The 72,089-nt window shown below is 45.8% G+C and overlaps 3 protein-coding genes and 1 long non-coding RNA gene across 4 annotated transcripts; 1 reads left to right on the forward strand and 3 right to left on the reverse strand.

The window, feature by feature from the left end:
- Positions 1-20,997: 20,997 nt before the first annotated feature.
- On the reverse strand, positions 20,998-30,503 carry LOC142907504 (ribonuclease inhibitor-like). The gene is made up of 6 exons (XM_076057089.1): positions 30,097-30,503; positions 27,025-27,111; positions 25,196-25,279; positions 24,530-24,616; positions 22,626-22,709; positions 20,998-21,841 (listed from the first exon to the last, which is right to left on the reverse strand). Exons 1-6 carry the CDS (start codon positions 30,501-30,503, stop codon positions 21,760-21,762), a joined length of 831 nt encoding a protein of 276 aa, XP_075913204.1. The 3' UTR covers positions 20,998-21,759.
- Positions 30,504-30,672: 169 nt separating this feature from the next.
- On the reverse strand, positions 30,673-34,432 carry LOC142907503 (NACHT, LRR and PYD domains-containing protein 3-like). The gene is made up of 3 exons (XM_076057088.1): positions 34,012-34,432; positions 31,988-32,051; positions 30,673-31,770 (listed from the first exon to the last, which is right to left on the reverse strand). Exon 3 carries the CDS (start codon positions 31,664-31,666, stop codon positions 30,686-30,688), a length of 981 nt encoding a protein of 326 aa, XP_075913203.1. The 5' UTR covers positions 31,667-31,770; positions 31,988-32,051; positions 34,012-34,432; the 3' UTR covers positions 30,673-30,685.
- Positions 34,433-45,212: 10,780 nt separating this feature from the next.
- On the reverse strand, positions 45,213-46,677 carry LOC142907505 (uncharacterized). The gene is made up of 2 exons (XR_012931054.1): positions 46,514-46,677; positions 45,213-45,631 (listed from the first exon to the last, which is right to left on the reverse strand). It is a non-coding gene; the product is annotated as an uncharacterized LOC142907505 (long non-coding RNA).
- Positions 46,678-49,565: 2,888 nt separating this feature from the next.
- On the forward strand, positions 49,566-55,534 carry LOC142907506 (uncharacterized). The gene is made up of 2 exons (XM_076057090.1): positions 49,566-49,812; positions 52,983-55,534. The coding sequence occupies exons 1-2, from the start codon at positions 49,626-49,628 to the stop codon at positions 53,636-53,638; spliced, it is 843 nt and encodes a 280-aa protein (XP_075913205.1). The 5' UTR covers positions 49,566-49,625; the 3' UTR covers positions 53,639-55,534.
- The last annotated feature ends 16,555 nt before the right edge of the window (positions 55,535-72,089 follow it).

The raw sequence follows: 72,089 nt of genomic DNA on the forward strand, positions 1-72,089 counted from the left end.
GTGACTGGTCACAGAAATAGCTATGTTAAAAGTTAAAGCATACACATCCGCAGAGGCACCCATTGTTAAAAGGAATTAGCATAGAATTTAGCATTGAAATAGCTAAATTAAGGCATTCGCTTGTAACTGCTACAGAAATAGTTACGTTGAAGTCAGAGCATACACATTCACCGAGGCACTTAGTACAAATCAAAACAGGAGAATTTAGCATTGAAATAACTAGGCGAATTTAGCATTGAAATAACTGGGTGATTTGCTAGTGACTGGTCACAGAAATGACTACACATCTGAGCTATTCACAGTACTATATAGTGAACCAATAAAAACTAAAATATAAATTACCTTCATGTTATCAATAAACTCTATATTCTCCAATCAGCTAAGCTACCAACCATAAGTCGTTATATATCACAATGCTATATGGCGAAAAAATGGGTGGATTCTTACCCTCAAATTTCCGTACCACGGATAGCTACGGGCCCCGTTCAGACGGACGAGTTCGTCCATGGTCGGAACAGAGGAGGGGGAGAGAGACAGCTGCGAAGCCCTAGTATACTCCATGTTGTAAACCATACCATTAACCGTGGTGTGAGAGGTATTAAGAGGCAATGCTGGCGAAAGAGCTGCGGTCTGAAGGTCATCGTAAAATTACAATTAATTAAGAACAGAAATGATTTAACACATCTTTCCAGTGGTTACTAAGCCTGAATCCATCTTCTCGGTTGAAATTGTCTCTGTGCTTGTATATGTGAATGGCCTCATGAACGAATCTCTCATGGTAGCCAGTTGGTTTGCAAAGAACCTCCGTCTTGGAGAAGTCAATGTCATGTGAGCCCACTGAATTGTAACAGTGATCTGCCACGGCAGAGGAGTTCGTCTTACCGTGTTTCAAGTCTGCTTTATGTTCGCGGATGCGGTCCGAGATATGTCTTTTGGTTTCTCCAATGTAGCTACTACCACAGAGGCACTTTAGTTTGTAAACGCCCGGGTACTGTATGTCTGGAAGAGCATCTTTTACAGATGGAACTAAATCACGGATTTTGTGTACTGTGTTGAATCGGACCTGGATCTTGTGTTTATTCAGGATTTTGGAGATCTTTTTAGTAACCCCTGCAATGTAGGGTAAGGTGATGGTTTTGAGTGGCTCCACAAGAGGATCCTTCTTCATGACTGGAGTGATGGCTTTGCGGATTGTGTAGTCGGAGTAGCCATTAGCCCTGAGAGCCTGGTGTACGTGCTTGAGTTCACTGGTAATGTGTTCCTGGTCGGAAATGCATTGGGCTCTATGGTATAGAGTCTTGATGAGGCAGTTCTTCTGGGATGGATGGTGGTGGGAATCCGGTTTCAAGTATGCATCTGTATGGGTAGCTTTCCTGTAGACAGAGTGGCTCATTGAACCATCATGTCTCCTTTTAATTAAGACATCCAGAAAGGGTAGTTTGCCATCTTTTTCGACCTCCATGGTAAATCTGATGGCTGGGTGTATGGAATTGATGTGGTCGCGGAATTGGTCTAGAGCAGGCTGGCCATGTGGCCAGATGACAAAGGTGTCATCAACGTACCTCTTCCATAAGGTCGGGCGTAGAGTGGCAGTCTGGATGGCGTCAGTTTCAAATTTTTCCATGAATACGTTGGCTACAACCGGAGATAGGGGGGAGCCCATTGGGGTGCCCTCAGTTTGTTTGTAGAAAGTTCCATTCCAGGTGAAGTATGTGTTGGTTAAGCAATGTCTCACCAGGGGGGGTACATCAGTATGCAGTCCTTGATGAACCAGGTCTTCAATGATAGCGATGGTGTCAGGTACCGGGACTTTGGTGAACAAGGACACCACATCAAAACTGACAAGCAGGTCGTTTGGGGACAGGGAAATGTCTTTGATTGTCGATACCAGGTGAGTAGAATTTAGTACCGCAGAGGTGGTTTTTCCAGTGAAAGGTCGCAGTATATCAGCCAGAAAACGTGCCAGTTTGTAGGTGGGGGAGCTGATAGTAGAGACGATGGGACGAAGGGGTGTATCTTCTTTGTGTATCTTTGGAAGGCCATATAATCTTGGTGGTCTGGCAGCAGAGGGTTTCAACAAGAACTGTTTGTTCTCATCAATTAATGCTGTTGAATCAGAGATAATTTTGTTCGTTTTGGTGACCAGGCTGTTGGTGGGATCTCTTTTTATTTTTGTATAGCTGCCATCGTTGAGTAGTTCTTGAATTTTGTTGTTATATTCTGTTTTGTCCATGATGACAGTGGCATTGCCTTTGTCGGCTGAGAGAACGACAATATCATCCCTCTTTTTTAATTGAGATAATTCAAAACGTTCGTCTTTGCTGATGTTGCTAGGTGGCAACTTAGCGTTTTTGAGGGTTGCAGCGATTTCAGATCTTGCTACGTCTGCAGAGATGTGACTCAAGCCCTTGAGTGCAACGTCGACATGGGCAATGATATCATTAACCGGTAAGTGTCTCGGTGTGACAGCAAAGTTTAGACCTTTAGCTAAAACGGATTTCAGACCATCAGAAATGGAACTGTTACTGCGATTAATTACGACTTTGTTGACGTCTATCTTTTCGGTGTGTGGATCCGATTTTTTGCTGGAGAGGTGATTGAATTTGGAAATCAAATTGTCCCTACATTTGTTCGACATAGTGGCAGCCGAAGAGGTAGTCGTTCTCTCAGCCGACAAAGGCAATGCCACTGTCATCATGGACAAAACAGAATATAACAACAAAATTCAAGAACTACTCAACGATGGCAGCTATACAAAAATAAAAAGAGATCCCACCAACAGCCTGGTCACCAAAACGAACAAAATTATCTCTGATTCAACAGCATTAATTGATGAGAACAAACAGTTCTTGTTGAAACCCTCTGCTGCCAGACCACCAAGATTATATGGCCTTCCAAAGATACACAAAGAAGATACACCCCTTCGTCCCATCGTCTCTACTATCAGCTCCCCCACCTACAAACTGGCACGTTTTCTGGCTGATATACTGCGACCTTTCACTGGAAAAACCACCTCTGCGGTACTAAATTCTACTCACCTGGTATCGACAATCAAAGACATTTCCCTGTCCCCAAACGACCTGCTTGTCAGTTTTGATGTGGTGTCCTTGTTCACCAAAGTCCCGGTACCTGACACCATCGCTATCATTGAAGACCTGGTTCATCAAGGACTGCATACTGATGTACCCCCCCTGGTGAGACATTGCTTAACCAACACATACTTCACCTGGAATGGAACTTTCTACAAACAAACTGAGGGCACCCCAATGGGCTCCCCCCTATCTCCGGTTGTAGCCAACGTATTCATGGAAAAATTTGAAACTGACGCCATCCAGACTGCCACTCTACGCCCGACCTTATGGAAGAGGTACGTTGATGACACCTTTGTCATCTGGCCACATGGCCAGCCTGCTCTAGACCAATTCCGCGACCACATCAATTCCATACACCCAGCCATCAGATTTACCATGGAGGTCGAAAAAGATGGCAAACTACCCTTTCTGGATGTCTTAATTAAAAGGAGACATGATGGTTCAATGAGCCACTCTGTCTACAGGAAAGCTACCCATACAGATGCATACTTGAAACCGGATTCCCACCACCATCCATCCCAGAAGAACTGCCTCATCAAGACTCTATACCATAGAGCCCAATGCATTTCCGACCAGGAACACATTACCAGTGAACTCAAGCACGTACACCAGGCTCTCAGGGCTAATGGCTACTCCGACTACACAATCCGCAAAGCCATCACTCCAGTCATGAAGAAGGATCCTCTTGTGGAGCCACTCAAAACCATCACCTTACCCTACATTGCAGGGGTTACTAAAAAGATCTCCAAAATCCTGAATAAACACAAGATCCAGGTCCGATTCAACACAGTACACAAAATCCGTGATTTAGTTCCATCTGTAAAAGATGCTCTTCCAGACATACAGTACCCGGGCGTTTACAAACTAAAGTGCCTCTGTGGTAGTAGCTACATTGGAGAAACCAAAAGACATATCTCGGACCGCATCCGCGAACATAAAGCAGACTTGAAACACGGTAAGACGAACTCCTCTGCCGTGGCAGATCACTGTTACAATTCAGTGGGCTCACATGACATTGACTTCTCCAAGACGGAGGTTCTTTGCAAACCAACTGGCTACCATGAGAGATTCGTTCATGAGGCCATTCACATATACAAGCACAGAGACAATTTCAACCGAGAAGATGGATTCAGGCTTAGTAACCACTGGAAAGATGTGTTAAATCATTTCTGTTCTGAATTAATTGTAATTTTACGATGACCTTCAGACCGCAGCTCTTTCGCCAGCATTGCCTCTTAATACCTCTCACACCACGGTTAATGGTATGGTTTACAACATGGAGTATACTAGGGCTTCGCAGCTGTCTCTCTCCCCCTCCTCTGTTCCGACCATGGACGAACTCGTCCGTCTGAACGGGGCCCGTAGCTATCCGTGGTACGGAAATTTGAGGGTAAGAATCCACCCATTTTTTCGCCATATAGCATTGTGATATATAACGACTTATGGTTGGTAGCTTAGCTGATTGGAGAATATAGAGTTTATTGATAACATGAAGGTAATTTATATTTTAGTTTTTATTGGTTCACTATATAGTACTGTGAATAGCTCAGATGTGTAGTCATTTCTGTGACCAGTCACTAGCAAATCACCCAGTTATTTCAATGCTAAATTCGCCTAGTTATTTCAATGCTAAATTCTCCTGTTTTGATTTGTACTAAGTGCCTCGGTGAATGTGTATGCTCTGACTTCAACGTAACTATTTCTGTAGCAGTTACAAGCGAATGCCTTAATTTAGCTATTTCAATGCTAAATTCTATGCTAATTCCTTTTAACAATGGGTGCCTCTGCGGATGTGTATGCTTTAACTTTTAACATAGCTATTTCTGTGACCAGTCACAAGCTAATCATTCAGCCTTTTCAATGCTAAATTTTATGCTAATTCCTTCGTCAAGGCTCTTTGTTCCTCTCACACAGCTTAAAAGCCGTGATCTGAACGTGGCTCTCTCACTCCAGCGCTGTCCTACCAGACAGTCTCGCTCCCTTCACCTGATGAAGGCCGCTTGTGTTGTGGCTGAAACGTCGTGAGAATATTATTGTTATTTTATTTTATCAATTTATTATTTTATTCTCATTCTACGTGACTTTACCGAAAGAACCAAAGAAGATGAATCATTGCAGTCACGAAAGCTTTAAATCGAAATTTAACCGCCTCTACGGGGAGGGATTCCACACATCCTTAAGATCATTCAACAGACTTCGGGATAAGAAGGCTCAACTAATCGAGTCTCTCACCTTTCTGAAGAGATGCCGCGACTCTAAGGTAATACCAACCGCATTTACACTAACCTCTGCTGTTGCAACTTCTCTCAATGCAAAACGAATTCTAGCTAGAACTAGCTTCGCTCTTATCTCGGAAAAAATCAGACTTACACGCACCGAACTCGATCAGTTAGACAAGACACTCTACAAATCACACTTAAAATTGACAGCAACAATGTCTACATCGGATTGGGAACATGTAGACAATATGACTACCTCTTCGGCTGCCACTATGTCGAACAAATGTAGGGACAATTTGATTTCCAAATTCAATCACCTCTCCAGCAAAAAATCGGATTCACACACCGAAAAGATAGACGTCAACAAAGTCGTAATTAATCGCAGTAACAGTTCCATTTCTGATGGTCTGAAATCCGTTTTAGCTAAAGGTCTAAACTTTGCTGTCACACCGAGACACTTACCGGTTAATGATATCATTGCCCATGTCGACGTTGCACTCAAGGGCTTGAGTCACATCTCTGCAGACGTAGCAAGATCTGAAATCGCTGCAACCCTCAAAAACGCTAAGTTGCCACCTAGCAACATCAGCAAAGACGAACGTTTTGAATTATCTCAATTAAAAAAGAGGGATGATATTGTCGTTCTCTCAGCCGACAAAGGCAATGCCACTGTCATCATGGACAAAACAGAATATAACAACAAAATTCAAGAACTACTCAACGATGGCAGCTATACAAAAATAAAAAGAGATCCCACCAACAGCCTGGTCACCAAAACGAACAAAATTATCTCTGATTCAACAGCATTAATTGATGAGAACAAACAGTTCTTGTTGAAACCCTCTGCTGCCAGACCACCAAGATTATATGGCCTTCCAAAGATACACAAAGAAGATACACCCCTTCGTCCCATCGTCTCTACTATCAGCTCCCCCACCTACAAACTGGCACGTTTTCTGGCTGATATACTGCGACCTTTCACTGGAAAAACCACCTCTGCGGTACTAAATTCTACTCACCTGGTATCGACAATCAAAGACATTTCCCTGTCCCCAAACGACCGCCTTGTCAGTTTTGATGTGGTGTCCTTGTTCACCAAAGTCCCGGTACCTGACACCATCGCTATCATTGAAGACCTGGTTCATCAAGGACTGCATACTGATGTACCCCCCCTGGTGAGACATTGCTTAACCAACACATACTTCACCTGGAATGGAACTTTCTACAAACAAACTGAGGGCACCCCAATGGGCTCCCCCCTATCTCCGGTTGTAGCCAACGTATTCATGGAAAAATTTGAAACTGACGCCATCCAGACTGCCACTCTACGCCCGACCTTATGGAAGAGGTACGTTGATGACACCTTTGTCATCTGGCCACATGGCCAGCCTGCTCTAGACCAATTCCGCGACCACATCAATTCCATACACCCAGCCATCAGATTTACCATGGAGGTCGAAAAAGATGGCAAACTACCCTTTCTGGATGTCTTAATTAAAAGGAGACATGATGGTTCAATGAGCCACTCTGTCTACAGGAAAGCTACCCATACAGATGCTTACTTGAAACCGGATTCCCACCACCATCCATCCCAGAAGAACTGCCTCATCAAGACTCTATACCATAGAGCCCAATGCATTTCCGACCAGGAACACATTACCAGTGAACTCAAGCACGTACACCAGGCTCTCAGGGCTAATGGCTACTCCGACTACACAATCCGCAAAGCCATCACTCCAGTCATGAAGAAGGATCCTCTTGTGGAGCCACTCAAAACCATCACCTTACCCTACATTGCAGGGGTTACTAAAAAGATCTCCAAAATCCTGAATAAACACAAGATCCAGGTCCGATTCAACACAGTACACAAAATCCGTGATTTAGTTCCATCTGTAAAAGATGCTCTTCCAGACATACAGTACCCGGGCGTTTACAAACTAAAGTGCCTCTGTGGTAGTAGCTACATTGGAGAAACCAAAAGACATATCTCGGACCGCATCCGCGAACATAAAGCAGACTTGAAACACGGTAAGACGAACTCCTCTGCCGTGGCAGATCACTGTTACAATTCAGTGGGCTCACATGACATTGACTTCTCCAAGACGGAGGTTCTTTGCAAACCAACTGGCTACCATGAGAGATTTGTTCATGAGGCCATTCACATATACAAGCACAGAGACAATTTCAACCGAGAAGATGGATTCAGGCTTAGTAACCACTGGAAAGATGTGTTAAATCATTTCTGTTCTTAATTAATTGTAATTTTACGATGACCTTCAGACCGCAGCTCTTTCGCCAGCATTGCCTCTTAATACCTCTCACACCACGGTTAATGGTATGGTTTACAACATGGAGTGTACTAGGGCTTCGCAGCTGTCTCTCTCCCCCTCCTCTGTTCCGACCATGGACGAACTCGTCCGTCTGAACGGGGCCCGTAGCTATCCGTGGTACGGAAATTTGAGGGTAAGAATCCACCCATTTTTTCGCCATATAGCATTGTGATATATAACGACTTATGGTTGGTAGCTTAGCTGATTGGAGAATATAGAGTTTATTGATAACATGAAGGTAATTTATATTTTAGTTTTTATTGGTTCACTATATAGTACTGTGAATAGCTCAGATGTGTAGTCATTTCTGTGACCAGTCACTAGCAAATCACCCAGTTATTTCAATGCTAAATTCGCCTAGCTTTTTCAATGCTAAATTCTCCTGTTTTGATTTGTACTAAGTGCCTCGGTGAATGTGTATGCTCTGACTTCAACGTAACTATTTCTGTAGCAGTTACAAGCGAATGCCTTAATTTAGCTATTTCAATGCTAAATTCTATGCTAATTCCTTTTAACAATGGGTGCCTCTGCGGATGTGTATGCTTTAACTTTTAACATAGCTATTTCTGTGACCAGTCACAAGCTAATCATTCAGCCTTTTCAATGCTAAATTTTATGCTAATTCCTTCGTCAAGGCTCTTTGTTCCTCTCACACAGCTTAAAAGCCGTGATCTGAACGTGGCTCTCTCACTCCAGCGCTGTCCTACCAGACAGTCTCGCTCCCTTCACCTGATGAAGGCCGCTTGTGTTGTGGCCGAAACGTCGTGAGAATATTATTGTGTTATTTTATTTTATCAATTTATTATTTTATTCTCATTCTACGTGACTTTACCGAAAGAACCAAAGAAGATGAATCATTGCAGTCACGAAAGCTTTAAATCGAAATTTAATCCTGATTTGTTTACAGATGTTTTACTAACTAAAAGTCTATCCTCCCAAGAGCGGGTGAGTGAGCAGATGGGTGTGGGTGGGTGAGCGGATGAATGTGTGGATGGGTGAGCGGGTGAATGTGTGGATGGATGGGTGGGTGAGCAGGTGGGTGTGGGTGGGTGGTGAGTGGGTGGGTGGTGAGTGGGTGGATGAATGGGTGGGTGGTGAGTGGGTGCGCGAATGGGTGAGTGGGTGGGTGGTTGAGCAGGTGGCAGGTGTGTGAGTGGGTGGGTGAGTGAGCAGGTGGGTGGTTGAGCACTTGGGTTGGTGAGCGGGTATGGTTGGTGAGTGGGTGGGCGGGTGGGCAGGAGGGTGGTGAGTGAGTGGGTAAGCGATTGGGTGAGTGGATGGGTGGGTAAGCAGATGGTGGGTGTGTGAGTAGGTGAATGAGCGAGTGAGCGGGTGGGTGGACGAGCGGGTGGGTGGGTGGGTAAGCAGATGGCAGGTGTGTGAGTGGGTGAGTGAGCGGGTAAGTGAGCGGGTGGGTGGGTGAGTGGGTGGGTAGGTGAGCGGGTGGGTTGGTGAGTGGATGGGCGGGTGAGTAGGTGGTTGGTGAGTGTGTGAATGAAGGAATGGGTGGATGGTGAGTGAGTGGTTGAGAGCGTGGGTGACCGAGTGAGTGGGTGGACGAGTTGGTGGACGAGTGAGTGGTGAGCAAATCGGCGAGCGAGTTGGTGAGCCGGTGGTGAGTGGGTGAGCGAGCAAGCGGGTAGGTGTATGAGTGGTGGGTGGGTTAGGAGGTGAGCGGCTGGGTGAGCGAGTGGGTGAGCAGGCGGTTGAGTGGGTGGGTGGTGAAGGGGTAGGTGAATTGCTGGATGGTGAATGGGTAACTGGCTGGTGGGTGAGTGGGAGGGTGAGTGAGCGGGTGGGCGAGTTGTGAGCGAGTGGCAGCGCTGCTCGTGAAGCTGTGAGTCTGTGTGTGTCTCTGTTTAAGCCTCCGTGTCTCTGTGCGAGTCTGTGAATCATGAGGTGAGTTTATTTGCGAGTCTTAGCGTGCGTCTTTGTGCGAGTTCACGAGTCTCCGTGTCTCTCTCAGGACCCCCTGGATGCGTTGAGGCAGCTCTGATCGCGTAAATGTGAATCTCTCAAGGCGGAGTTCTCCAGCGGAGAGTCTCGCGTCTTGTCCTGGACTCGCACCCAGGAGTCCTTCGCCCAGGAGCTCCTGGATCTGCCCCACTGCCAGGACCACTGCGTACATCTCCACGGCAACCGCCGTAGCAATTGCGGCAACCAACATCACCGCGATGGTCACCGTAGAGACCGCCATGATTATAGCAACTTCCATCGCCATAGCAGCAACCACCATCACCACAGTAATCACCATAGTTACCACCATCACTGTCAGCAACCATAGCGTAGCAACCACAATCAGTCTAGCAACAACCACCATCACCACAGCCACCAATATGGCAACTACAACACAGCAATCACCATCAACATAGTTGCAATCACAGCATAGAAACCACATTCACTCTAGCAGCAAACCACCATCACCACAGCAATCATCGTAGTAACCACCGTCACCAAAGCAACCACCATAACTGGAACCCAATAGGAATGAGTCATTATGTTGACGATGATGTTTTTGTTGCTGCAAGTTGCAAATCAACTTTTTTCTAAACTCAAATGAAGAAACACCATCTCTACCCCCCCCCCCCACCCTTTCCTCGCGCTCGGTTGCTTAGCGACGCCGTGTGTGCTGTAAGTACCAATAATAAGTTCATAGTTCATTTATTTGGTATAGCCCTGTGAGCCATTCGGCTCTTGAATCGGGTGCAACCGCAACAAACAAAAAACATGAACAAGAAAACGTCTTAAAGTGATTATGTGACTGTGCAAACAGAAAATACAGGAAAAAAATATCAAAATATTCCTGAAATAGCACCGTACACCAACGCTGTGCGCAAAAATCCCAGTGGGATGCAAGTCAAAATAACAACAACAACCACAAGACAACTAAGATTAAGGCCATCAGTCAACTCCGTACTACAATAAACAAAAACATCGCCAAAACAAAACAAAACTTTTCGAAATCACCAAAATAAAAGCCATGAATCCAATGTAACAGTGATCATAGGGACTGTGACCGAATTTTTTACAATAAACTACATAAATTAATTATAACACCAAAATCTAGAGGCATATTTTAGGCCACTGAATAGCAGTTTTTGTTGCTGTGGCAGCTAGGGTTGTACAACTCCTCTTCTTAGGTAGTGATTCAAGTTGCAGTTTATTGGCAATAGCATTCCAGACCCTAGGGGCATCAATAGCAAAGGCCCTTCCTCCAGTTTTAGTACGGCAATAGGGAATGTGAAGCTCTTAAATAAACACCGAGTTGTCTCCAAAGTCCGTGTCTCCGCGATCTCTCTCCCTGCTATACTAAGGTTTTAAATTTTTTCCCCCCTGATTCTGCTGAAGATTTCCTCTTCATACTTCCTCGTCTCCCTTTCTCGAGTGCCTCGTCCTCTTCTCATTGCATTCTGGATGTCCGTTTTAGTTTTAGTCGTAGGTTGCATAGTACCAACCACTGAGGCATGGACAGTCCTAAACATGGGATTGGAAACTGCAAAACAGGGAGTGGCTCTTCTTTTGAATAAAACAATGAATGCGGTGTGGGAAGCTGCCAATCTCAAGTAACGGTGGGCTCATCTCCCCATTATCGGGAGTCAGGTAATGGTGGCTTGGTCACAGGAAGATGCGCTCGAGAGTCTTCCACTCTGGTGGTGGGTGTCCATCTCGGACCCCATTAAAACCGACAGTGGCCTGGTTTCAGCCAGCTGATGAAAGTTGTAATAAATAATTTCATCATCGCTTGCAGTTGGGGTTGGCATCGTCCCCCTCTCCTACTTATGCCCATCCATCCTGGGTTTAACCAGGCTGGATTGTGAGCTCACATCACGTGAGTTCTTCCGACGGGCAATGCTTGAGTTGACTGGGTCATCTAGCCAACATACCCAGCCTCCACATGCTCAAGTAGCTTATGTTGGGGCAGATAGAGAGTTATAAACGGACATCACACAGGCTGGAAAAGAGATGGATTGATGCAGTAAAGGAGAATGTGGAGCCGAGTGCATTTGCTGAAGACGGCGCTCAGGGGAGAGCTGCATTTTGGGGACATGGGTGTTACGAGATAAGAAATAGGCTGAGCCATTGTCCCAAAGAGCACTTGACTCTAGAGCCTGTATGGCTATTAGGGGTTCTTTGTCTCATCTTTTTGTGTGGAGGAGAGGGAAAGAGTGCTCTTAGCAGAGAGAGAGAGAATTTCAAATATGATAATAACAATGTTGTCCATCTGTCTGCGATAACATCACCGGCATCCCAAGACTATTTGTTTTAAACTTGCCCTGGAACGGCTGACCATTTCCATGAAACAGGCGTTTGGCTTTGTGTGGGAGGGAACCGGAGTACCGGGAGAAACTCCACCTTGCACATGAGAGAATAACACTCACAGTTCTGCAACCAGATGGAATTCACAGACCCACTTGCTGTACTGCTAGATAAAGGCCTTCCTATGTATTATCTGTAGTAATGCTTTTTTTTCTAGATTTGAAGCTTTCGTGACTGCAATGATCCATACTCTTTGGTTCAATTCGGTAAAGTCACGTAGGTAAAAAAGAAAATAACAAATCACGACGTTTCGGCCACAACACAAGGTGCCTTCATCAGGTGAAGGGACCGTGCTGTCATGAGGACAGCGTTGGAGTGAAAACAGCCAAGCCCAGGTCGCGTCATTTAAGCTGTGTGGGAGGAAGCAAAACGCTTGACAAAGGAATTAGCATAAAAATGAGCATGATGTACGTAGGAGGTGCATGGGCCATGATGGACCAGCAGCGGGGGGGGGGGGGGTAGAGTGAGTGAGTGGAGTGAGTGGAGTGAGTGGAGTGAGTGGAGTGAGTGAGTGGAGTGAGTGGAGTGAGTGGAGTGAGTGGATGGAGTGAGTGACTGGAGTGAGTGAGTGAGTGGAGTGAGTGATTTAGAACATCTTTCCAATGATTGCTTAATTTGAAACCATCCTCTTGGTTGAAATTGTGTCTGTGTTTGTAAATCTGAATTGCCTCGTGGACAAATCTCTGATAAAAACCCGTGGGTTTGCAGAGAACCTTGGTATCGGAGAAAACTATATCGTGATCACCCACAGCATTGTAACAGTGGTCAGCTACGGCAGAATAATTCGTTCTGCCGTGTTTCAAATCTGATTTGTGCTCGCGAATTCTGTCAGACATGTCGCTTCGTCTCCCCGATATAGCAATCACCACAAGTGCAGCTCAATTTGTAAACCGCGGTGTACTGTAAGTCAGGAACGACATCCTTCACGGATGGGATCAGGTCACGGATTTTGTGCACTGTATTGAACCGGACCAGGATCTTGTGTTTGTTTGGAATTTTGGAGATCTTTTTAGTAACGCCTGCTATATATGGTAGAGTGATGGTTTTGACCGGAGTATCAAGTGGTTGTTTCTGTATGGAGGGAGAAACAGCTTGGCAGATGGTATGGTCAGAGTATCTGTTTCTCTTGAGGGCCAGGTGTACATGTTTTAATTCACTGGTCAGGTGGTGTTGGTCCGAAATGCAATGTGCCCTGTGGTATAACGTTTTGGTGAGAGAATTATTTTGAGCTGGGTGGTGGTGGGAATCAGGTTTCAAGTAGGAATCTGTATGGGTGGGTTTCCTGTAGACAGAATGCCCCAGTGAGCCATCAGGTCTCCTCTCAAAGAGAACATCCAAGAATGGTAGCTTGCCATCTTTCTCCACTTCCATGGTGAATTTGATGGCGGGATGTCTAGAATTGATGTGGTGTAAGAAAAGGTTCAAAGCTGGGAGGCCATGTGGCCAAATGACGAAAGTGTCATCCACATATCTCTTCCACAGGGAAGGTCTGAGGGTGGAAGTCTGGATGGCGTCTGATTCAAATTTCTCCATGAAAACATTGGCTATCGCTGGTGATAAGGGAGAACCCATGGGGGTACCCTCATTTTGTTTGTAGAAGCTGCCATTCCAAGTAAAGTAGGTAGGTTTCGATTTAAAGCTTTCGTGACTGCAATGATTCATCTTCTTTGGTTATTTCGGTAAAGTCACGTAGAATGATAATAAAATAATAAATTGATAAAATAAAATAACACAATAATATTCTCACGACATTTGGGCCACAACACAAGCGGCCTTCATCAGGTGAAGGGGGCGAGACTGGTAGGACAGCGCTGGAGTGAAAGAGCCACGTTCAGATACGGCCTTTAAGCTGTGTGAGAGGAACAAAGCGCCTTAGAGTCGCGGCATCTCTTCAGAAAGGTGAGAGACTCGATTAGTTGAGGCTTCTTATCCCGAAGTCTGTTGAATGATCTTAAGGATGTGTGGAATCCCTCCCTGTAGAGGCGGTTAAATTTCGATTTAAAGCTTTCGTGACTGCAATGATTCATCTTCTTTGGTTCTTTCGGTAAAGTCACGTAGAATGATAATAAAATAATAAATTGATAAAATAAAATAACACAATAATATTCTCACGACGTTTCGGCCACAACACAAGCGGCCTTCATCAGGTGAAGGGGGCGAGACTGTCTGGTAGGACAGCGCTGGAGTGAAAGAGCCACGTTCAGATACGGCCTTTAAGCTGTGTTCCTCTCACACAGCTTAAAGGCCGTATCTGAACGTGGCTCTTTCACTCCAGCGCTGTCCTACCAGACACAGCTTAAAGGCCGTATCTGAACGTGGCTCTTTCACTCCAGCGCTGTCCTACCAGACAGTCTCGCCCCCTTCACCTGATGAAGGCCGCTTGTGTTGTGGTCGAAACGTCGTGAGAATATTATTGTGTTATTTTATTTTATCAATTTATTATTTTATTATCATTCTACGTGACTTTACCGAAAGAACCAAAGAAGATGAATCATTGCAGTCACGAAAGCTTTAAATCGAAATTTAACCGCCTCTACGGGGAGGGATTCCACACATCCTTAAGATCATTCAACAGACTTCGGGATAAGAAGGCTCAACTGATCGAGTCTCTCACCTTTCTGAAGAGATGCCGCGACTCTAAGGCGCTTTGTTCCTCTCACACAGCTTAAAGGCCGTATCTGAACGTGGCTCTTTCACTCCAGCGCTGTCCTACCAGACAGTCTCGCCCCCTTCACCTGATGAAGGCCGCTTGTGTTGTGGCCGAAACGTCGTGAGAATATTATTGTGTTATTTTATTTTATCAATTTATTATTTTATTATCATTCTACGTGACTTTACCGAAAGAACCAAAGAAAAAAAAGTAGGTAGGTATTGGTGAGGCAGTCTAATCAGTGCAGGTGTATCGGGGTCTAGTCCATGTTGGACCAAATTTTCAATTATTTCAATGGTATCAGGTACCGGGACCTTGGTGAACAGGGAGACCACATCGAAGCTTGACAAGGGTATCGTCAGGGGACAGTACAACGTCTTTGACCATAGAGACCAAATGAGCTGAGTTAAGTACTGCTGAGGAGGTCTTGCCAGTGAAAGGTAGCAAGGTATCTGACAGAAAACATGCTAGCTTATAGGTAGGGGAGTTGATCGTGGATACGATGGGTTGTAGTGGAGTGCCTTCTTTATGAATCTTGGAGAGACAATAGAATCTAGGGGGTCTTGCAGCAGAAGGTTTTAAGGAGGGACGTTTAGTTGGTTCGATTAGGGAGGTCGAACTTGTGATGATCTTGTTGGTTTTTATAGTTAGGCTATTAGTAGGGTCATTTTTAATGTTTGAGTAACTTCCATCGTTGAGTAGGTTCTGGATTTTGTTGTTGTACGAATCTTTATCCATAATTACAGTAGCGTTGCCTTTGTCGGCTGAGAGGATGACTATATCACTTCTGGTTTTTAAATTCGCGAGTTCAGAGCGTTCATTTTTGCTTGTGTTGCTAATGGGTTTCTTAGCATTATTTTTAGCTCTTTCGGTAAAGTCACGTTGAAGGGAAACAATAAAATAATAAAATATATAAAACAATAAAAAAAATTCTCACGTTTCGACCATAACACAAACGGTCGTCATCAGGTGTGTCGGTTTGTATAAATGTATTTATTTTTAAACGGTGCATTTATATATTTATAAAAACGTCAGCGCCACGCGCAGCGATTTGGCAGTTTATTTAGAAGGACTAGTCCATCTATGTTCTGAAAAGAGGAGGGGGGAGACGAAAAATTAATGTATGCTGTCTGAAAGCCACTGTAAGCGTGAACAATCAATTAAGACCTGAAATGGTTTATCAAATCTTTCCAATGATTGCTAAGCCAGAATCCATTTTCTCGGTTGAAATTGTCTCTGTGCTTGTATATGTGGATAGCCTCATGAACGAATCTCTCATGGTAGCCAGATGGCTTACAAAGAACACCGTTTAAAATACACCGTTTAAAAATAAATAAATGTATGCAAACCGACACACCTGATGACGACGGTTTGTTATGGTCGAAACGTCGTGAGAATTGTTTTCTTGTTTTATATATATTTTATTATTTTATTGTTTCCCTTCAACGTGACTTTACCGAAAGAGCTAAGAATATGAATTACTGCAGTCACGAAATCTTTAAATCAAAATTTCTTAGCATTCTTAGGAATAGTGGATATTTCAGCTCTCGCAACGTCTGCTTGGATGTGTCCTATGCCTTTAAGGGCCGCATCGACCTGAGAGATGATATCTACAGGAATATGTTTCGGGGTGACAGCAAAATTTAGCCCTCTAGCCAGTACTGTTTTCAGATTGTCCGAAATCGGGGTGCTACTCTGATTAATGACGATTTTGTTAACGTCTAGTTTTGTTATATGTGGGACTGGGTTCTTCTTCGATAGGTGGTTGAATTTAGAAATCAGGTTAGCTTTGTATTTGACTGAAAGTGAATCGGCAGAAGAAGCAGTCATGTTGTCTACGTGGTTCCAATCAGCAGGTGACATTTTTTGTGTTAGCGTTAAATGAGCTTGTAGGAGAGTCCTGTCTAAAGTATCGAGTCAAAACGGAGTAGTCTTATCCTCTCTGAGATTAAAGATAGGCTGGCCTTAAACAGAATCTGTTTAGAATTCGGTGAGGATACAGCAGCAGATGTTAGTGTGAAAGCGATGGGTATTACCTTGTTGTCGCGGCATCTTTTGAGGAAGGTCAGCGTCTCGATGAGCTTTGACTTATTGTCCCGTTGTCTGTTGAAAGCGCTAACAGATAGGTGAAAGCCCTCCCCGTAGAGGTTATCAATTCTAGATTTGAAGCTTTCGTGACTGCAAGGATCCATACTCTTTGGTTCTATTCGGTAAAGTCACGTAGGTAAAAAAGAAAATAACAAAAATCACGACGTTTCGGCCACAACACAAGTGGCCTTCATCAGGTGAAGGGACTGTGCTGTCATGAGGACAGCATTGGAGTGAAAACAGCCAAGCCCAGGTCGCGTCCTTTAAGCTATGTGGGAGGAAGCAAAACGCTTGACAAAGGAATTAGCATAAAAATGAGCATGATGTACGTAGGAGGTGCATGGGCCATGATGGACCAGGAGCGAGTGAGTGGAGTGAGTGAGTGGAGTGAGTGGAGTGAGTGGAGTGAGTGAGTGGAGTGAGTGAGTGGAGTGAGTGAGTGGAGTGAGTGAGTGGAGTGAGTGGAGTGAGTGAGCGGAGTGAGTGAGTGGAGTGAGTGAGTGGAGTGAGTGGAGTGAGTGTGTGGAGTGAAATATGCAGCTGTGAAAGTTTGGAATACCACTACTTGAAGAAAAAAATACTGTACCATTGAAAATTAGTTTAATGTGTGGTTTGATTTAGAACATCTTTCCAGTGATTGCTTAATTTGAAATCATCCTCTCGGTTGAAATTGTGTCTGTCTTTGTAAATCTGAATTGCCTCGTGGACAAATCTCTGATAAAAACCCGTGGGTTTGCAGAGAACCTTGGTATCGGAGAAAACTATATCGTGATCACCCACAGCGTTGTAACAGTGGTCAGCTACGGCAGAATTCGTTCTGCCGTGTTTCAAATCTGATTTGTGCTCGCGAATTCGGTCAGAGACAAACATTAAACTAATTTTCAATGGTACAGTATTTTTTTTTCAAGTAGTGGTATCCCAAACTTTCACAGCTGCTTACTTCTCTCACTCCACCCACTCACTCCACCCACTCACTCCACCCACTCACTCCACCCACTCACTCCACCCACTCACTCCACCCACTCACTCCACCCACTCACTCCACCCACTCACTCCACCCACTCACTCCACCCACTCACTCCACCCACTCACTCCACCCACTCACTCCACCCACTGACTCTCCTCCCCCCACCCCCCCCGCTGCTGGTCCGTCATGGTCCCCACCCGCTCCTGGTCCATCATGGCCCATGCACCTCCTACGTACATCATGCTCATTTTTATGCTAATTCCTTTGTCAAGCGTTTTGCTTCCTCCCACATAGCTTAAAGAACGCGACCTGGGCTTGGCTGTCTTCACTCCAACGCTGTCCTCATGACAGCACGGTCCCTTCACCTGAAAGGCCACTTGTGTTGTGGCCGAAACGTCGTGATTTTTGTTATTTTCTTTTTTACCTACGTGACTTTACCGAATAGAACCAAAGAGAATAATGCTTTTTTTCTATATTTCACCATTACGCCCTGTATGGGTTGGTGAAGCGAGGGGGGGCAGGCCTGATTCTTCTTCACTCGACTGCTTTCAGGCCATGGGTTTGTCGTGTGGTGCATCTAAGCACTGCAACTGCTCCACCTGATATTCCTTTCCACCGTTGCACGTAAGATATTCTATCGCAATAGATTTTCCAGATGAAATATTTTCTGAAATGAAAAATGCAATGCAGGAAAAACAGAAAAACTTCCACGACACGGTGGGCAGGTGTGAGATAGAATGGATTAAAATGATCACGAATGAACACCCATCCCGAGCACACCGTAGTGGTGTTCACTTCATCTGGTGGCGAGATGTTAACGAACACCTTGTGAAAGGCCCAAGGCAGTTCCCTGGGTTTGATCTTCCAAGAAGCTCATGGTCCACCCTAAACCGCATCCACTGCACAAACCATGGCAAATGCAGATACCTGATGCACAAATGGAAAATTAAAAACTCCTCAGTGTTCAACTGTGGTCATCCAGAACAGACCAATCAACATACAATTAAGCAATGTCCGATCCACATGACAATGACACACTGCGCTACTCTTGACGTGGTTATCTGGCTTGACCACCTGAATGTGAAATTGTAGTTGTTACTCTGCATCTACATCAGCCATCTGAAAACAGAAGACAAAATGATAGGGGAGGGAGGGGTAGAGAATGGGAAATGGAGAAGCGGTGAGGCTTTAAGAGAGGAACAGAATGAGGTTAAGGAGGGGGACTGCTTAATGTGCTGGGGAAGGTTATTCCAGTGGAGGTGTCCAGAGAGAAGGATTGGGCGTAGGGAGATGGAGGGACAGGGAAGATTGGGAACGGAGAGGACGAGAGGGCACATGGAAGGAGATGAGGGGCAAGATAAGGTGGGGCAAGGCCCTAGAGAGATTTGAAGATGAGCATCAGGCATTTTAAAAGGCAGCGGTAGTGAACGGGAAGCCAGTGAAGTTGAAGTAGGAGAGGCAAAATGTAAAAAATAAATGGCAGATTGAAAATAACTTGTGCGGAAGAATTTTGTATTTGTGGAGGAGAGTGAGGGTTGATTCAGGGAGACCAAGACGACGAGAATAACAATGGTCCAGACGGTTAAAGATCAGAAAATTAACTAGGAGTGGGATAATAGTGGGAGGGATTAGTGGTATAGTGGGCGTGGCAAGCTGTGAAATTGGCAGATCTTAATGGTAGTGGGCTGGGTTAGTGATTAAGTGGGTTGGGCTAAGTGAGGGAGTAGGCGGGCCTCGTTGGGGAGTGTGCGGGTCTCATGGTGGAATGGGCATCCCTAGTGGTAGAGTGGGCGGTGCTAGTTGGGGGGGGGGGGCTCTCTGTATGATTCTCTGGACGTTTTCGTGAGTCTGTAGCTTTGAGTTGATATGAGTCTCTTTGTGAGTGTGTTTGTCGAAGCGAGACTGTGTGCCTTGTGTGAGTCTATGCATCCCTGTAAGTCTCTAGCTCAGTGTGAGTACATTTCTCTGTTTGTCTTTTTGTGTCTATATGAGTCTTTATATCTAAATGTGAGTCTGCGGATATCTCAGTTTATGGGTCTGTCTGAAACCGAGTGTTAGTGGAATGCATTTGACTGGTAGCTCTGTGATATCCACTTTTGTGGGCCGCTATCGAACACAAATGCTTGCACTGCACTGTGAGATATCCAAACATTATGTTATTAGTCTCGTGACACCATTAGTACGGTCGATGATAGCATTGGGCACAATATCAAAACTATTCAATAACATTTAAATATTTAAATGGCAACGCCGCATGAGTAACCAGGAGAGTCCTCTTGTGAGTTACACCGAGTTTGTATTCTCCAGCACGTAGTCCATGCGAGAAGTTAGAATGCTTGACAAGCAAGAGAAGCAAGTGGAGTCAGACAAATGGACATTTCCTAAACCTCCTGCATCAAAAGCTCAACGCGCTGACACTGGGAGCGGAGGAGTGGAGTCGCTGGGAGTCTCTTCTCTGTTCCCGTGTTTCATCATCACCATCTAAACCACGGCTACCCCCACACACAAGTACAACACAGATCCCCCATATACAATACACACACACACACACGAGGAAACATACACAGATTCCCCATGTAGCCTCCACAAGCTATATGGGAAAGTCCAGTTAGTTAGCACCTATTCAGGCTGACATGGCACACGAGGGTGTGGTGTGGCCAGTGCCACGCTCGGCCACCTTTGTCTCCCCAGTGCTGATGTTTACACACTGCGATGGATACTCAGTTAAGGCTGCGTATATAAATATGAATCTACACCTAATAGCAGAATCTGAACATTTATACTGGAGTAATGCAATGAGTGCAGTAGAGACAGGACAAAAGTTACAACAACCAATACAATACAACACGATAAGAGTGCACAGTAAAGTAAAGGTGAACAAATCACTTAAAATATACAAATGAAACTAAACTCTTTTTTTATCTTACCAGGAAAGGCCCAGAGCTATTATCTAATTTTTCAGAAGCAAGCCACTAATAATAGCTCGAGGAAGTGGATTATCACGTGAAAATTTATAGCAGCAAATACATCTAAACAGATGTTTCTAAATATGGAGAGAAAAACTGGAGAACCCAGAGGAAAAAAAAAAACAAGTGACCACGGAGAGAACATGCAGACTCCAACTATACAGCAGGTGTCAGGGTCGAAATCCAACCCCTGAACTCTTGCATACCAGGCGAGGAAGATGACATCACACCACCATGGCGTTACTTAAACAAATACCTAAAAGTATGCAAGTTCAAATTGCATCAGTTCCCAAGCTTGGGAAAGGCAGTAAAACAACAGCAATAAACATTCCCAGACCACACCCAGACAATGACAGTCTGCCAATAAATGTATACATTAAAATTTAATTATTGATACATTGTTAAGCATTTCGAGGCTGTTGAAGTGCTGTTATTTGGTATACAGATGTGTATAATCAAAGATAAGAAATATCAAGTGTATTTGTTTAGCCAGGTTTTTAACCTGGATAGTTTCAATTGCAAGTGTGATCCGAGGCACCAAAATCGAAAACTAATCAATTAGAGCAATGAAAGAGAATTCAGAGTAAAACAACTTTAAAACAATCGTTAATAAATGTATTCTATCTGAAGTCGGCTTGGAAGATTATTTTTAGACCGATCATAGCGCAACTGAAAGTTAAAATACATGATTATAAAAAAGATAGAGGGTGAATATTGAAGTCATACATAAATAGACGAGGATATCTGCATGAGTGTGATACACACCCCTATGTACGCACATTCATGAAAAACATTCCTACTCAGTGAAACAATGGTGAGCTGCCAGACCATTTAAAAGCCACCGACACCCCTTCCGCATGCCACCAACATCGCTTCCCTATACAACATATTCATAAATACACTTACACATTATTACACATTATTGGAATCACCACACTCATCAGCATCTTGGAGTCGCGTTCACCCTTGGCTCCATGTGGATCTCACAGAGAAAGCTCCCAGCTCATTGTCGTCTCAGAGTCAGGGTCGACGATCGGAGCGGTGGAGGTAAAATGAGCCGGGCTGCTGTTCAAGTCGTGCGTGGACCAGCTCCATCTGCTGCAGGGCCAGCACGGCCTCTCAGCTTATATCTAAATATCCAGGCCTCCTCGGTGAGTCCATCTGCTCCTCAACTCCTGCTTCCCTTCCTCACTGAAGCGATTGCCATCCACCCTGCAGCACAGAGAGAGGTTCACGCTGACGCGGGTTCACACAAAGACCCACACAGCCCCCACAACAGCCATGCTGGATGAAGGTCTCCCCATGCCATGAGAGCTGCTTCACCATACTTCACCACGCGGGTCAGTGCAGGCCTGTGATGGCAAGGACTGCAGATCTAGGATCGTAGTGAAGTACAACGGTGGATTGTGCTGCACACTGCAGTCTGTTGTCTGCAACTTAGCTCTGCTGCCTATAACTCCTGTGGTTATGTGCGGTGGTCACCCGTCTCAGCACTCCAGGCTAAAGCCTGCTTATCTTGCAGATTTAAGATCAGGCGCATTTCCAGTCGTTTGGTCATGTTCATTGGTCTGATAATGAATATTGTCATTATTTGGAGGAGCGGGGTCAGCCAGGTGGGGTATTGGCTGTTGTGCTGTTCGGTTCTGTGTTGTGTTGCATTGTGTTTCTAAGTTTGCTATTTTTTTCATTCTTACCTGATGATGGTTGCTTGTGTTGCAATCGGAACGTCTGTTCTATTATTATTTGATTTGATTTTCTACGTGACTTTACCGAAAGAACCAAAGAGAATATTAAATGCACTGGAATACACTCCACTACTCACTCCACTTCTGGCAATGGCTCTCATAGCACACAAACATGCTGTGAAGGTCCATTTCCAAAACGTTGCCTTTTCCATATTTTCTCCTGCTAAGGCCACAGTGTTACTGACGAATCTAAGTTGTTTTGTTCGTAGCAACAATCAGAGCGCGTATGAGACACAAGCTGCATAACTTACCCGAGCTTCCTCAATGCTTTGTTGGTGATCATGATGTCATGGAGAGCTGGGATCGATTTGTCCATCAGTGAGCACTCTATCAGACTACAGGGAGAGAAGAGGCACTGAGTGGGGTGAAACTGGAAAATAAAAGTGTACACACTCACAAGAAATGGAGAGCAACTCAACACCTTTTAGTACAATAAGGGTGGAAATCTCGTAGAATCAGCTAAACAGAGGGAGTAATCATTTCGGACCCAGGAACGCAATCCTGTTTGTCTATTAATTGTTTAATGTGGCTTTGTCCAACACGGCATTTTACAGGAACGTAACCCACCGCATTTGGCGAGGTCTGCAATATTTTGTATTAAAAATCGCGTTTGTCCATGCAAGGCCACTAGATACAGGCAGAGGAGCCAGAATATAAATCTGAATATTTATTTATATTAGAGAATCTGAAAAGCTAAAAAGCTCTTTTTCACAGATGTCCACGTAACCCATCACGAGGCAAAGGCTAGTTTAAACTGTATATTGGGTAAGGATCAAATAATGTTCAAATGTATCGGGTTGGCGAATAAGAGCCATTGGTGATTTATGGCTTTAATAAGTCAGGTTGTGGTGTTATTAATGTAAACGTATGGGTGGGCAATTAATGTCAAGATTGCAGCCGTTCATTATATAAAATTCTTAATTGTAATCTATGACATTAAATACAGATGATCATTGATTATATCCAGAGCGTGCCTATCTGGGTTCCAACATCCGATGAAACCGGTAAAACCGCTCCAAAAGCTGAACCAGTCCGGCGATCGGCACAAAGTGCGTGACAAAACAAGCAGCTATGCTTTATTTCAGTGTCAAATAATATATACAGTTCATTACACACTACATACAACAACTTAAACAATGAAAATACTGCACGTATATAAATGTTTCATGACTAATAACTAGTCATAGAAACAGAAAGTATAAAGTGCGATCTGGCGAAAATTGAGTGGAATTCGGCATTCACCAGAGCACCGGTCTGAAGGCTGCATCAGTCCAACTATTGACAAACACAAGTTGTTGTTGTTGTCAAACACAAGTTGTTTAACAAGAGCATAGTACACACATCACCCCATGCAGAGTCTTTCATATTGGAGTGGTGAGTGCGGTTAGAAAATGTTGTGGCCAAAACGTCGTGATAATTTTAGAATGTTTTATTTTTATTATTTTATTATTTCCATTCTACGTGACTTTACCGAAAGAACCAACAAGAGTAAATAGTCACTTTTTACAGCAGGATATTCATTTTGTCTTTGTATATTTACTTTGAGCGATTTTTAGATGGCAAACTATTTAATAACATTAAATATATACAGAACACCTAAAAATATAATCGTATTTTTAGCTCTTTCGGTAAAGTCACGTTTAAGGGAAACAATAAATAATAAAATATATAAAACAATAAAAATATATTGTCCGATATATATGTTATTATTTTATTGTTTCCCTTCAACGTGACTTTACTGAAAGAGCTAAAAATATGAATTACTGCAGTCACGAAAGCTTTAAATCGTATTTAAGAATATGCAAAAATAAGCTATTTTAAATAATTATGCGATTATCTGGTTGTGTTTGAAAATCTGGCTGCCGGATAATCGATGATCTAATATATTAACATAATATAATTTAAAACAATATCATTGGTTAGAGTTGGTTATGTGACAATTGTAATTGTATTGTTATTTAATAGTGGTTAACAGTGCTGTAATAAGTGTGGCTAATAACTTAATTGATAAGTGCATAAAAATTAAGTTATAATCGACGTTTAAATACAACATTATTATGCTATACTGAATATCTTGGTGTTTTGTGTCTGTATATGTGTATATATTTGTTTAGGTGTACTTATATAAGTGTGTGTGCATCAGGACATTACTCACACTAACGTCTCCAACCTCCCTTCTCTCTCCAACATCCCGTCTGCTAAAAGTCGGAGGCCGCTGTCTCCGATCTCGTTGCGACGCAGCCTAAACCCGGGTGGACGGGGGAAGGGACAACGCTGACTCACTGAGCCCACGGGAACCGCGGAGTCAAACACGCGGTGAGTGAGGGACACTCACAATAGCGGTGCACGTGATCATAGCACACACGTTCATGAGCAAAGCTGCTCATTGTTTAATGCTTCTGTTAGACATTTTATATATAATAGGTGGCATTCACAAATATCAGTTTACTCACAATCATCCATTCAGTTATTCTGCATTGTACCTTTATAATATGAAAAGTGTTTGCGTTTATAAAAACACAAAGTTGCCACAGAGGATCACACACAAGTGAAGTACATTTCCATCGAGAACACAGGGAGATGTTTTCAATTAATATATCTGCTAACAATATGTTGTGAATATGAATATTGCTTTAACCTATGTGTTAAACTAAACAAATGTGTTACGATTACAGTAAAACATTTTTAAAGTGAACTCGATTAAGCAGGACCGCAAGATTAAATGTATTCACATTTAAATGTTTACTTCACAACGCCTTGCACCAATAATTAGCACAGTTCGTGCACAGAGCGCATGTGAGAAACGAACAGCAGAGCTTACCCGAGACTCTTCAAACCTGTGATGGCCTTGAGGATGACACTGAGAGAGGAACCCGACTTGTCCGTCAGTGAACAAAGATACAGGCTACAGGGAGAGAAGAGACTGTTAGTGGGGGCAGAGGGGATGGGTGGAGGGTCTGGGCACAGAGTGGGGGATTGTGAGGGGTGGGGAGGAGTGATGAGGGGTGGTGGTGGTTGATGGGACAGTGGTTAAGGGTCGTGTTTGTGGACACGGTGCACAAATGAACCTCATGTCAACTTTAATAGGAGCTTGCAAATAGCAACTGCTGTTTAGGTTTTTGGGTTTAACGTGATGTGTGTGAATGTCTACTATGTGTATATTTGCATTTGTCCATCTCTATGCGTGTTTGGTACTTGTGTATCTTAGTGCATGCATATTTGTGTGTATGCACGTGGGAAGTAGTGGTGCAGTGGTTAGCACAGTGAGCCACAAACCTAGTTCGATTGCCGCTCACGGCTAACTTCATTGATGAATATCTAAAACGGCCGTGGACCTCACCTAGGTCAATTCAGCCTTAAATTAGTACCTGGTATAGTAGGTAAACATCAGTTGACTGAATATGGTGCTGGCCTCCCAACCCCTCATGTGCCGTTCTGGCCTTCATTAGGTGTTCCCTAACAGTGTATGACCGAAAAGTCTGCTAAAGGCTCTCTGTAGAATCTCTGTGTATGTATATATAGATCAAATAATCATGATTTATTTTCGATATTGCATCATCCTATAAGCGGTTACATCTGAAAGCGTTTAATTGATCATCTCATCACAATGTAATTGAAAGGACACCCCCAGTGACAATTGTCTGAACTTAGCACCTGGCCTGCATATCGGCATTTCCACTACAACTCTTCCCGTATCCTCTCATTCCTAATTTCCTCAGAACATCCTCCCATTTCTGCGTCAAATAATATATACAGTACATTATACACTACATACAACAACTTAAACAATGAAAATACTGCACTTATAAACATTTTTCATGACTAATAACTAGTCATAGAAACAGAAAATATACAGCGCGATCCGCTGAAAATTGTGTGCAATTCGGCGTTCGCCAGAGCACCGATCTGAATCAGTCTGACGATTGTCAAACACAAGTTGTTGTTGTTGTCAAACACAAGTTGTCAAACACAAATTGTTTTCAAACACAAATTGTTGTCAAACACAAGTCGTTGTCAAACACAAGTTGATGTCAAACACAAGTTGATGTCAAACACAAGTAGTTGTTGTCAAACACAAGTCGATGTCTAACACAAGTAGTTGTTGTCAAACACAAGTCGATGCCTAACACAAGTTGTTGAACAAGAGCGTAGTACGCACATCACCCCATGCAGAGTCTTCGATATTGGAGTGGTGAGTGCGGTTCAGTAAAGTCACATTTTACAGCAGAATATTCATTTTGTCTTTGTATATCTAGTTAAGCGATTTTTATATCGCAAACTATTCAATAACACTAAATATATAGAGCACCTAAAAATATAATCTTATTTGAGAATATGCAAAAATAAGCCATTTTAAATAATGATGCGATTATCTGGTGTTTTTTTTATCCGGCTGCCGGATAATCGATGATCTACTGTATTAACATAATATAATTTGAAACAATATCATTGGTTAAAGTAGGTAATGTGACAATTGTAATTGTATTGTTAAGTGGTTAAAAGTGCTGTAATAAGTGTAGCTAATAACTTATTTGACGAATGCATAAAAACAGAAAGTTATAATAGACGTTAAATACAACATTATTATGTTATACTGAGTATCTTTGTGTTTTGTGTCTGTATGTGTGTGTGCATCAGGACATTACTCACGCTAACGTCTCCAAACTCCCTTCTCTCTCCAACATCCCGTCCGCTATGAGCTGGAGTCCGCTGTCTCTGATCTTGTTGTCACCCAGCCTAAACCCGGGTGGACGGGAGAAGGGACAGCGCTGACTCACTGAGCCCACGGGAACCGCGGAGTCAAACACGCGGTGAGTGAGGGACACTCACAATGGGGGTGCACGTGACCACAGGACACACCGTCATGAGCAAAGATGCTGATTGTTTAATGCTTGTTAGACATTTTATATATAATAGGTGGCATTCACAAATATCAATTAACTCACAATCATCCATTCATTTATACTGTAATTTACCTTTATAATCTGAAACATGTTTGTGTTTATAAGGGTCTTGTTTTGCAAGACCTCGTCTACAAAAATACAAAGATCCCCCGTATAACCTTAAGGCTGTAGGGGCAAGTGCTGTTAGTGAATACCGATGAAGGTCGTAACAGCACACGAGGGGGTGGGTGGCCTGCACCAGACCCGACCGCCTTTGTCTCCTTAGTGGCGATGTTTACACACCGCACCAGGTCCTCATTTGAGGCTGAGTCGACCTAGAGGGAGGCCCAGGTCCGGTTCAGATAATCGTCACCGGTGTTGGCCGTGAGCGGGAAGCGTACCCAGGCCGCCGGGTTCATAGCCCAGCGTAGCGCTACCCGCTACACTACCGCTCATCGTCTACACACCTACATAAACACACAGTAACTCAAGTAAATAACTCATGAAATAAACTTGAAATTAAAACCAGCAATAGAAACATGGGAATATATAGTTCTCAGCATAGAAAACAAGCAATTACGTAATGCTACCTAAGGAAAATAATTACGTAATGATATTAAAAAAAATACCTTAATCCTGTGAAGCTCGGGCTCGGTGAAGGCGGCGTTTTGGTTGAGGCGGGGCTTAAGCCTCGCTCCGCAGGAGACGACCGCAACCTCAACGTGCTGCACTAGTTGTACTTACGTAACTAACGCTAACATTTCCACACGTTGAGTTTTATTATACGATTCAAGGGAGCATTTCTGTAAATTCGGAGTTCTGTAAACCTGGGACTGCCTGCACATACATGCGTATATTAACTAATTTGTCCATGGCGCACTCAGATCACTGGACGAATTGCGCCTTACGAATGTGAATCCTTATTATATGAAGATTGCTTGCATTCATTTTAATGTAAAAAATACTGTCACATTAAAACTGCAGACTCAAACAGGGGTGTGTAAAAGTGTGTGAGTGTGTAGTAACGTGCAAGTATTCGTGTATATGCATATTAGTGTATATGTACATGTGAGTGAGTGTGTGTATATTCATATGAGAGTGTGTACATTAGTGTACATGTAAGATCTAATAAATCTGAAAATCTAAATAGGCACGAGTCTGGATGGTGCTTCTACCCATGACTAACATGCATAACAACAGGTGTTGTAGCCTGCGGAGCTGCGTTATGGCAATGGAACAACATTCATCTCTATGCTCTACACCAACCCACACTGACAAGAGTGGTGATGTCTGGTCAAATAACCCCCAAGACCTGCATGGTGTGGGAGTGCCTTATCCAGCAGTGGAGTGACCAAAGGCTGCATGCACTGTGTACGTTTGTGTGTGTACATGTCTGTGTGTATATACGAGTGTCTTTGATTGTGTTTAGGGGAATGGTGGGAAAGTTGTTGGCACATTACATTACGAACTAAGTGACCTGGGTTTAATATCTGTAAACAGCATCAGTGGTGAGTGATAAAAGAAAATCTAGGGTGACTCAGCCTTAAATGAGTACCTGGTATGTTGTGTAAACATCAGCAATGGGGAGAAAAAGACAGCCAAGGACGGTGCTGGTCAGGGAAGTGCGATCAGCACTTGCCTCAAAAGTGTGTGCAGGCTCTACGGGGAGATTGTCTTTGTGCTCTAAAGTGCAGTGTAATAGTGTGTGCTTGTTCCCTGTCACTGGCTTCACTTTCCCCACCAGTTTATATGGGCTACTTGGGGGATCTTTGTCTCTTTAATACGTTACAACTAAGATTAACACCCATTACCAATCAGCTGTCTCTGTAGTGGTGAGCACAATCACTGACCATGATCCACTGTGAACCAGGGGCTTGAATCGGACACGTGGATCAAACCGTTACCCTCACTCTCCACCGCAGAGTCGCTATCAGGGCTACATTTTCTCAGTGTGGCCTACGGTCACCTCACTTCCTGCACATAGTGTGAGGGCTATCATCGCTAATTAAATGTTGCTGAAGATGATGGAAAACTTTACAGCATCCATGCATATGCATAACTTTTTTTCCTTTTGTACTTTAATGTACAGTGAATGCAGAATTTACTGTGGACCCACCTACTCACTGTACATTTACTCACCCACTCACACTAATTCACTCATTCACAAACCCACTCACACACTAATTCACTCATTCACCAACTCACAAACATCCTCACTTAACTCCACATATTCACTCATCGATCCACCCACCAAGTCACCCACCAACTCAAGCAGGTACGAACTCACTCACTCACTGAACCTTATCCCTCAGTGGATGAGTGGGCGTGGGTATGCGGCTGAAGAGTGAAGGTATGGGCAAGGGTGGGGAATGGATTATGTAAAAAGTGAAGGCAGGAGCAGATTGGAGGGTTTAAGGGGAGGTATGAGGGGAGGGGTGAGCGTGGCGTGTGGGGAGTGAGGACAATGATGGCAGTGGCAAGGGGAAGAATTTGTCAAAATTTGTGTTCATGCTTGGGCTACGCAAGACCGAGTGTTTACGTGAGAATGGAGTTACATTGTACTGTGTGCACAGTTACTAAGTGAGGATTCGTATAGACAAAGATCTGCCGTATAGCCTTAACAGACTGCTGGGGAAAGTGCTGTTAGGGAGCACCTATGAAGGCCGGCATGGCATATGATGGAGTGGGTGGCCAGTATCACGCCCGGCTGCTTTTGTCTCCCGAGTAGCGATGCTTTACACACCGCACCTGGTACTCAATTGAAACTAAGTTGATATCACACACACACACATGCACACACAATTTGTGAAGTAGTGAAGGCGAGGTGTGCAAGTCTTACAGTAGCTCTTTACATCTGTGCAGTCCAGGCTGAAGCCTCTTCATTTCCTCGGTGCCGATGTCGCAGCCCGACAGATTGAGTGTCTCCACAGGTTCTTCTCGCTGCAGCAGGATCCAGATGGCAGAGCAGTCTGGCAGGTACAGCCTTGTGAATGACAGGTCTATCTCAGCCATGGACCGAGTGGCATCACTCAGGGACTTGCGGTCATGCAGCTCGTGCAAGCAGTGCAGGAGACTGATGAGCCTGTGTCTGTCAACATTCTGAGTCTCCATGCTGTGATTGAGCCACTCGATTATTTCCTTTTGAGAATCAGCAGATGGAGGATCCAAGATACCCTCAAAGAACTTCCATGGAGTGCTTGATGCTAGTCCACAAAAAAAACCTCCGAAACACATCAAACCTCCCATCTTTGCTGTCCTTAATAGCCTTGATGACGTCACTCACTGGCCGTGTTGAATGTGACAGATGCACGGCTATTTCTGCAAAAAATTCCTGCATTGTCAAGTGTGAAAATGAATAACAACTCCCTTGTTGAATGCCCTCACATGTGAACACTTTGTTGATGAATGTACTTCCTAGTTCAGAAGAACTAACAAAACACTCTTCTAGATCTTTTTGGCTGAACATCTGGATGTTTTGCTGAACCCCCTTCAGAGCCATATTGGCAAGAGACTTCCTTGGTTCCGCGGCTGCCACGTCCATGGTGTTTTATGAGCCCACACACGTATTGCGTGAAGAGGTCAGTCATTGATTTGAGGATAATCTCAGAATGATCAGACTTTTGTAAATGTTCCTTCAGTGTAATGGCTGCTATATGGCAGAATGAAGGGTTCTGGGACAATGTATTCACCATTTCATTTTCCTGCAGGAGCTTGAGTGCCCTTTCTGCTAGACTCCTGTCTTGGTAAAATTTGTTTAAGAATGATAGTTTATCGTCGTTGGAAAACCCAGTGATTTCAACAGCTCGATCAAAATTCACTTCACTCAGCTGCTCCATGGCAATGGGTCTGGTCGTTATCAAGACCGAGGCCTTGGGCAAGAGATTTCCATTCACTAGGGCAGCAATGATGGCTTCTACTGTTGCCGTCTTACGTGGATCAGTGCAAGTATTGGCATAGTGAAGGCGCTTTCCAAACTCGTCCAACCCATCCATAACAAAAATGGTTCTCTCTTGGTTTGTGAAAACCTCATCCGCTTTGTTTCCCAAACATGAGTGCATCACAGAAAACAGCTCTGCGAGTGACACCTCTCCAACATCATTTATCTCCCTGAACGTGATGAGCACGATGTGCTCAAAGCATTGTGCAAACACTCTCTCACCTGACAGAAGGCTGTGCACAATGAATTTGCTCAACATGGTTTTACCGCTGCCTGGAGTCCCCACCACAATAACCAGTCGAGGGTGTGTTTTTTTTCCAATGGAACTGATGGGATCAAAGAGCTTCTTGTGAGTCATCCCTTCTCTATGTGCTCTCTCCATCGGCTCCTTGTGCTGTTTGCCTCTCGCTAGTAACTCGTGCTCCTTGGTTTCTTGATGGCGGTAGTAGGGAACCAGAATTGGCTTCAGCATCCTCTCTGACAAAAACACTGCAGGTTCTCCAGGTCGTGCGTCGTAGTCTCGTGTTAATGATGTCAGCTTCAGCAAGAATTCTCTGTAATCCTCACCAGGGTTATCTAAATTCAACAGAAATGATTTAACAAATTAGTTTCATTTATACTAAAAAACATTGCTATAGCAGAAAAATATGATTAAATAAACTATGTAGTTAAAAAAAGCGTAGCGAATTCGTTCACTATGGATAATGCAGCAACATCATGTACATCACGAATTATTGCGTGGAAGTTTTCACGATGCGTATTCTACAAATGCAATTTTTTATAAACACTGTACCTTTGTAAAATATTTTTTTTTATCATGACAAAAATGTTCCAAACACTTGTCTTGTTTGTTTTGCCTGTGAAAAGATAGTACCACATTTAGCATTACGATGTACATCAGCATTATCAAAAACGAATTCCATCAATTTGGGTGTAAATTTCAATCCTGCCTTGTCCTACAATTATTGATTTTTGTTGTTTAGGATGTTGAATTTAACTTTTTATATTTCACTAGTATTGGGGCTGTGTTTCCTCTCCCATCTCAAGCTGGCCTATATCACGTAGCACGGGGGCTACACTGTGGTGGAGGAGTGCAGTACACCAGGCACGGTCCTCTGCAGGTAGAGAAGATGCAGTGTTTGCTAACTGGCGGAGCCAGTTGTGGGGGGTGGCACGTGCCTCCCCTGATCCGATCGAAATCCTTAATTTCGATCGATAAATCAGCATTTTGCGACCGCCACTGTGTAGCATATTACTATGTGCCAGAGACTCTATGAGATGATAGGACAATAGTCTGAGTCCATAATTGGCAATAAGTAACGGCAAAGCAGTTATAAGTGATTCACATAAGTGTACGCAGTTGCGTATACAGTGCACGACTTCCCTGAAGGGACACCTTCAGCGAGCGCGATGCCGATCACACACGGTTGTTGGCTGCGCCATCGCCGCACACGCGTCGAATAAAAAGCAAGGGACAAGTCTTTACGTAATAACAACTCCTATATAAAAAAAAATTATTGCTGGAGGAGTTACCCCCCTACCTGAAAATCCTGGCTCCGCCATTGTGCTTGCACCTCCACAATAACAGCCACATAAATCACAGAACTCGTAGCATCCCACGTGATGCATCGTAGGTTCACTTGAACTTCAACTAACCTGGCTACTGCATCATCAGCAAGCACTGTGGCATCCCCTAGATTGGGGAGAGTGGAGATTTCCCTAATGACAGATTTGCTCGACATCTTTCATCACAGCTTTTCAAGTTAACATCTAACTCGATGGCTCATAACTTTGATGGTGTTATTTTAATCTCTCCGTAATCTCTCCATAATAAAATACTTGGAGTCATGAGTTAGAGTGGACTTTTTACAAACGATGAGGGCTTAAATATTGACATTTTATTTGGAGGAAGTTTTAACCAATTCAAGTCAGGGTGTAAGAGGAAAGTAGGTTCCGTTATATGAGTCAATGGCAATATAAGGCTGGGTGTCATTAGAAATAGCAGTGATAGTCGATAATAAAAACGTATTTTTTTCTCAAAACGAGGAGATTGTACTGAGAAGAAAAGATGGCACAGGACTGCGCCATGTGGAACACCACAGAATTAGGGCTTCTGAACAGAAGACAGTGCTTGCATGGAAAAATATTAATCAATTCCAGGGGTTAAAGCAGAACCAGGAAATAAGTTTGTCAGACAACACTTGCATCGCCATGAAGATTCAAGAGGATGGAGTGGTGTCAAAAGCAGCCCAAAGGTCAAGAACTAGAAGCAGCATCCATAGTTTAACAGAAATGGTAATTTGCCCTGCATAGGGGAACAGTTTCAATGACATGGCCTTGGTGGAATCCAGATTGTACCAAGTCATGGAGACCATGGCAGCAGATGGGTTTGCTGCCATTGCCAAACATCTTGGGCTTGACACTTGAAAGAGAGCTTCATAGGTCATTACATTATTACAGCTTAAATACCATGTCTGTCTGAAGAGGAGGTAGAAAATCACCATGTTTACGTCTTTTCCAAGGACAGGGAGGTGTAGGATATGACGAATTAATGAATGTTGGGGTCCAGTGTGGATGTAAGTTTTTGATATTTACACACATTTTCATTATCCATCTATCCTTTCCTCCCAATTGCTGATAAATTGTAGTTTCCCTGCTATGGAATGGAATAGAAATGTCCTCCTTCTGAAAGGAATGTTGTCATGCAAGGGTGGTGCAGTTTGCTAATATTAAATGACAATCTCAGTTCAAAGCAATTCCTTCACCTAAACTTGCCAGAGACATGTGAATGGCTATGTGAAGTTTAGCATCACTCACGAGAAGCTGCTCCAGGGATGGCTTTACCCGCAGTTCTGCTCAGATCGACACCGATCACGTTGAGCTGGTGCTCATGCTGTGAGATCCACTGATCCAAGAGAGGGATCTCGGATCTCAGTCGCACGAGCACATCTTCAAGAAATATCATGCAGACTTGTTCTCCCTTTATGAGCACCAGGTTAACCAGAGGCCGTGTTTGCACAACGGGGTCATTCTCGCTGTTAAGAGACGCGTATTCACTGTCCAGGACTATCCCTGTTTGATAGGAATGGTCAAGCACTTCTGAAGACTTCGCCTGGAGGTATTTCTGCAGATTCACTTTGTTGGTTTTAATGATCTCATATGCAGGATCTTTTGATGCCATCACGACAAATGCATCGAGTCACCTGAAGAAAATGAAAACAAACCACGTGTCACCTGTAAGCATAGTCGTGTAATTTTATCCAGGTACAGGGAAGAATAAATATAAAAAAATAAAATGTTGCTACTAAAATCTGAGAGGTCTCGGTTAGGTACAATTGTGACTTTAGGTATTTGATTGTGAATACATTGACTTATTTAAATTGTAATGAAAGCTTAAAATTGTTATTGGAATATATATAAATACATAAAATTGCATCAAAACACTTTAGGCATCTCAAAACACTCTTCAGTGCAAGTATTTGAACATTCACATCAACACAACACTACGATAAAAAAGTAAAATGTGAACCTAATTCAAAACGCCACACAGTTTTAGCAGATTAAGCAGCTGCGTGACACCACGTGCTCTGCCTCGACCATCGTGATGCCACGCAGAAGGCAAATTGCGTTGTAATGTGCAATGATCGGGATAGCGTCACCTCTAGTTGAGTGACGATTAGAGGGTGGGAGCCAGGTTTGATCTTGGGTAGTCCCTATGTAGTGGGCACTCCCATGCTCTCAATGTATAGGTAGAGGGTGCTCTGAGGTTGTCTAGCAGTGGTATGACGTCACATACCGCGCTCCCAGCAGCGGCTGGCGGGGCCGTTTGTGAGGGGGCCGGGGGAGCCGACAGAGGGAGCCGATTGAGCCAGGGGGCCGACGGGGCCGGGGGAGCCGGGGGGGGGGGGCGACAGTGCGAGCAGAGGGAGCCGACACTGACTTTCTCATACATCATACACTGACTCACTCACACCATGCACTGACTCGCTCACACATCATGCACTGACTCGCTCATCATGCGCTTACTCACACATCATACACTCGCACAACCACTGACCCATTCACTCATCATACACAGGTTCACTCATCGTGTGCTGGCTCACTCGCACATCATACACTCACTCTGCCGCTGACTTGCTCACACATCATACACTGACTCACTCATCATGCGCTGACTAACACATTGTGCGCTGACTCACACATCATATACTCACTCAACCTAATACTGACTCAATCATCATACGCTGACTCGCACATCATACGTTGACTCGCACATCATACACTCACTCACGCTGCTGCTGACTCACTCACACATCATACACTGGGAGTGTCGTGCTGCCAGCTATGGCTGCAGGTTTTGTCGTACATGTTATGTATATCGTTTATTGTTAATTTTAAAATCACAGTTCCTATGATTACTGCTGTTACATTGTTTTTGTAGCTTTATTTTGGTCTGGTTGTGGTTTAATAGTTTTCTGCAATGTAGATTCATATTTTGTTTGTTGCGGTTGCACCCGACTTAAGAGCCGCATGGCTCACAGGGCTATACCTAATAAATTAAACTTGAATACGCTTCACACAAATGAGTAAACATGACCTTTTGTGGAGGTAGTGTGTTTGTGTGGGGAAGCCAAAACTTAAAGTACACACATGAGGCAGCGTCAATGTTACTATAATGTTCATTATGTTAAATAAATCACTTATACAGGACAGCAGTGGTCCAGGTGTCTGTGCAACCACCTTCCTATGCCTTTGAATCTCCACTTGCACTGTCTCTTAGGAATCCTTGAAAATGAGCGGCACGTTACATCATCATCATCAGCAGCCATTGTCTCTCTACCGCTGGATGAACGCCTCCCTATATTTGTTTAACGTGAGAAATTAATGAAAAAAATTCTTAATTTAACATTTTTTATTAGTATCAATAATAACGAAGCATCTGGTCAGTGAGTATGCACCACGTGCATTTACAACAGCATGCAGAGCATGAGACTATAACGAGTTTTGTACATCATGTTTGTAAACCCAAGTAATCCATTCTTTAGTATGAGATATTTATACATTTAACTCTTTGTGTATTGAGCTGTGTGTATTGCATTGCTGCAAACTAAATATCTAAACTGTACATATACAGGCCGGTCTGACTTAACCAGCGTTCTTTCTACAAGAATGTGCTATAACAAGCAATATTAATTTATCCCTGGGGTGTCACTATATACGTATGATTTTATGATTAGTCAAATAGTACGAGGAGATAATGCAATAGGGAGAAGGGGGTGAGGGCGTGGGCTCAGTCGCTTTTTCTCTCATACAGCACACATCTCCACAGGAAATGAAAAAAATAACACCTGGCAAATGGACGTACATTGATGTTTACGCCCAAGGCGCAACAACTCTATTCGTTTCACTATCGTACAGCTACACGCTACACACAGCAGACGCGTGCTCCCTACAGAGGATAAACTGTCGAGCGTCTTCTACGCCGACAGCACGAGCTTCAACACAAACATCCCCCATGTAGCTCCACAGACTGGTGGGTCAAGTGCTGTTAGTGAGCTCCTTTGAAGACCCGCACGCAAAGTGGGGTAGAAATGGCCAGCACCACACCTGGCCACGTTTGTCTCATAGGTTATACTGATTACCCATTGTACCAGGCACTCATTTAATGCAGACACAACCTAGAGGACCCAAAACCAGTGTAGATATCACGTGCTATTGATAACTGTGGCTGAGTTTGTTGTGCAGCATGGCTCGCCACAAACACACATAGGCGATGTACACAAACATACAAGATACAAATGAGAAAAATCTCCCATATCGTTTTTTACATTATTGGGATTAGTTCTGCTAGCGAGCACCTAAGAAGGCCAGTACGGCACATGAAGGGGTGGGTACATAAACACAATAACAATATAAGCCATTCGCCACTCAAAATTGGTGACGTCAACAAAGTGTTTGTGCCAGGCTAAGTGCACATTGAGGTCATGTGGACTGTTGAAGGCTCATGGGCAGTAGGTTACAGGATAGATAAAGGTGTCATGGGTTGAGTGACAGGGATGACTGGCAGATCTACCACCTGTGCTCCCTACTGTTCCACCTTGCTGCATTTTACTCATTCTGCACTCCGCTCGTTGTTGTGAGCATCACTCCTCCGCCCTCCGTTATTGCTGGAGGCGGACATCCTTCACAAAACTCCTCCAGAGACGCTGATCTTGAAACCACTGGTCGAGCTGTTGGCAAGCCCAAACAGCTCCACCATCCTTCTGTTACACAGCAGTCAAACTCTTGCCTATAGCGATAAGCCCCTTATATCTGGACAAACAGAAGCTGTTTGGGTACACAGTGACTGGGCATTTGGGCTACATGACTCAGCCAATGCTGCCTCACCTGCCTTAGTATCTCACTGATGGGCATTTGTCCAGATCATTCAAGGATCTAAGCTGCTCACATAATCTAGTTTGTTAAGCCCACGGTGGATCGTAGACAACTTGAATATGCAAAACCAGTGTGGATGTTCCTTTAAAAGGGATCCAAATTTCTCAAATGTAGAGAAGGGAGGGAATATCTGGCTGAGAAGACCCAGAGCTTTACATGGAGCGACAGGCAATGCAGCATTCACAGTGTGTTACGCAGCTGAGATAATAATGTTCAACCGATTCGGAGCATGACCTCTGCTGCCAAACTGGAGCTAGTCACATGCACCCTTTCCAGGTATGGAAAATTGTTCTGCTCTGTCAAAAACTGCCCCACTGATCATGGGGATGGAGGGATGGGAGAATACGATGACACAGAATACCCAGGCAGGTGCTTTGTTTTATGTGGGGATGAACGTAAACCCCATTTCTTAGTAGTACTCTCGAAGTTCAACAAAAGCTTCTCCAGCTCATACTGGATATAATTCTTATGGTGGGGATGGTTGTAATGTGGAGGTGGGCAGTGGTAATGCACGCTCCTGTCTAATGAGGAACCAACAGTTTGGGACAATTTCAAGATTATGTAAACAACGCCGCCAAGATCTGCCCAACAACCTGTTGCAATATTGGAAATGAATGGATTAGTGATTAAACGTGGTGTTTAATTGAAAAAAGAACGTAAAAACTGCTACAAGGGCCTAAGAAGGCAATGCAAAACTCAGATCTGGCATGAACAGAGGGGGCCTGATGGAAAAGCTGCAGCAGTTGAATAATAACTCTCAGTCAAATAAAGGATGACTTTGCAAACTTCAGTCAGCTCAGGGGAGCCTACTTCAATATTTCCTGCGCAATTACAAATGCCAGTGGCAAGCTCCTCAGCAGTTGAAGGCAGAAACTAGCATGCTAGAAGTAATTATGCTCCCAAATGCAGAATCGCTCTTCGTCATATCCCTTTGAAGAGCTCATGCAAGCCACAGCAACCAAAGACCCTACACCTTCTGCATTGAGCCATTTGAGTATAAAGTGAGAGGTACCCTAAGAAAAATGAAAGAAATCACTAGTATCCAACACTTGCAATATCAGAGCAGAAATGCTGACACCCAGAGGCTCAACTATCATCACATGGGTGAGTAAGATCTTTTAACACACGTGGAGGGCAGGCTTGAAACCAGCTTTCAATGATGCAGCCTTTTTGGTTGGACTGCAGGCAGTCTTACTCGTGCAGTGTCAGTCATAGAAGTTGTTGGACCATACTTACATTTGCCTCAAGCAAGTCTTGACGAACAAAGTGGGGTATAATCTGCTGAGTAGTGTAGTGGAGGCTGTGAAATGAGAAATAATCAATTAGAGTGCCTTTAAAAAGAGCCTCTGTCAAGGTGATGTGCACATCAGTGAGATACAATCATCATTGGGAACAAGGTGGTGTACATTCAGCCTACATTTCTAAAGAGAGAACATACAGTGATGATCACAGGAGAAATCTGTGGATGGTAAGTGACAGGCCCAAATAAATTGCATCAAAAGAAAAGGGAATGAGTGACCTCCGAATGAGTAAAGGTTGATTAGAAGTTCCAACAGGAAGCCTTGGTTGCTGGGCGGAGAATGAGTGAAGGGGAGTAAAGCGAGATGGTAGGGACGATATAGGAGAACATTGGGAGGGGAATGAGATGATGGGAGAGGCAAACAGGAGCATGTCCATGGTGGAACTTGAAGACAGCAAAGGGGATATTGTGCTTGATGCAGAAATTAATCGGATACCAGTGGAGGGATCAAACACGATCACAGCTTTACCAATTAAAAACCAGGCAACAGAAACAAACATGAGTACAGTATTACCAAAGACAAGACTGTCACACTATATAAAGTCCCACTCATTTCATGGATCGTTATTAAACAAAGGTGTCGCTTTAATCGACATTGTGAACTCGGGATGTTACGGGACAATGAGTCCCATAGGCAACGCCACGGGCTGAAGGGCACAGTGGGGGCTATCACTCCCTCGACTGACTGTGCGCGAGTAACAGACTTCAGCCTCTATTGACGATCTCTGTGAACAGGGAGGTGGAAGCCAATAGAGTTCATGTCAACAACAAAAACCGTGACCTTTAAAGAGACAATGGTCCTGTTAAAATACGATTGACAGTACATTACAATTTTTACATGCTTCAGAGTACTATACCCATTTTAGAAGCAGCGTTGCTTTGTAGATTGATTTTGTTACTGATGGAGATAGTAAAAAAAGCATGTGGCAAGATGAGACGTTCATTCGAATCCGTGTTGTCAATGTCCTAGCCCCTTGGCATAGCCCCTAGGCTCGAGCACAAGACACTGATACTATTTTACTCAACACCCACCTCTATAACCCCGCCTAATCGCTCCCCCTCAATCCTGCTATCTCCCCCTCCCCCCATCGCGATGTTATTTATCTTCCAAAAAAATTTCTTCGATAACACCGCTTTGAAATGAAATGTTTATAGTAAGAGACGATTCAGGCAATGGCCCTTTTGTCACAGCACTTCAGTCTCCTCGACTTGTGACATCGGCACCACCCATGAGGAGGCCGCATTTGTTGCACTCCAAGATGGCTTGGTGAACGCCCCTCCCCTCCACTACCCCGACTTTTCCTTGCCGTTTGTCCTTGATACAGATGCTAGTAACACTGGCATTGGAGCTGTTCTGTTTCAAGTTGTCAATGGCGTCGAGAGTGTTATCGCATAAGGAAGCAGAGTGCTGTCTCCGGCTGAACAGCGGTACTGTGTCACACGCTGTTAACTGTTAGCTATCGTGTTTTTCTTGCAACAGTATCTTCCATATTTGTATGGGAGAGACTTTGAGGTGCGCTCGGACCACGCGGTGCTGCAGTACGCGCTGCAGGTTGACCAGCCATCTGGCGAACTTTCACGCTGGTTGGAGGTCCTCCAGGACTACTCTTTTCAGGTTACCTATCGCAAAGGCTCCCATCACACGAACGCGGACGCCCTGTCGCGATTACCCACGAACGAGAGTTGCGCAAGTTTTTCGGGCTCCGGTCGCTGTAAGCTGCGCAATGAACACTCGCCCCCTACCCTTACGGCATCGGCCGAGGTTGTAACATCTGAGGGGGCTGGGGATCCAGTGGCGCGTGATGCTGTCATTGGATTGGACCACGACAAATGGGGGCGCCTCTAGGTTGAGGACGCTTCCCTGCTTAAATTGCGATGCCGTGTCAGAGAGACTGATGGGGGCGAGGATCGATGGGGTGTTGCCTCTTTCATTCTCAGAGGCGGATTGCTCATGCATTGGGGCGGAGAGATGCGATGTTCTAACATTGTTGTGCCCACCGCCCTGTGGGGTAAGGTCATTTGGGCGGTGCACGAGTGTCTGTTGCACTTGGGTGTGCATAAACTAGCATTGGCCACACGTAAGTCGGATTTCTTCTGGCCTGGCATGGCTGAGGATGCTGCTAATTTGTTGAAGGGGTGTGTGCAGTGCACGCGGTAGAAGCCGCTCGTGGGAATAAATATTTTCTGGTGGGAGTCGAGTATTTCTCATGATGGCCTGTGGCCTGGCCGCTTCCCAAACAGTTGGCGGCCAAGATCACTGAGGCATTCCTCAATGGCTACGTAATTGTAGTGGCATGGTTGAACATGATCGCCACTAATCATAGCCGGCAGTACTAGCTTGTGTCAGTAGGGAGCAGAGGGGAGGCTGAACCTGCTGGATTAATGATGACGGGCCGTTGGCCAAGGCAATCCCTGGGGGAGCATCGTGACCAACGGTCGGGACCCCAGATCCCGGGAAGGGGGCTGGGGAGATGATGTCATTCTCCAGACCCTCGGAGACGGTCCTAGAAGGAAGGCGTGGCCAGGGGCGGAGTGAGCCAGGAGCCTATATATAAGTCAGGTCCCTGAGCGGTCCCAGCAGTTGTTGTCCGGCCGAAGACTGAAGAGCATCCTGGAGCCCTGAAGAGAAGAGCCCAATGGGCAGAGCAGAACCCCTGGCTAGGTTCGGCTCGAGCTTGTACCAGTGAAAGCTCCAGCTGATAACCAGTGAAGACTCAAGGGAAGACTCAAGCCCCAGCAGTATAGATGCCGTGATAGCCAGTGAGAGGCAAGCTAGTCTGGAGGGACTACCTCCATAGAGTATCGGGTGAAAGGGGCCATTACCCCATTGTGTAATAACCTATTAATGTTATAATAAATGTGTTGCCTCAGAGTAAGCTTCCTCCAGTTTATTACCCACTACATTATGGACAAGAGTGCTCCCGAACGTCTTCTGAACAATCAGGGCAAAACATTTTCTTCAAAATTATTGCAAGAGGTGTGCGTTAGTTGTGAACCAAGAAAGTACGCATGTCACCGCACAATCCGCAGACGGATGGTATGGTTGAGGTGGCTGCACAGGACTCTGACCTCCATGTTGAGTCATCAGGTCAGCGAGAACACGACCCCCTGATTCATGTTCAGTTACAAGCCGCACCTAACAAGGCAAAATCTTAAATCTCTGACTCCGTGTGCTGTACCCTTCAAAAGCTTTCCGAAGTGCGGGAGACTTCCAGGGTAAATTCTGATTCGTTCCGATTGGCCAATGAATGGCTGAGGGGCTTCCGTACTTCAAAAGATGAGTAGGCACCTGGGGACAGAGCTTGGTTGCACTGTCCACAGGTACCGGTGGGTACATCGCCCAATTTGCTCAAACCCTGGAGAGGGCTGGTTGATGTGATTCGGGTCATTCGACTGCAGTGTGTCCAGATCCGCTTGGGGCGGCGGAGTTGGTTTGTACACTCCTCTTGCCCTAAGCCCTTTATTGCTCCCTGTGAGTTTGTTCCATCTCCACACTGTGGGCGCCGAGGGACAGATGTGTCCGGCGAGCTGGCATGTGTGTCCGTTGAGGTTGATCCTCAGCGGAGTCGTGTGCTACCTCCCTCAGGTGCCGCGCGCCTGATTTCCCCCGAGCCGCCGCCTGCGCTGTCTTCACTTGATTCGGGAGAGGAGAACCGATCGACCCGGCCTACTGCTCTTCGACTGGACAGTTGCATATTCCCCCTGGGACCTCCAGGGAGAGTGAGCCCACCTCCACTGGAGGCCCAGCCACGAGGACTCGCTCAAAAACTCTTTGGATTTTGTGACACCCATGCACACACTCCCACACCATCAGTTGCTTGTCACACTCAGTAGGCCATATCGGTTATTGGCTGAACCTAGCCTTTGTTGTGCTTATGGGTATTGTTACACAGTGAGGATGGGAGTTGTTGGTGATGGAGGGGATTCCGTGCATTCGCGTTTTATATTTTCTCGTGTTGTTCTGTACATTTGTAGCTAGTGTATATATTGTATAGGTGGGCTTGGGTATTTATATGCTATTTGTTATTGTTAATTATTGAGGCACACTTAGCGTTTAGTCACTTTTACTCGCTTTTTATCACCTTATTCACTTAAGCAACCATTGGAAAGATGTTCTAAATCATACCAAACATTAAACTAATTTTCAATGGTATTTATCCAAATAGTGACATACCAAACTTTCATAGAAGCTTATTTCACTTCACACCTACATTTGTAAACTCCCCCCCCCGCCCCGTGCCGGTCCTCTACGTTCCACTTCACACCCCCTCCCCCCCCGTGCCGGTCCTCTTGTGCGTTACGGTCATTTTATGCTAATTCCTTTGTCAAAGTATTTTGTTTCCTCCCACACAGCTTAAAAGGACGGGACCTGGGCTGGACTGTCTTCACTCCAACACTGTCCTCATGACAGTACGGTCCCCTTCACCTGATGAAGGCCACTTGTGTTGTGGCCGAAACGTCATGATTTTTGTTGTTTTATTTTTTACCTACGTGACTTTACCGAATAGAACCAAAGAGTATGGATCCTTGCAGTCACGAAAGCTTCAAATCTAGAACTTATTCACTTGGTTAATTTTAAGGGGGAGTTGACAGCCAGGACGGCTGAATGCTACGAATGGGGGGGGGGGGGGGTAATGTAGTGACATCGGGAATGCCACTGTGTAGTGCCGGCCTGAGAGGCACGGCGTGCGATGTAATTACATCACCGACACCCCATATATGTGGGTGTAGTACCAGCCTTAGTGGGGCTTGGTGAGCGCTGAGTCATGGCGCTGAGTGGCACCACGCGTGGCGTCCAGTGCTGTCCTCTATAGGAGGGGTGTGAAAGTGTCAGCCATGAATGAGGTTAATGTGGGCCATTGCACTCTGGTTGACCCTGGAAGGTACATGACGGGTAAAGTCTACACAGGGGCCCCAAGTTGGGGCTAGTGGGTAGTCACGTGTCAGGGCGAGATCTTGCAATAGGAATTGAGAAGGTAGTCGTGGCCAAGGGCGGAGCCGGCCACGACTGGTGAGCATATAAACCGGGTCCCCAGAGGGACCGGGGTTCAGCTTTGCTGTTGTATTCTGAAAGATCTACATTTAACATCCGTGAAGAGTCACCAACACATGGGCAGGACTCAAGCTGGAGTCCTGCTCGTTGTAGCTATCCCAGAGTGTTAGCGCAGATAGCCTGGTGGTCCACCACCATAGGTTGTTATCTGGTAAAAGGGAAGTTACCCCTTCGTGTTGGTAAAAATAAATTTGTTGCCTCCAAAGAGTATGTCTGCGACTCAATTGAACCGACTTACACAATGGTGCAAAGGTCAGTAAAGTGACCGAGGCCACCAGGAGCTGTACCAGTATACCACATCAGATTAACAAGGGGCTCAGTGGTGGCAACAAGTTATCCCCTTCGCCTGGAATGCAGGAGGTCGTGGGTTCGATTCCAACCCCGACGCCTGGATATTTGGAGTTTGCATATTCTCCCCGTGGTGGCGTGGGTTTTTCTCTGGATCCTCGAGTTTTTTTTCCCTCCACATTTAGAAATATGCGTTTACAGTATTTAGCTGCTACAAATTTCCACGTGATAAGCCACTTCGTTGAGCTATGATTTGTGGCCAGGTTGCTTTTGAAAAACAGCTATATAGATCAGTGGACCTTACTTGGTATAATAAAATAAAAATCTGCCGATTCCTGGAGTTATACTATAGGAAGGCCTGGGTACCCAAGGGACCAGGTTACAGCATCTGTCAGTTCAATGAAAAATCGAATAGCTTAGTGGACTTTGCCTGGTTCATAAAAGAGTGTTTTAGTGTTTAACCTCACGTGACAAACAATAAATCCAACAAACACACCCAGTGCTGAAATGCACTGAAAAACAGTAAATGTACCAGAATGAAGCAGTACACATCTTGTCAAGTTGTATTTATGCAATAAAGATAACTAAAGAAAAATAACCAAATCCACAATTAGATGTGGATGTGATAATAAAGTAAAGCCCTTCTGGATAATGGGCACCCTATGCCCTGTCGGTCGTGTTGATTTTTTACCATATTTCACCACGCTGACTAGTGCGGGTTGGTGAAGCGAGGGGGGCAGAACTGATTCATTTGCCACTCGCCTCTGGATTTAGTCCATGGGTGTGTAGTGATGTGCGCTAAGCACTGTGCAATTGGACGACCCCACATGCCCTGGGCACCCTTTCGCATGAGATATTCAAACTCAATCTATTTTGCAGGTGAAATATTTCTGAAATAAAAATGCAATGAAGGAAAAACAGAGAAACTGCCATGACACGGTGCACAGGTGTGAATTAATATATTATAATAATCAGTCACACGACTGACCATACAAGGAAAGCACACCATGGTGGTGCTCGCTTCATCCACCCAGCAACACACTTCAGAGCAATTGTTTCCCAGCGCCTATCTCGTGACTCGGTATGGGAATCGCTGCGGTGGTGTCCGCTCGTGCAGCTCCATGCGACCCACAGCAGACGCGCGCTCCCTATAGAGGAACCACGGTCGCGCGTCGTCTATGCCTACAGCACGAGCTCCGACACAAACATCCCCCATGGAGCTCCACAGACTGGTGGGGCAAGTGCTGTTATTGAGCTCCTATGAAGGCCGCTGTGAAGTGTCGAGTCGCCCCGCGTCTCTCGCCCCTGACGCGGCCCAGTTCCCCGTGTAGCCTCCTCTGCCGTGCTCTCAACCTCTGGCCCTGACGCAGCAGAAAGGAGAGGGGTGGAGGGGTGACGGGAGGAGTGAAAGGAGCGTTGAGGGGAGGGTTGGGGGGAGGATCGGTGGGAGGGGTGGGAGGGGTGGGGTGGGGTGGGTGGGGTGGGTGGGGTGGGGTGGGTGGGGTGGGAGGGGTGGGGTGGGTGGGGTGGGTGGGGTGCCCCTTGCTTTCTTCGGCCCCTCCCCCCACCTCTGCTACTTATTTTAAGCCTCTGTCTGTTCATCCCTCCGGCCCCTTTTTTCTTGCTTCTCTGTCCGTCTTTCCTCTTCTTACCTCTTGTGTCCCTGTATATGTATTTCTGCTATCTTATACCTCGTATTTGTTCACTCTGTCTATGCTGGTATGTTCAACCCAGAGGATGAACACGAAATTTAGCACTCTTCTGAAATTCGTGGTCTGCCAGGCAAGTGTCTAACTGTGTCGTTGGCCGACTGGTATTGCATCACGTAAAATTTTCTTAGGTTTTTAGAATTCTCGTCTCTCATCTTCTTGTATTTACCTCCGTGCAGTTTAACGCTCTCTATGTGTTGCGTTGATGTCACCCTATGTGCTATTTGTTTTTACACCTGATGAAGATCGCTTGTGTTGCGGTCGAAACGTCGTGCTTGATTTATTTTAATATAATTTTATGGTATTTCTACATACGTGACTTTACCGAAAAAACCAATGAGTTAATCAATGGTTCTCTGTGTGAGTGAGTCTATGTGTCTCCATGTGAGTGAGCCTATGGCTCTGTGTCAGTGAGACTTTGGCTCTTTGTGTGAGTGTACTCTGTGAGTGAGTCTATGGCTCTAAGTGGCTCTCTGTGGGAGTAAGTGGGTCTCTAAAGCCACCACCATCTTGCCCCCTGCCCAGTGCGTCCACCTGGTTGAGCTGCAGAAGTCTATTGTCCACCGCTCCAGACCGCACAGATATCCGACGTCCACCTCCAGCACAGACACCAGCAGATTCTTAAACCTGGTGGTGGAAGTAAGGACACGAGAGGGGTAATAGTCAACCACCATTACCACCATCAATACCACCATTACAACCACCAAAATCACCGCTATCGTTAACACCACCATCAATATCACCACCTCCACCACAACGATCACAATCAAAATTACAATCACAATACTCTTTGGTTCTTTCGGTAAAGTCACGTAGGTAGAAAAAAAATAATAGATCACGACGTTTCGGTCGCAACACAAGCAACCATCATCAGGTGAAAAAATATAGCGAGAAAGCTGCTGAAACACGAAGTTATATTGGCTTGAGATAAGCTCAGTCCAAGGGTAAGTGGGCGGGGCTAGAGGTAGAATTTGCATGTAAATACAACACCACATCGTGGAAAAGGAAAGAGAGACACAGACACCGAGGGACATCCACACACAGAGAGAGGCACACACAAAGAGACACACGAGAGACACATATAGAGAAAAACACACCGGCAGAGAGAGACACCCACACAGACAGATGCAGAGAGAGATAGACACAGAATTAGATAATTGCCCATGAATTACTATGGTGTGACAATGCCAATTACCAATGTCAAAGGGAACATCAATGAATGGTAAATGTGGGGTAATATCCCCAGAAGAGCATGTGACTACATTAAAAAATAAAATAATCAGGCAATATAATATCACATGTGGGTTCAGTTTAAAGTTTACTTATGACAAATAATACTGAAATAATTGTGCTCCATAGATTATCTTAATGGTCAAGTTACATAACCATCACGGAATCACTTAAGCTGACCATTTAAAAAGACATTAATTGCAAGATGTTGAGCAAAGGAAATTGTTTGGAAGTTCATCTCACACCAAGTACATGTTACTATAAATCTAAATCTGCATAGTTCTCGATCAGCAAAGTCGCAAACATGTTTTACCACAAGCAAGGAGTTCGGTGTAAAGCTGTTAAGCAAATTAACCACTGCACACGGTTGTAAAGCTCTCTGCCTCAAAGACAGCACTCTACCAAGTGTCACGATGCAGCTGCACACGCCGCATGACAATAGGCGGAGTGAGTGAATCTAAGTAGACACTGACCCTGTCAAAGGGGATCCCATGTCTAGAGTATTTGTGGCTGGTGCTACACATTTCTAACGTGATTAGTCATTTAGCTGATCTATCATTTGTGGAAAGGTCGCTTCTGGAAAACAGCCACATAGCTCAGTGGGTCTCACCTGGTAAAATAAAAATAGTTTATAGAGTTCGTTCTGCCTCAACGCGTGTTTTCATAACGCCATTTGGATATAGCATGATGGATGTATTAGGGAACACGTTTTATAACACGGATGCTAAGTGGATATAACGCGATTGAGTCAACAGAACCACGTCGCGCGAGTAGGAATGTGCGGTTGTACGGCTGCCTGGGCACAGCGTCACACGAGGCATTGGGATGCTGCTGGATGCTTCCTGATGCTCCCCACGCGCCTCAGTCTTTGTTCAGCCGACACACGCATCTCACGCTGTTATCACGGACTGTGCTTTACCCTGTATTAGTCATTGTAACGAGGGAGTTTACACAACGCGGTGTTATTCAGCAACGCAAATGCCGCGTTATAGAACACTGCAGTAAATATTGTCGCGGTGTGGAAGGAGCAATGAACGTCATCTTGTGGCATGGAAAGGCATCGCAGCCCTAGCGAGCAGCCAGAGACAAAGCCTGCACGCACGGCAAAGTTGTGATTGACCCGGGGACTATTAGCAAGTGACACGTATGGACTAATGGTTACTCTAAATGACGATGTTGACGATGGTTATAACGTGCTACAAATATGCAAAACGCACATCGCATTAGCTCTGACAAATAGCGGACTTTTTTAAAGTTATCGTTTACAATGGTTAATTTGTATATCATGCCAAGTGAGTAATTTGCGTGTGGACCCTGACAGCGGCACTCAATGTCCAACTCTTGCGAATGCTCTCAGGGGATCTTTACCGTGCGCTGCGTTCACTCACTCAGCCCCAATCTCCCTGTCGTGAACTCACCACTCACCCACTCACTCACCTCACCCTTCAACTCACTCACCCTCCTCACCTATTAATTCTCCTCATTAACTCACTCACCCTGCAATCCCCCCCCCTCCATCACCCGGCACTCACCGCCTGTCCGTGACCACCTCTCCCGTGCCTACAACCACAAACACCACCACCACCTCTCCCGTGCCTACAACCACCACCACCACCTCTCCCGTGCCTACAACCACAAACACCACCACCACCTCTCCCGTGCCTACAACCACAAACACCACCACCACCTCTCCCGTGCCTACAACCACAAACACCACCACCACCTCTCCCGTGCCTACAACCACAAACACCACCACCACCTCTCCCGTGCCTACAACCACAAACACCACCACCACCACCTCTCCCGTGCCTACAACCACAAACACCACCACCTCTCCCGTGCCTACAACCACAAACACCACCACCACCACCTCCTGCTGCTGCTGCTGTCGCGGTCTCCGCGTGGCGCCGCGGGTCCAGGGGGAGGCCTCGCGGCCCAAGAGCGGCGCCACGGCGCCCCCCCTCCCGCTCCTGGCCCCTCCCCCTCGTCCCTCCTGGCCCCTCCCCCTCGTCCTTCCTGGCCCCTCCCCCTCGTCCCTCCTGGCCCCTCCCCCTCGTCAATCCTCCTCCCGTTCGCGACGTGGAGTGAACTCAGCCCCGCCCCCCCCGCCCCCACCGCCCCCCCCCCCTGCGCGGCCCGCTGCCCATTGCAAGAATGGCGGGAAGCGGTCGCGGGGCCTACCGCGCGCCGCCTCTCGCGTGATTGGCTCGCTTCGCGTCACGTGGGGAAGGCGGAAGAAGAGTATGGGGGAGGAGCTGCGCGGTAAGGGGCGGGGCCGTGGAGTCACGTGGTGGGCAATGATTGCCAATAAGTGGGCAGGGATGGCTGTACGTCACATCCGGTGATATAGGACACGCCCCTTCGTGACGTGCCTCACACTTCCTTCCGTCCCGCGTGCCGTCAACACGAGCTCAGCATGGCGCTGTTGACCGTTGGCGTTCCGCTGTTGGCCATGCTTGGGATGGAGATCTTCATTTATCTTCGTTTTAAGCTTTCCATCTCATACTTTTACCGCGAGACCACGACGCTGCAAACGGAGAGGATGGGCCTGCAGAATGTGGAGCTCTGTCAGAAGAACAAGACCATGGAAGTGGAGAAAGATGGTAAGCTACCATTTTCTTTGGTTCTTTCGGTAAAGTCACGTAGAATGAGAATAAAATAATAAATTGATAAAATAAAATAACACAATAATATTCTCACGACGTTTCGGCCACAATACAAGCGGCCTTCATCAGGTGAAGGGGACGAGACTGTCTGGAGGACAGCGCTGGAGTGAGAAAGCCACGCTGAGATCGCGATCTTTAAGCTGTGTGAGAAGAAACAAAGCGCCTTGACAAAGGAATTAACATAATTTAGCATTGAAATGGCTGAGTGATTAGCTTGTGACTGGTCACAGAAAAGGCTATGTTAAAGTTAAAGCATACACATCCGCAAAGGCACCCCTTGACAAAGGAATTAGCGTAGAATTTAGCATTGAAATAGCTGAGTGATTAGCTTGTAACTGGTCACAGAAATAGCTATGTTAAAGTCAGAGCATATACATTCACCGAGTCACCTAGTACAAATCAAACAGGAGAATTTAGCATTGAAATAACTAGGCGAATTTAGCATTGATATAACTGAGTGATTAGCTTGTGACTGGTCACAGAAATGGCTATGTTGAAGTTAAGGCCTACACATCTGAGCTATTCACAGTAACTGGGTATACAATATATAATGAATACTATATACTGAACCAATAAAAAACACAAAAATTTAAATTACCTCAATGTTATCAATAAACTCTATATTCTCCAATCAGCTAAGCTACCAACAATAAGTCGTTATATATCACAATGCTATATGGCGAAAAATGGGTGGATTCTTACCCTCAACTTTAGCACCACGGATAGCTACGGGTCCCGTTCAGACGGACGAGTTCATCGATGGTCGGAACAGAGGAGGGGGAGAGAGACAGCTGCGAGGCGCTGTTATACTCCATGTTGTAAACCATACCATTAACCACGGTTAAGCTATCCGTGTTGCTAAAGTTGAGGGTAAGAATCCACCCATTTTTCGCCATATAGCATTGTGATATATAACGACTTATTGTTGGTAGCTTAGCTGATTGGAGAATATAGAGTTTATTGATAACATTGAGGTAATTTATATTTTAGTATTTTTTTTGGTTCATGATATAGTATTCATTATATATTGTATTGTATACCCAGTTACAGTGAATAGCTCAGATGTGTAGGCCTTAACTTCAACAGCCATTTCTGTGACCAGTCACAAGCTAATCACTCAGTTATTTCAATGCTAAATTCGCCTAGTTCAATGCTAAATTCTCCTGTTTGATTTGTACTAGGTGCCTCGGTGAATGTATATGCTCTGACTTTAACATAGCTATTTCTGTGACCAGTTACAAGCTAATCATTCAGCTATTTCAATGCTAAATTCTATGCTAATTCCTTTGTCAAGGAGTGCTTCTGCGGATGTGTATACTTTAACTTAGCTATTTCAATGCTAAATTCTATGCTAATTCCTTTGTCAAGGGGTGCCTTTGCGGATGTGTATGCTTTAACTTTAATATAGCCTTTTCTGTGACCAGTCACAAGCTAATCACTCAGCCATTTCAATGCTAAATTAAATGCTAATTCCTTTGTCAGGCGCTTTGTTTCTTCTCACACAGCTTAAAGGTCGTGATCTCAGCGTGGCTTTCTCACTCCAGCGCTGTCCTCCAGACAGTCTCGTCCCCTTCACCTGATGAAGGCCGCTTGTGTTGTGGCCGAAACGTCGTGAGAATATTATTGTGTTATTTTATTTTATCAATTTATTATTTTATTCTCATTCTACGTGACTTTACCGAAAGAACCAAAGAAGATGAATCCTTGCAGTCACGAAAACTTTAAATCGAAATTTAAGCTACCATTCTTAGATGTTCTGTTTGAGAGGAGACCTGATGGCTCATTGGGGCATTCTGTCTACAGGAAACCCACCCACACAGATTCCTACTTGAAACCTGATTCCCACCACCACCCAGCCCAAAAGAATTCTCTCATCAAAACTTCATACCATAGGGCTCATTGCATTTCGGACCAACACCACCTGACCAGTGAATTAAAACATGTGCACCTGGCCCTCAAAAGGAATGGTTACTCTGACCGTACCATCTGCCAAGCTGTTTCTCCCTCCATACAGAAACAACCACTTGATACTCCGGCCAAAACCATCACACTACCATATATAGCAGGCGTTACTAAAAAGATTTCAAAAATTCTAAACAAACACAAGATCCAGGTCCGGTTCAATACAGTACACAAAATTCGTGATCTGATCCCATCCGTGAAGGATGGCATTCCTGACTTACAGTACCCCGGGGTTTACAAATTGAGTTGTACCTGCGGTGATTGCTATATCGGGGAGACAAAGCGACATGTCTCTGACCGAATTCGCGAGCACAAATCAGATTTGAAACACAGCAAAACGAATTCTTTGCTGATCACTGTTACAACCATGTGGGTGATCACGATATAATTTTCTCCGATACCAAGGTTCTTTGCAAACCCACGGGTTTTTATCAGAGATTTGTTCACGAGGCAATTCAGATCTACAAACACAGACACAATTTCAACCGAGAAGTTGGTTTCAAATTAAGCAACCATTGGAAAGATGTTCTAAATCGAACTAAACATAAACTCATTTTTGTGGTACAGTATATTTTTCAAGTAGTGGTACCCCAAACTTTCGCAGCTCTCAGCTCCCCCCCCCTCCCGCTCCTGGCCCCTCCCCCTCGTCCCTCCTGGCCCCTCCCCCTCGTCCCTCCTGGCCCCTCCCCCTCGTCCCTCCTCCCGACTCGCGACGTGGAGTGAACTCGCCCCCGCGCCCCACCCTGAGCGGCCCCGCCGCCCATTGCAAGAATGGCGGGAAGCGGACGCGGGGCCGACCGCGCGCCGCCTCTCGCGTGATTGGCTCGCTTCGCGTCACGTGGGGAAGGCGGAAGAAGAGTATGGGGGAGGAGCTGTGTGGTTAGGGGCAGGGCCGTGGAGTCACGTGGTGGGCAATGATTGACAATAAGTGGGCAGAGATGGCTGTTACGTCATAGTGTACGTCACATCCGGTAATGACGTCACGATAAATAACACGCCCCTTCGTGACGTGTCTCACACTTGCTTATGTCCCGCGTGCCGTCAACTCGAACTGAGCATGGTGCTGCTGATCGTTGGCGTTCTGGTCTTGGCCATGCTTGGGATGGGGATCTTCATATATCTTCTTTTTACGCTTTCCATTTCAGACTTTGACCATGAGACCACGACGCTGTCTACGGAGAGGATGGGCCTGCAGAATGTGGAGCTCTGTCAGAAGAGCAAGATGCTCCGTCTGGAGCTACAGCATCAGCTGGAGGAGTTCATGGAGAACCGAGAGACTCTCCAGAGAGAGATCAGGAGCCTGGTTCAACAGCTTAAAGAGCGCCAGTTGGAGCTGGAACCCACGAGAGTGCCTTGCAGGGAGAGCAAGTCTCTGCATGCGGATTTTCTCCGAGACTGCAATGCAGCACAGCGGCAAATGTCGCTGCGCTGTGAAAACGAAGATCTCCGGAGGTCGCTGCACGCCCACCTGAGGAAGTTGAACTTCCTGAATCCGCAGAGAGGGCAGGAACAGTTTAGGCTGCGCGGGAAGCTGGTGCGTCACGAGGACATGTGGCATGGGGAAAAGAGGCTGCAAGAAGAGAACCTGCATCTCCGTAGCCAGCTGAAAGAGCTAATATGGACCGTGTCTCAAATGTACAATGATGCCACCACCACCGACGCCACTTCCACCGCCGCTGCCACAGCTTCCACCACCGCAACCGTTTCCACCACCACTTCTGCCACCACCACCAAGCCCAAGAAGATGAAGAGATTTAGCCATTGGTTCCGAAAATTGCTGAAGCGCAAGTCGGCCATTTAAAAATATTGGGGAAATTGTGAAAATGACACCACCCTAATTAAAACATTACTCAGAAAGACAAACATACCCCATAGAACATCAACAAAGTCATATATAAGACAAAATATCGTACATTTGCATGCAACACTCTAATAAATACTGTATTGTGAGCAAAACATAAAGTTACTTAAATGGAAAAAAAATCTGTTATTGTCACTTACCTTTAGTCCGGATGCCGGTCTGCTTGTCGGGAGGGGGCGTAATGAGTCCCTGCACACACGGGGGCGGTGGGAGGGGGGTGAACGTCCATACACACACAACAGCGACAATCATCCGCTGTATAGCCTTACCAGAATGTTGGGGCAAGCGCCTATGAAGCTCTGAATGGCACACGGGGTGAATGGCCAGCACCCTGCCCGGCTGCCTCTCTTTATCTCTCCATACACGAGACTCACAGGCGTGCATGCGTCCGTGCACACACGCACAACAACAACGCAACAACCGTCGTTCACCCCTAAGTGGCGGTGACATCACCACAGCACTTGTGCCATGCTCGGTGCATTTTGAGGCCACGTGAAGTGTCGAAGGCTGGCTGGCAGGAGGTCATGTAATAGACGCAGGTGCCATGGATTGACTTAGGAAGATGATGGGCAGATGCAACAGCCGTGCTCCCCACTGTGCCAACTTTATTTGTGTCAGTTGTTTGGCGCTCTGCTCGTTGTTTTGAGCCTCGCTCCTCTGCCCTATGCTGTTGCTGGAGGGCAACTGCCTCCACTTCCCCAGCAGCACCTTTCATGAACCTCCTCCACAGAAGCCGATCATGACACTGCTGATACCAGTCATCAATAAGTCCAATCAGCTCCACATCCTTCTGCACCACATCAGTCCATCTCTTCTCTATTCTGTACCACGCCCATTTAGCACCATCTATCCAGCCAAATTGAAGCTGCTTGGGGATGCCGTGACTGCATACGGACTGCATGACACAACGCAGCCTCGCTTGCTGGAGGAGCCCACAGATGGGCATTTGTCCAGATATTCTAGGAATCTGTGAGCTTACAAAGTCCAGTCTGGTTAAACCCTGAATAGATCGTGGGCAAGCTAACCTTAATGTTCCTTTCGAGAGAGATAAAGGAGAGTATAACTGTGGCCGAGAAGACATGGAGATTTTTATGGAGTGACATGCCAGGTAGCTTCCACACTGTGTTGAGCAGCTGATGAAAATATAATGCTGCTCGAATTATTTTAAATGAGACCTCGGCTCCCAAAACGGAGTTGATCATCAGCACACTGCCCACTCCACTCTCTCCTCAGGTGCCCCAAATACATGAGGAATTGAGGAAGGGAGCATTTTTATGATGTCAAATACCCAGGGAGGTGATTTGTTTTCGTGGGGCTGATGGTAACGGCCCATATTTTAGTAGCATGCTTCATGTTTAGCTGTAGTGTCTCCAACTTCTCCTCAGAGTGGGCAGTAATCACCAGATCATCCGCATTCATAATATGGTTTAACAATAGAGAGCCATACCATGACCGGCTCAGGCATCGATCAGCCTCCCATTATATCTATACCAGATAAATTCTACTGGTACATCCATGGAAATCGTCTCAAACAACGTAGTCAAAGAAAATGTTCAGTCGTGTAGGGGCCAGAGGACATCCATGTCACACATTACTCACACATTCTATCATCCCTTAGCTCCATTACGTCGATTTCCCATGAAACAGCAGTTGTCTTCATATTGTTTATATATGCTTTATCGAAAGAAGAAAATAGTATATTTGCTTTAATTACTGTAACTCTGTGTTTTATTTAGCTTTGGTAATTTGGGTGATCCAGGTCTCTCTTGCAAATGAGACTCATCATGGTCGCTTTAGTTCTCGCCTTGCTCAACTCAATAAACTGGTACTCACTCACTCCATTATGAACTCACCCACTTCCTTAAATCTATGACTCACGTAAATACTCCCTCTCTCTCCTCATGAGTCATATATTTACCTGATCACACAATCACCCGATCATTCACTGTGTCAACCTCACGCACTTTTTCATGCTCTCAAGAATGACCCACCCATTCTATCACTACATTAATCACCATCCCCTTCCCTCATTGACCCACTGGTAAAATTAAAATACTCGACAGCAACAACACGTGAGATTGTACTCAGGCTTACACTCACATGTGTAAAGAAGCTCCTTTGCAGGTTCCATTTGATAGATGATTTATTTCACGATAACGTATTTACAACGCAAGAGTACGACTCACACGAACCTTCCCCCGTACAGTAACCTGTACCTGTTTCAACCCATCTCCACTGCCCCCACTATAAACTTTGCCATCCAAGAGAAGTGAAGTAGAAGACAATAGAGTCTGCTGAGAGAATCTACCGGGGAAAACTGCTGGAAGTTACCAGGGCGTGGCCGTGCGGGTATATAAGGGGGAGCGTGGCCCACAAATGGGGTGATGCCTTGGGGACTGAAGAACAACTGCAGGTGGACGACATCGGGGCCGACTGTTGGAAATCAACATGGTGGAAACCATCAAGAAAGACTGTTCGAGATTAATCTACTCTATTAGAAACCACCGGGACTGCAGATAGTCATAGCCTTGTGCAACATATGAGTCGTACTCTCACCTTGTAAATATGTTATCGTCGGGAATAAATAATCTAGAAAATTAAACCTGCGAAGGAGCTTCTTTACACAAGTAAGAATGCAGGACATGCTTTATCAGCAGGCTGTTGTTTTTGTCTACAACAGACCTATGCACACGATCTTGAAAATGGCATTTGATTAGGATTGTCACCTTCAACCCATTCTGAAATCGTCCAACTACCAAAACCCTTGTCTGCATTATACCTAAAACTTGACCAACGTGGCAATGTTATTTTCTCATTTTATTGACAGTAAACAAAAAACATGGCATAGTTTTTAATTTCCCTGTTAACTTGTACATACGAGTGGAACGGTGGCACAATGGTTTGTGCATTGCACTATGAATCAGGCCACTTGAGTTTGATTCTCGGTTATAGTTAACATCAAACAAACTGGCCATGAGCCTTTTCGTTATCAACCCACGTTGAGAAGCATGATGGCGTATGGTGAAACAATCTCCATGACTGATCCAGTATGGGAAGACTTCACCCATGACAATGGTTATACATTTATTATTGTTTTTGTTGTATATTACCACCAAAGGAGTAACTTCATACCTGTTAGCCAGCCTATATATACTCATAGATAAACTTTCGCCTAAACACCACCATTGGGATGAAGCTGACTTGGTATCTTCCATACTCTTTGGTTCTTTCGGTAAAGTCACGTAGGTATAAAATAAAATAAATCACGACGTTTCGGGTGCAACACAAGCGTCCGTCATGAGATGGCAAAGCATGATCTGCTGTTGAGGCAGAATGTTTAAAAGAGTTTGAAATGGGTGTAGCCAAAGGGCCATAAATAAGTGGGCGGGGCCAGTGATGTTAATGTGAGAAATTAGCATGTAAATGTAAGAACGGAGAGCGGCCTCCTCGTAGAGGGCATCAAAGTGGCTATGTTAATGTGAGAGATTAGCATGTTAAAGTAATATCGAAGAGTGGTGGAATCCAAAGGCATGAGAGTGCAATCCAAAGGACATGTGAGCATGAGAGATCTAAGAGAGAGGCATAGAGAGAGACACAAAGAGTCGGAAATAACAGCTGATATAGGCAGGTAGGATGGAAATATCAGAATCATAAAGAAGGTACACCACTCTGTGCTATCGCCTCCACCAAAGAGTATGAATCCCTGCATTCATGAAAGCTTTAATTTAAGATTATTCTAGCAGACTTTACCGTCTTGTACCTCGAACCTTCCCTCGTACGGTACCATGCACCTGTTTCCACCCATCTCCACTGACACCACTATAACTTTTGCCATGTACAGTACCCTACATCACCCTCTTCTGCCCATAAAAATATCTGTCCCGGCTAAAACTCTAATTTAACAGGTCCCTGCAGGGTGGGCTGGTAGGAACATTGGACTTTTGCGCAATTTTATTTTTACACCCCAATAGCACGAGATTTCACTTCGTTAAAGTATTGAAAGGGGACGGACGGACGGACGCATTAATCTATTGCAAGCTGGTACACTCATCTATTGCAGGCTGGTACACTCAGTTTACAACTTCGTTCCTACCAGTAATAGGGAACTCTATGTGGACATCAATGGGATCGCACACGGGATTCAATGATGTGGGCATGGAGTACAAAACATTTAACCTCTGGGTTAATGCTTAACATAGCCGCTTGAATCAAGGGGGGGAAGACATTACAACCCAACTTGACCATTCAGTATCATCACCAAACTCTTACGTGGGCTGCCCTATTGAAGGTGTACATTCTTAGGCAAACAATACGCAACATCATTAGCCCTACATTTACAACAAGCCATCAATATGTACTGTAGGTGTGGTCGAGCAGCACATTCGACCCGGTGACACTCCTTCTCGGCACCTCTCTAAATTAGTCCGTCGGCCTCCCTCATCGTGGCCATCTTCATTCCGGTCGATCCTGAGAGGAGAGTGCGGGGGCACTATTTCTGTGAGGAGGATGCTCCCCTCCCTGGCATTCGTCATGACGCCCCTGGACACGGCCTTTTTGAGCCTGAACGATCCCTTGTGACGTCAGTTCTCTATATGGTTTAGGCCTTTAGGGCGACTCGGATTAACCACCCATCTCTGGCGTCCCATTTGGATGCGAACACTTTGCGGGCAGAGGATTTTAACAATTCCACTGGGCTTTGCAATGGATGGTGTAGTTTGGCGGATTTTCTAACCCGGACCTCAGGACAGTGTAACCAGGCCCGATCAACCTGTTCAAAGGGTACAGGCGTCTCCGTTCTTTTCCGCAACCGTTTGTTTGCTATTTGCGATCTGCCTGACTCTGCTATCGCGGCTTCACGAGCTTCACATAGCTTTTTTAGTGGCAGTCTGAGGGAGGTTGGCGACGACACAACTTTATCAGGGAAAGCCACCAGTTGGTCCTCAATAGGTGGCTCAGGGTCTCTCCCCTACATCCAAACGAAGGGGAAGAGCCCGGCCGATGCATGTGGCACTCTACAATATGCCCCTAGGACCCCTGGGATGTGCAAGTCCCAGTCCATCTGATCACCATTTACAACATGGCACAACATTGCGGACAGCGTGCGGTTAAGCCTATCTACTTGTCCATCACACTGCAGGTGGTACGGTGGCGTTCGAATTTTCTTAGTACCCACGATATTACAAACCTCTCGCAACAGATTAGTAGAAAAATTCTGACCCTGGCCTGTTAGACGTTTCTCAGTGGGGCCCTTGTCCAATACATAGCCATGGAGAAAGGCTTCTGCTATTATTGCAGCCGTTTGGTCATGTATTGGCCATGCAACGAGCCAGTGTGTGCAATACTCCATCCCCTCGAGCAAATATATATTTTTTAATCCTTGCTGTTTTAGGAAATGCACCCAGGATATCCAACGTTACTAGTTCGTTTACCCTCACCACTGCGATCGACTGCAGTGGAGGCTGTATAGGATGGGGAGCAGGTTTCCTTTTTGCACACTCCTGACAATGATTACCCGCTCGCGTACATCTTTTGACATCACTGGCCAAAAATATCGAGCCTGCAGTGTGAGCAATGTGTTTCGGTGGACCAAGTGCATTTGTTGTTTGGCGTGCACTTCTAGTAGCAACTGTTTTGCAAGGGTTTTTGCACCACTAGGCAACAACGCTGCATCTTCATGTCCCACCTCATCAGGAGACCTCGCCATGGGATGAATGGCTCCCCCTTTTGACCAGTTTGAGCACATTCAGCTGCCTGTGCAGCCAATGACTATAATTTCATCCTATTTTTGCAATCGGATTCATTCGGTCCTTATCAGCCCAAGATCATGATCTGCGGGTGGTACATCATTTTCTATCGTTGCTGTGTTTATTGACATCACCTGTCTCGGCGAGTCAGGAAGGGTCGGTTTACACCATGCTGCTCCTGTCGCTGCTGCTACGACCGATCTCACTAACTTTTTCCACTTATCCCGAGATGTTGGCCCAATTTTCCCTGTTGTTTCACTCCAGGTCGATGTGATCGAGTGGTGTGCTGGTGATGTTGGTGATGAGGGTTTTGGAAATGAGGTGCACGTGTGATCTGGCTGGGTGTACAGGCGACACCCCTGGGTGTTTCTTGGTTGTCTCGGGATGACTTCCCCTCGGCAACCGCTCGCGATGTGGCCCGGCCTCCCGCAGTTGTAGCAATATATCACCGCATGGTCCTGGATTCCTCCGTGGTTGTGCCATGGTCGCTGATGCTGTAGTTGACACCTTGAATCGTTGAACCCCTGGATGGCAACAGCCATCTCTTTCAAGGTCGCCTGCAGATCACCCTCCATGCTGGGCATTGCGGCGGTCCCTGTTGTTGCTGTCCCTGTTGGCTCCGTTGGTCCTCCTGCTCCTCCATTCTCCATCACCCTTGTCACATGGGCTGCTACTTCACATGGTGCCCTGGGATCTGTGTGTGCCCAGAGGCATTTAGCAAACTACATTGAAGTTTGCTCCCTCTCTGGCACAATCGGCAATGTAATGCCACTTTGATAGAGAAGAGTTTGTAGCCGCTCCACCACTAGCACGTTTCAGGTTGTCATGTCCATCGTTGAAAATGCCACATCTGCAACCGCTTGCAAGGTACTTCTATAAGCCATCAGTGGCTCGCTCTCTCCTCTTCTCCAGGCCGAACATTGCTGCCTTGTGCTGGACGCAGGACAGAAAACATCGGCCATCCCTTGACAACCGTGTTGGGTTGTGGCAGGTTGATTTTCCGGGATCATAAAGAAGGCCAATAGTGCTCTGTCATCCAACACCGTAGGAAGCAATCGTAGCACTTCGTCGTCAATCAATCGGCTGACTCTGACAGCTGCTTCAAATCTTTTGATGAATGCAATCCAATCGCCTCCCGTATTTTTCTGCATGGTGGTTAAGGTCTGTTGAACAGCTTCTAGTTGTGGTTGAGTCATTTGATTGGTTCCTGCCTGCTGATCGACGGGGGGAAGCGATGGCTGCTGCCCTATGGCACTTTCTCCTCGCCATTGCGGTCCATGGTGGAGATTGATCTGGCTTAAGCCGTGCACTACCTGTTCTTTCCTTTTCTCTTTTCTTCATCATCGAAATTATCAGTCGATCCACCACTGAGGTAAGGTGGTCCAACCTGTCCAACAGCTGCCGCCAATTTTCTTTGTTCGGCGATGCTGGTTCTTGGGTCTTTAGCGGAGCATCCACTTCCATTGGGAACTTGGCTGCCAACGGGGTCCGGCTCTCACTCGCGCCATTTGCCGAGTCTCAAAAACCCGGAGCGCTTAGGGTTGATGACTCGTCCTCTGCAGGAGCTCTTCGGCGGGTCTTCCTTCTTGAACTTGTAGACTGTATTCCACCACTGCCACCAGAAGCTTCTTTGCAGGTTCCATTTTTGAGAAGAGAGTGCAACTCACACGCTTCACAAGGGTATGACTATCTGCAGCCCCAGTGTTTTCCACTACATTCATCTCGAACAGTCTTTCTTAATGGTTTCCACCATGTAGATATCCAACAGTCGGCCCCTATGTCATCCACCTGCAGTCGTCCTTCAGTCTCCGAGCTAGCGCCCCAATTGCGGGCCTCGCTCTCCCTTTTCTACCCACTCAGCCTCGCCCTGGCAGCTTCCAGCAGTTTCCCTGGTACATTCTTCCAGCAGACTCAACCGTCTTCTACTTCCTTTCTCTTAAATGGCAAAGGTTATAGTGGTGTCAGTGTTGATGGGTGGAAACAGATGCAGGGTACTGTACGAGGGAAGGTTCATGTGAGTCGTACTTTTGCGTTGTAAATACGTTATCGTGAAATAAATCATCTAGAAAAGCTAACGTGCGAAGGAGCTTCTTTAAACACGTGAGTGTTAGACTGCGTATTTCCATTTTACCAGTGGGTCAATGAGGGAAGCGGATGGTGAGTAAGGCAGTGAGTGATGGGATGAGTAGGTCATTGGTGAGATTGTGAAACAGTGCATGAGTGATGTTGGCACAGTGAATGATCAGGTGATTGCCTAGGTTATCAGGTCAATATATGACTCATGAGGAAGGAGAGGACGTATTTATGTGAGTCATAAAGTAAGGGAAGTGGGTGAGTTCATAATGGAGTGAGTAAGTAGTAATTTATTTAGTTAAAACAGGCGAGTACTAAAGAGACTAGGATGATTCTCATTTGCAAGAGAGACCTGGATCACCAAAATAACAAAAGCTAAATAAAAACAGAGTTACTGTAATGAAAAGCATATATAAACAATAGAAAAACAACTGCTGTGTCTCATGGGAAATCGATATAATGGAGTTAAGGGATGATAGAATATGTGAGTAATGTGCGACATGGATGTCCTCTGGCCCCTACACGACTTAACATATTTCGTTGACTACTTAGTAATGAGACGATTTCCATGGATGTACCAGTAGAATTTAAATCTGGTATAGATATAATGGGAGGCTGATCGATGCACGAGTCCGGTCATGGTATGGCTCTCTATTGTTAAACCATTTTATGAATGCGGATGATCTGGTGATTACTGCCCACTCTAAGGAGGAGTTGGAGACACTCCATCTAAACACGGAACATGCTACTAAAATATGGGCCGTTACCATCAGCCCCACAAAAACAAATCACCTCCCTGGGTATTTTACATCATCAAAATGCTCCCCTCCCTCAATTCCCCATGTATTTTGAGGCAGTTGTGGAGACAGTGGAGATATTTCCGTACTTGGGCAGTGTGCTCATGACCAACTCTGTTTTGGGAGCCGAGGTCTCACTTCGATTCATTCGAGCGGCATTATATTTTCATCAGCTGCATAACATTGTATGGAAGCTACCTGATCTGTTACTCCATACAAACCTTCATGTCTTCTGGACCACAGTTATGCCTTCCCTTATTTCTCTCTATAGGATTATCTGCAATGATTTGAAACATTCGGTCTATAGCCTGCCTACGATCTATCCAGGGTTTAACCAGACTGGACTGTGTGAGGAGGCCAAAATTTCCTGAAATATCTGGACAAAGGCTCATCAGTGGGCCCTTCCGACAAGTCAGGCTCCATTGGCTGGGTCATGAAGTCTATTTGCACTGTCACCGCATCCCCAAGCAGCTTCAATTTGGGCGGATAGATCATGCTAAACAGGCGCGGCATGGGCTACAGAAGAGATGGACTGATGTGGTACAGAAGGATGTGGAGCTGATTGAACTTGCTGATGACTGGTAGCAGCAGTGTCGCGATAGGCCTATGTGGAGGAGGTTCATGAAAGACTCTACTGGGGAGGTGGAGGCAGTTGCCCTCCAGCAATAGCGTAGGGCAGCGGAGCGACACTCATAACAATGAGCAGAGCGCTTATACGACTGAAACACTGAAAGTTGGCACAGTGGGGAGCACGGCTTTTGCATCTGCCCGTCATCATCTTAAGTCAACCCATGGTACCTGTGTCTATTCATGACTTCCTGCCAGCCAGCCTTCGACACTTCAAGTGACCTCAAAATGCACCAAGCACCGCACAAGCACTGTGGTGATGTTACTGCCACTTAAGGGCAAACGGCGATTATTGTCTTGTTGTTGTGCGTGTGTGGACGGACGCATATACCCCTGTGAGTGTGTGTGTGGAGAGAGATAGTGCAATGGTGAACACTGTCTACCATCCCACCGATCCCAGTTCGATTCCCACTCACGACCAACACCTTTAACGATTATATTAATGGTTGCTGGGCTTTCCGTCGATCGACTCAGCCTCAAATAAGTGCCTGGTGTGGTGTGTAAATATCACCACTGGGGAGACAAAGGCAGCCGGGCGTGGTGCTGTCCACGCACCCCCTCGTGCGACATTCCAGCCTTCATAGGCGCTGCTGGCTAACAGCACTTGCCCCAACATTCTGGTTAGGCTATTCGGGAGATGACTGTCGCTGTTGTGTGTTTGTGTGCTTGCGGGCGTTCACCCCCAACCCCCCCGTGTGCAGTTATGGGGACTCATTATGCCCCCTCCCGACAAACGGGCCCACATCCAGACTCAAGGTAAGTGACAATAAAAACATTTTTTTTCTATTTACGTAACTTTATTTTTTGTTTACCATACAGTATTTATTACAGTATTATTTGCAAATGTATAATATTCCGTGTTATGACTTTAACAATGCTTCCAATTTTTTGTTAAACCGTAATACATTTTACAACACTTCCAGTATGTGAATTTAAATACAGTACACTATTTTATTCAGACTTATGAACTGTTCGACTTACTAACGATTCTCTGTAATGGAATCCAAAAGTTGTACTATTCATTAACAACACCTCCCATTGGTATGGTTGACTACATGTGATGCAAAATAAGTTAAACATAGATAAATATATATTGTACAACACTTTCCCCAACAGTGTGTTGAGGCTACATGGGGGACCTTTGTGTTTGTGCTTGTGATTGTATTGTGGAGGCCTTCTTAGGTGCTGCTCCTTGCTAATAGCAACTTGCCCAAATAGTCTCTTGATTCTATACGGGGAACGTTTGTCTTTGTGAATAATGTTTTAATTGGGGCAGTGTCATTTTCAAAATTGCCCCAATGTTTTTAAATGGTCGACTTGCGTTTCAGCCATTTTCGGACCCAATTAATACATCTCTTCATTTCTTGAGCTTGGTGGCGGTGGTGGCAGCTGTGGCAGCGGCGGTGGCAGTGGCATTGGTGGTGGTGGCATCTTTGTAAATTTGAGAATTGGCGCATTTCAGCTCTTTCAGCTGTCTACTGAGATGCCGGCACTCTTTGCGCATCTTCTCTTCGCCGTGCCACTTTTCCTCGTGACGCGCCAGCTTCCCGCGCAGCCTAAACTGCTTCTGCCCTCTCTGTGGATTCAGGAAGTTCAACTCCCTCAGGTGGATGCGCAGCGACCTACGGAGACCTTCCTTTTTACAGCGCAGCGACATTTGCCGCTGTGCTGCATTGCAGTCTCGGAGAAAATCCGCACGGAGAGACGCACGCTCGCAGCAAGGCACTCTCGTGGACTCCAGCTCCAACTGGTGCTCTTTAAGCTGTTGAACCAGGCCCCTGTTCTCTCTCTGGAGAGTCTCTCGGTTATCCATTAACTCCTCCTGCTGCTGCTGTAGCTTCAGATGGGTCGTCTTGTTCTTCTGACAGAGCTCCACATTCTGCTGGCCCATCATCTCCCTTTGCAGCGTCGTGGTCTCGCGGTGAAAGTCTGAGATGGAAAGCGTAAAACGAAGATAAATGAAGATCCCCATCCCAAGCAGGGCCAAGAGCAGAACGCCAACGATCAGCAGCGCCATGCTCAGCTCGTGTTGACGGCACGCGGGACAGAGGCAAGTGTGATGCACGTCACGAAGGGGCGTTATTTATAATAACGTCTATACCGGATGTGACGTACACTATGACGTACCAGTCATCCCTGCCCACTTATTGTCAATCATTGCCAACCACGTGACTCCACGGCCCCGCCCCTAACCGCGCAGCTCCTCCCCCATACTCTTCTTCCGCCTGCCCCACGTGACGCGAAGCGAGCCAATCACGCGAGAGGCGGCGCACGGTCGGCCCCGCGACCGCTTCCCGCCATTCTTGCAATGGGCGGTGGGGGGGCGAGATCACTCCACGTCGCGAGCGGGAGGAGGAGGGACGAGGGGGAGGGGCCAGGAGGGACGAGGGGGAGGGGCCAGGCGGGACGAGGGGGAGGGGCCAGGAGGGACGAGGGGGAGGGGCCAGGAGAGACGAGGGGGAGGGGCCAGGAGGAACGAGGGGGAGGGGCCAGGAGGGACGAGGGGGAGGGGCCAGGAGGGACGAGGGGGAGGGGCCAGGAGGGACGAGGGGGAGGGGCCAGGAGCGGGAGGGGGGGAGCCGTGGCGCCGCTCTTGGGCCGCGAGGCCTCCCCCTGGGCCCGCGGCGCCACGCGGAGACCGCGACAGCAGCAGCAGCAGGAGGTGGTGGTGGTGTTGTTTGTGGTTGTAGGCACGGGAGAGGTGGTGTTTGTGGTTGTAGGCACGGGAGAGGTGGTGGTGGTGTTTGTGGTTGTAGGCACGGGAGAGGAGGTGGTGTTTGTGGTTGTAGGCACGGGAGAGGTGGTGGTGGTGTTTGTGGTTGTAGGCACGGGAGAGGTGGTGGTGGTGTTTGTGGTTGTAGGCACGGGAGAGGTGGTGGTGGTGTTTGTGGTTGTAGGCACGGGAGAGGTGGTGGTGGTGTTTGTGGTTGTAGGCACGGGAGAGGTGGTGGTGGTGTTTGTGGTTGTAGGCACGGGAGAGGTGGTGGTGGTGTTTGTGGTTGTAGGCACGGGAGAGGTGGTCACGGACAGGCGGTGAGTGCCGGGTGATGGAGGGGGGGTGAGGGAGTGGATTGCAGGGTGAGTGAGTTAATGAGGAGAATTAATAGGTGAGGAGGGTGAGTGAGTTGAAGGGTGAGGTGAGTGAGTGGGTGAGTGGTGAGTTCACGACAGGGAGATTGGGGCTGAGTGAGTGAACGCAGCGCACGGTAAAGATCACCTGAGAGCATTCGCAAGAGTTGGACATTGAGTGCCGCTGTCAGGGTCCACACGCAAATTACTCACTTGGCATGATATACAAATTAACCATTGTAAACGATAACTTTTAAAAAGTCCGCTATTAGTCAGAGCTAATGCGATGTGCGTTTAGCATATTTGTAGCACGTTATAACCAACGTCAACATCGTCATTTAGAGTAACCATTAGTCCATACGTGTCACTTGCTAATAGTCCCCGGGTCAATCACAACTTTGCCGTGCGTGCAGGCTTTGTCTCTGGCTGCTCGCTAGGGCTGCGATGCCTTTCCATGCCACAAGATGACGTTCATTGCTCCTTCCACACCGCGACAATATTTACTGCAGTGTTCTATAACGCGGTAGTTGCGTTGCTGAATAACACCGCGTTGTGTAAACTCCCTCGTTATAATGACTAATACAGGGTAAAGCACAGTCCGTGATAACAGCGTGAGATGCGTGTGTCGGCTGAACAAAGACCGAGGCACGTGGGGAGCATCAGGAAGCATCCAGCAGCATCCCAATGCCTCGTGTGACGCTGTGCCCAGGCAGCCGTACAACCGCACATTCCTACTCGCGCGACGTGGTTCTGTTGACTCAATCGCGTTATATCCACTTAGCATCCGTGTCATAAAACGTGTTCCCTAATACATTCATCGTGCTATATCCAATTGGCGTTATGAAAACACGCGTTGAGGCAGAACGAACTCTATAAACTATTTTTATTTTACCAGGTGAGACCCACTGAGCTATGTGGCTGTTTTCCAGAAGCGACCTGTCCACAAATGATAGATCAGCTAAATGACTAATCACGTTAGAAATGTGTAGCACCAGCCACAAATACTCTAGACATGGGATCCCCTTTGACAGGGTCAGTGTCTACTTAGATTCACTCACTCCGCCTATTGTCATGCGGCGTGTGCAGCTGCGTCGTGACACTTGGTAGAGTGCTGTCTTTGAGGCAGAGAGCTTTACAACCGGGTGCAGTGGTTAATTTGCTTAACAGCTTTACACCGAACTCCTTGCTTGTGGTAAAACATGTTTGCGACTTTGCTGATTGAGAACTATGCAGATTTAGATTCATAGTAACATGTACTTAGTGTGAGATGAACTTCCAAACAATTTCCTTTGCTCAACATCTCGGAATTAATGTATTTTTAAATGGTCAGCTTAAGTGATTCCGTGATGTTTATGTAACTTGACCATTAAGATTATCTATGGAGCACAATTATTTCAGTATTATTTGTCATAAGTAAACTTTAAACTGAACCCATATGTGATATTATATTGCCTGATTATTTTATTTTTTAATGTAGTTTACATATTACCCCACATTTACCATTCATTGATGTTCCCTTTGACATTGGTAATTGGCGTTGTCACACCATAGTAATTCATGGGCAATTATGTAATTCTATCTGTGTCTATCTCTCTCTGCATCTACCTGTGTGGGTGTCTCTGCCGGTGTGTTTTTCTCTATATGCATCTCTCGTGTGTCTCTTTGTGTGTGCCTCTCTCTGTGTGTGGATGTCTCTCGGTGTCTGTGTCTCTCTTTCCTTTTCCACGATGTGGTGTTGTATTTACATGCAAATTCTACCTCTAGCCCCACCCACTTACCCTTGGGCTGAGCTTATCTCAAGCCAATATAACTTCGTGTTTCAGCAGCTTTCTCGCTATATTTTTTCACCTGATGATGGTTGCTTGTGTTTCGATTGAAACGTCGTGATCTATTATTTTTTTCTACCTACGTGACTTTACCGAAAGAACCAAAGAGTATTGTGATTTTGATAGTGATCGTTGTGGTGGAGGTGGTGATATTGATGGTGGTGTTAACGATAGCGGTGATTTTGGTGGTTGTAATGGTGGTATTGATGGTGGTAATGGTGGTTGACTATTAGCCCTCTCGTGTCCTTACTTCCACCACCAGGTTTAAGAATCTGCCGGTGTCTGTGCTGGAGGTGGACGTCTGGATATCTGTGCGGTCTGGAGCGGTGGACAATAGACTCCTGCAGCTCAACCAGGTGGACTCACTGGGCAGGGAGCAAGATGGTGGTGGCCTTAGAGACCCACTTACTCCCACAGAGAGCCATAGACTCACTCAGAGAGAGCACTCACACAGAGAGCCAAAGTCTCACTGACACAGAGCCATAGACTCACTCACATGGAGACACATAGACTCACTCAAACAGAGAACCATTGATTAACCCACACAGAGAACCATAGAGTCACTCGCACAGACTCACACAGAGAGACATAGACTCACTCACGCAGAGGACTATATGCAGTACATCCTCGTCTTTTATGTAATGTGTTTCGCTTAGCGCACACCACACCCACTATAACTGGAGTAGCACATGACGGACTGCTCTTATGAGTGGTGTGGGTGTTGGCGGCGTTGTTCTGTATTGCTGGGAGCTGATGCTGTACCGGTGCGCACTGTGTTACGTGGCGTGTCATCCTCTTCCTCAGCCTTTGTTCCAGCATCTGTGTGTAGTGTCATCTCACTCACTCCCTTATAGTTTTCACTCATCATATCTCCCTTTCATGTCCTTTGTATGTATTTTGATAAATGTAACACAATTTTTTATTATTATTTGGCTGCTATAAATTTCCACGTCATAAGCTACTTCATTCATCTATCATTTGTGGCCAGTTCGCTTCTGAAATAGAAGCTAATAGCTTAGAGGGCTTTACTAGGTAAGATAAAAATAGTTTATTTTTATTTTTTTGTGATTTGCTTACCTTTCCTATACTTTTCACTTCGATTGTGTTTTTGCATCGTTTGTTCTTGTAACTTTCTGTACCACCCCAACTGGAAATCTGTGAAAAAGGGCTTTTTAGATTCCTCCAGTATAAATAAAGATTATAATATAGATCTTCTATATATACACAACACATTTAAAATAAACATAGAAAACAGTGTACTGTACTCTCAATTAAAAATAATAATAAAAGTTACATTGTGCTAAAACGGAATCCCCCCCTTTACCGTTTTTCCTTGTGGAAAAGTTTTCTGCTTGACGTAAAATAGCTTTAAGCAGCAATTTTCGACAACGCAACCCCCGCGTTAAGCAAGGATATGTTGTACTCACTTACACAGAGAGACATAGACTCAAACTTGATTTGGCACTTTCGTGACTGCAGGAATTACTCTTTGGTTATTTCGGTAAAGTCACGTAGACATAGACTCGCACAGAAAGCCATAAACTCACTCGAACAGAGAGACTTGGAGTCAATCACACAGAGCCATCGACTCATTCAAACACAGATGATGATAACAGATACCCATGAACTCACAGCGAGACCCATGGACTCACACTGAGACCAGTAAACTTACCAGACCCGTAGACTCACAGAGACCCATAGACTTACAGAGAGGTAAAGACTTACACAGAGACCCATAGACTGGTGAGCGAGATTTGAACTCGGATCACCAGATTTGTAGCACAGCACATTCGCCGATAGACTACCGTTCACCTTACACACTCACACACGCACTCACATGCTCACTCATTCACGCACTCACATGCTCACTCATTCACGCAACCAGATGCTCACACATTCAATCAATCACTCAATCACTCACACACTTGCGTTTTATTGCATGTAGCAATATCTTCAGGAGCTAAATGTCAATTATTGAGGTCTGTTAAGGTAAGCGAGTGTGTGGGTGTGTGGATGACATAGCAATAGTGGGTGAGTAGGTGAGTGAAGAGGTGAGCTCAGTAGCATGTTGCAGGTCTCCCCCAGGACAAGGCGGGTCATATTTAGGGTGTGTAACATGTTGATTGACTGGGTTGAGTGTTGTGTGTTTGTGAGCGAGTAGGTGAGCTCACTCGAATGTCGCAGGTCTCGCCGAGCGTTTTCCAATCAAAGATTAAACATATGAATGAGTGGTGGGATTTTTGTTATTTTTTTTCAGGTGAGCAGCACCACCTTAACACAAATATCTGTATTACACCTTCATCCATGTAATAGCTGTGTCTGTCTTACACCTCCATTTTCTTAGAATCCTCTGGATTTGACATAGGGCATCTTTTTCTGTGTGTGTGTCTGTGTGACCCAGTCCTGGGCCTTCCCTCAGTCGACTCACCCTCTAATGAGTACCTGGTGCAGTGTCTATAATAAACATCAGCACTTGGGAGAGATAAAGGTGGCCTTGTGCATGGTGTTGGCCACATCACATCCCCACAGCGGATTTTGGCGAACCATCGAACAAAGACGGTCGCTGCATCGCGCTTTCAACAGCGCTTCTGTGGCTGTCTCGAACGCTCTTCCTTCTGATATTAGAAGCCACTGGAGCTGTGCACTTTAACATCGAGATTGAAAACTAATTTCTTTAGAACTAATTTTTGTGCTTAGTTTGTTGTCCTTCCCCTGCACCTCCGATTAGCACGGTTGGCTACGTACCGTGCAAAAGAAGTTCAGCATACAAAATACATTCCACCCCCTCGTGTGTTCCACAGCACAAGGATCCACAACTTGCCCTAAAGTGTCTATTGAGGCTACTTTGGTGACCTGTGTGGGTGCATAATTAATTCTCATTATTTTATGAAATGGCCTTCATCAACAAAGGACACGAGTCCATTGAGGGACGGGGACAGCGTGGGGCCCTTCGTGGAGCTGATTCTCGCAATGGCGGAGGAAGAGTTGGAGAGATGCAGCAGAGGAGGGGGTGGCACCGCACAATGTTCATGCTGAGAGTGAACGTGGCACTAGGGGAGGCTCCGGAGTTGGGCCTCCTCAGGGCGACTGGCGATAGAGTGGAGAAGTCGAGGTGAGAGTGACTCGGGGAATGGGGGTGAGGTGAGTGGAGGGGTGACTCGGGGAGTGAGATTAGTGGAGGGGTGACTAGGGGAGTGGGCGTGCACCTGATTATGCACGAATGTGAGTGGACTACCCATGCATTCATCATCATTATCGGCATCATCACCAGTAGTAAATCCACCTTCTGCGGCCAGACCACCAAGATTATATGGCCTTCCAAAGATACATAAAGAAGATACACCCTTCGTCCCATCGTCTCCCCTATCAACTCCCCCACCTACAAACTGGCTCGTTTTCTGTCTGATATCCTGCGACCTTTTACTGGAAAAACCACCTCTGCAGTACTAAACTCTACTCACCTGGTATCGACAATCAAGGGTATTCCCTATCCCCAGACGAGCTGCTTGCCAGTTTGGATGTGGTTTCCTTATTAACCAAAGTTCCTGTACTTGACACCATCACAATCATTGAAGACTTGGTTCATCAAGGACTGTATACTGATGTACCACCCCTGGTGAGACACTGCTTAACCAACACATACTTCACCTGGAATGGAACTTTCTACAAACAAACTGAGGGCACCCCAATGGGCTCCCCCCTATCTCCGGTTGTAGCCAACGTGTTCATGGAAAAATTTGAAACTGACGCCATCCAGACTGTCACTCTACGCCCGACCTTATGGAAGAGGTACGTGGATGACACTTTTGTCATCTGCCCACATGGCCTGCCTGCTCTAGACCAATTCCTCGACCACATCAATTCCATACACCCAGCCATCAGATTTACTATGGAAGTCGAAAAAGATGGCAAGCTACCCTTTTTGTATGTCCTAATTAAAAGGAGACCTGATGGTTCAATGAGCCACTCTGTCTACAGGAAAGCTACCCATGCAGATGCTACTTTAAAACCGGATTCCCACCACCATCCATCCCAGAAGAACTCCCTCATCAAGACTGTATACCATAGAGCCCAATGCATTTCCGACCAGGAACACATTGCCAGTGAACTCAAGCACGTACACCAAGCTCTCAAGGCTAATGGTTACTCCGACTACACAATCCGCAAAGTCATCACTCCAGTCATGGAGAAGGATCCGCTTGAGGAGCCATTCAAAACCATCACCTTACCTTACATTGCGGGGGTCACAAAAAAG

The sequence above is a fragment of the Petromyzon marinus genome, chromosome 79, assembly GCF_048934315.1.
Source record: "Petromyzon marinus isolate PM22_M1 ecotype Great Lakes invasive population chromosome 79, UKy_Petmar_22M1.pri1.0, whole genome shotgun sequence".
Lineage (NCBI taxonomy): Eukaryota > Metazoa > Chordata > Hyperoartia > Petromyzontiformes > Petromyzontidae > Petromyzon > Petromyzon marinus.

Coding starts and splice junctions, on each gene's coding strand:
- LOC142907504 (XM_076057089.1), bottom strand. CDS start 30,503: ATGGGAGGTTTGATGTGTTTCGGAGGTTTTTTTTGTGGACTAGCATCA. Junction 25,280..27,024: donor GGGAGTTTGGAGACGTTAGC/GTGAGTAATGTC, acceptor CTCTCCCTGTAG/CCTGTATCTTTGTTCACTGA. Junction 24,617..25,195: donor ACAGGTTTGAAGAGTCTCGG/GTAAGCTCTGCT, acceptor ACCCGGGTTTAG/GCTGCGTCGCAACGAGATCG.
- LOC142907503 (XM_076057088.1), bottom strand. CDS start 31,666: ATGCTGAAGCCAATTCTGGTTCCCTACTACCGCCATCAAGAAACCAAG.
- LOC142907506 (XM_076057090.1), top strand. CDS start 49,626: ATGGCGCTGTTGACCGTTGGCGTTCCGCTGTTGGCCATGCTTGGGATG. Junction 49,813..52,982: donor CATGGAAGTGGAGAAAGATG/GTAAGCTACCAT, acceptor TTTCCATTTCAG/ACTTTGACCATGAGACCACG.